Below are 60140 nucleotides of genomic sequence, written 5' to 3' on the forward strand. Positions count from 1 at the left end.
TATCATTGCCATAGAGGGAGTGCAACGAAGGTTCACCAGACTTGTTCCCGGGATGGCGGGACTGTCAAATGAAGAGAGATTGGGGAAACTGGGCCTGTATTCTCTAGAGTTTTGAAGAATGAGAGGTGATCTCATTGAAACTTACAAAATATTTAAAGGGATAGACAGGGTCGATGAAGCTACGATGTTTCCCCCGGTTGAGGAGTCTAGAACCAGGGGACACAATTTCAACGTAAAGGGAAAGCCACTTAGGACAGCGATGAGGAGAAATTTCTTTACTCAGTGGGTTGTGAATCTTTGGAATTCTCTATCTCAGAGGGCTGTGGAAGCTCAGTCATTGAGTATGTTTAAAGCAGAGATTGACAGATTTCTAAATACAAATGACATCGGGGATATGGAGAAAGTGTGGGAAAAAGGCATTGAAGTGGACGATCAGTCATCATCATATTGAATGGCAGGGTGGGTTCGACGTGCTGAATGGCCTACTCCTGCTCCTATGTTCCTATCAGTCTGCAAACTTCATATGCATGCTGTCATTGTCCCTTTTATTCCATGGGCTTCAGTTTTACTGGCAGTCTAGTATGTGACATCATCAAGAAGGTTTTCAATAAGTTAAATAAGGAGAAATTGTTTCCAGTGGCAAAAGGGTCAGTAAACAGAGGATGTATTTATCAGGTGATTGAGAAAAGACCAGAGGCGAAATGAGGAATGATTTTTTATACAGTGATGTGTTGTCATCTGGAATGCACTGCCTAATCAGGACTTGAAAGCAGATTCAGTAGTAACTTTGAAAAGCAATAGGGATAAATACTGGAAGGAAAATGTACAGATTACAGGAAAAAGCTGAACACCAGGACTAATTGGATAGCACAACCAAAGAGACAGCACTGACACAATGGACCAAATGGTCTCCTTCTTTGGGTATCAGTCTATGGTTTTATGAACATAATGTTGATACAATTCGCTGAGTTGGAAGGGAAGTGAACCCAGATTCCAGGTATTCTAAACACCAGACCCAAACCAAATGAACAAGCCCGTTGTTTAATCTCTGTTTTTCACACCAGCTTCTCCTCGCTCTTTCTGTGTTTCCTGCCTGGTCTGTTCCTCTGACCTTCATTCCTTACACTCTATTGAGAATGGCCAACTCACTGCGCCTCTCACTCACACCGTCACTCCACCCCTTCACCCACTTCCAAACCTCTCTGTTCAACAGTACCTCACATCTGCTCCTCTGCTCCATTAATATAACAGGAAAACATTTTCAAACAGACATTTCCAGACAGTGAACGTTCCAGTAAGACAAGGTAAAGAGCAGATTCATTCACTTTAAACACAGAGAGAGCAGCTCTCCCTGTTCAGTCTAAGGAGCAGATGTGGTTTCACTCCCATTAGTCTTAGAGACATGGGCCAGAATTTTAAGGGACCGTTGGAGACGGGAATGGAGGCCGGGGAGGGGGAGGGGGGGGTGTATAAAATAGGGATGGAAGACGTTGGACCGGATTTTTCTGTTGGCGGCTGACATGGAGGGCAGACTTCGCACATCCACACGGCAAGAAGGCATTTAAAGTATTTATGAGTCCAATTGTCAGCAATTTTATTCACTGGATCCAATTGAACTAATAGCACACGGGAACCACGGGGCTTCAGAGCTTCGCCTGGTTAAAGGAGGTGACTGGGAGGTGGGAGCTGAGTGCTGTCTTCACTGGGAAGCTATCGGGTGAGGCAGCAAAACTTGGCAGCAAGGGTGGAGGGGGAAAGGGCATCGGGAAACACTGTCAGGAGTGGGGGCCAATGTGCCAGCTCTGCAGAGGGAACAACACCAGGGAGCCATTGGGGCAGTGCCACTTCATTGAGGGTGACAAGTGAGGTAAATGTGGCTGGGTGTTGTTTACTGTGAAGGCCTTGCACTCAGGGAGGGGCAACCTGTCATGGGCCTCATTCGAGGCTCTCATTGGATTCGAGGCTCCCATTGAGGAGGAGGAGGAGGAGTAGAGAGGAAGGGAGGGAGGCGCAGGCACCAGCAGTGGCACCACAGCAGCTTGGGGGCCCACAGGAAGGCCAGCCTCGAACAGGAGGCTGGAGAAGGAGGCAGAGGAACACGTCAGCCGAGGTTCAACTACCTGCAGATGTCCGAGTGACAGTGTCTCCGCAGACTGCACCTCTCCACGGGGGTCGTCACTGATCTCTCTGCCATGATGCAGCTGTGCCCCATGCGACTTGGTGGGCACCTGATGCCAGTGTCACTGAAGGTCACCGTGCCACTGAACTTCTTCACCACCAGATCATTGTGGGGATCCACTGGAGATATGTGTGGAATCTCACAGTCTGTAGTGAATCAGTGCATCAAGGAGGTCACCAATGTCCTGTTCAGGAGGGCCGGTGACTATGTGCACATTGATCCAAACAGTCAAGCTGAGAGAGCTATAGGATTTGGGGCCATCGCTGGATTCCACCAGGTGTAGGGTGTCATTGACTGCACCCATGTGACCATCAAGGCTCCTGCAGACCAGCCAGCAGCCTTCAACAGGAAGGGCTTCCACTTGCTCAGTGTGCAATTGGTCTGCGACCACTGCAAATGGATCCCATAGGTGTGTGCACAAATCCCGGGAAGCAGCCACAACGCCTGCATACCAAGGCACTCCCAGGTGCCAGAACCTTTCCGCGGCCCCATCCGCTTTCAGAGATGGATCCTTGGAGACAAGGGCTACCCACTGAGGACATGACTACTGACGTCTGTGAGGAACCCACGCACGGATGCAGAGGAGAGGTACAACACCTGCTGCGGGTCAACCCGAGCGACCATCAAGGAGGCCATTGGTCTCCTGAAGATGAGATTCAGGTGCCTAGATCGATCCAGTGGAGCCCTTCAGTATGTCCCGGCGAGGGTCTCGCATATCGTGGTGGTTTGCTGTGCACAGCACAATCTGGCATTACAGAGGGGTGAGGTGTTGACTAGTGAGGATATCGTGGAGTGTGATGTCTCCTCTGATGATGAGGATGTGGAGGAGGATGCTGCCCAAGCAGTGCCAGATGAAGAACCTCACGCACAGCAGGAAAGGGGCCATGAGATACACACAAGGGAGACATGAGACACCCTTATACATTCAAGTTTCCTTTGAGCCTTACCACCTTCTGGAACCACAGCAATAAAGTCTTAGCTTTAAGCAGCCCTGTTGTCGCCTCCTTCCTTCTGCACTGCAGAGTCCAGGTACACATCGCACAGTGACAAGGCCGAAGCTTTGTGAACTCAGGGCTTGGTCCCTCACTTCCAGCCGCTTGGGAGGAAGGGTTTAAATGAAGTCCCAAAGGGCATCAACAATAGGAAGGAGACATAGTGAGAGAACATCATTTCTTTCTTCCGTGTGACACCAAACACAACCCTATCCATCTGGAATGCACATTCACCATGAACCCTAAGTGAATCTAGGTGCTCTTCTGAAATCTTTTCCGGGTGCTCCTACGTGGTGCTCCCCCTGCTCTGTCAGCTGAGATGGAGACAGGCTGCTGACCTTGCTGCCCCATGGCTTGGGATGACATTGGTGGCCGTCCTCTTGCTGCCTGAGGCCTGGAGGGCCCCGGCACACTGAGGGCCTCCTGCACAGGTACAGAGACCCCCCTCTGTCATCGAGGGTGATGGAGGCAGGCACTGGCATCACTGGTGTCACTGGCAGAGGGGCTTTAGAGCTACTGTCCACACCAGGAGCACCCAGAGAGGAGACCCCAGATGTAGCAGCCAGCTGCTCCTCCCCAGTTATAAGACACACTTGTACCTCCCTGCTGACCTGAGAGGGACGTGGACCTGGTGGAGAGTTCAGGTGCCTCGTCCCCCCTTTCGCCTTGTCACCACTGGATGGAGCTCATGGACAAAGTGATGGAGTGCAGGTCTGCGCACATCTCCGGCAGCCACTGATTGGTCGGCTGGATCTGGCTCTCCATCAGAGTCACCAATCTCTCAAGGAAGGAAGCCAGACACACCCCCATCGGAGACTGTACAGCATGCAAGGCCTGGATGGACTCCTCCATCATCCGAGCTTGGGTACACATAACCTCCGGCAACTCTGCCAGATGTTGCCTGACCTCTTGCTGCAGCTGCAGCATTTCCCGTGTTGCTGGTGACACCAGAGGCACGTCATCAGCCTGGGACTCAGCATGGGCCTGGCCTCCCACAGACTCCCAACTGCCAGTGGCCTCGGCTGTCACAGCCTCCGTCAGCTGCCCGGGCCTGTCTGTGACGTGCTCACCAGCTTGTGTGACCAAATCTAACAGCGAGTGGATTCCCACCGAGTGAGGGTTTCTGTGCTGGTGGAGGGTGCAGGGGAATGATGTGACGGTGCACCCTCTGAGGCTCCCACCTCCTCCTCAGAGGTGTCCGGCTGTCCCCCAGTCTCTCCAGCTCTTCATGCTTGTCGTTCATCCTAGCCTGCATGAAAAAACAGTGACATTGAAGGGTTAGGGTCTGCCCATCGCGACATTCCAACCACCCCTACTGTGCAGCTCCATTGATGCAGTGGTGAACAGATGTGCAGTGTGGTTCCTTTGCAGCGGATGCTCCCTTGTGCCCCAGGAGATGTTCAGTCACTCTCTTGGGTAGGTGACCCTGTCTCTCCATCAGCTATGGAGCAGCTGCCTTGCTGCCCGGCCTGTTCCATGGCCTCCTCCTCCATCGGGATGAGAACACGGAGATAAGGCACTCCACCGCCAGTCTTGACACGCTCTTTCCGATTGTGGGCTGTCTTCTCCTGCAGCCACTATGATGAACAAAGTTAGTCTCCCAGCGGGGACAAGCCCAACATCTCTGATGGTGATAGTCCAGCAGTCCATGATGGGGACACACGTATTCCTCCTGCATGTGGCCCCCTCTCGAGGGACTGTGTGAGTTTATACAATGACTGACGTGCACCTCTCACCGAGATGCAGCCAAGCCTCAGGCAGCATGTCCTGCTGCCCTTCCCCAATACACATGACTTAGTGGTCACTCCCTTTCCACCAAACACTCCCTCTCACTCTGCCACATGCAATGTCCAAAGGGTCCAAAGTGTTTGGAGTTCTCACCTGAGCAGCCTGGATCAGGTCATTGACCCACTTCCTGCACTGGATCCATGTCCTGGGGGTGACCCCACAGCTGCTGACTTCACCTACTATCTCCAGCCAGCTTTACTTGGTCAGGTGGGCAGGTCTTCACCTCCCATCCCTGGGAAAGAGGATCTTCCACCTATCTCTTGCCACCTGGAGGCGAACCTGCAGGAAGGCATCGCTAAACTGTGGGACCATGGTCATTGCAGGCTCGCATTCAGCTCCTTACCTATCAGGCAGCAGAGGCAGCAGAACGGGTCCTGGGGCAGCAGATGCAGCAGAACAGGTCCTGGGGCAGCAGAGGCAGCAGAATAGGTCTTGGGGCATCAGAGGCAGCAGAACGGATCCTGGGGCAGCAGAATGGGTCCTGGGGCAGCAGAACGGATCCTGGGGCAGCAGAGACAGCAGAATGGGTCCTGGGGCAGCAGAGGCAGCACAACGGATCCTGGGGCAGCAGAATGGGTCCTGGGGCAGCAGAGGCAGCAGAACGGGTCCTGGGGCAGCAGAACGGGTCCTGGGGCAGCAGAGGCAGCAGAACAGATCCTGGGGTAGCAGAGGCAGCAGAACGTATCCTGGGGCAGCAGAGGCAGCAGAACGGGTCCTGGGGCAGCAGAGGCAGCAGAACGGGTCCTGGGACAGCAGAGGCAGCAGAACGGATCCTGGGGCAGCAGAGGCAGCAGAAGGGGTTCTGGGACAGCAGAGGCAGCAGAACGGGTCCTGGGACAGCAGAGGGCTCTCAGGAAGACACTCCTTTAAACCAGGCAGCAGTGAATGCAGGTCTGGCAGCCCTTTCAATATGGTGCCAGCACCTGCCGTTGTGTCAGATGTCGGTGCCATCGGTGCCTCGTTCCCTGCCTCTGGTCCTTGTTGACATGGGCCCCACGCCTCCCCTTCATTAATTGGTCGGCTGCTCCGTGATCGGGGTCGGTCGGCCACATTTCACTCGTGTGGTGATGACACCCGCTTCCGGTGCCTCTGCCGAGAGCCGCACCGTTAGTTTAAAATTCAGCCCATGGGATCAAGAGTGGAAAATCTCCCCTCTGATTCTCTCTACTTAAACTGATGGAGACACCAAATTAAAACTGATGAAACCAGGGATTGTATCCTGGTTCTTCAATCTAGTGTTCTCCCAACTGAGCTATTCCGGCCTCACTGTGAACTCGTCTTCATTGGAGACAAATATAACTCCAGGCGGAATTTCCCCACCCGTTCATTCCTCACTTCAGGGGAATGGGACCCGACCAGATCGCGGAACTCAGATTATGTTAATGTTCTGCTCTTGATATCTTAATATTATCTTGAGTTTGAGCCACTTTTAATCAGGTTCACGGACAAATTCTTCCATCATCCCTTCTCCCACATTCTCTCTCTCTCATTCATTCTTTATTCCTCACAGTCCAGAAAGGGTTAGGAATCAGAGCTCACCTCCAAACCCTCTGCACACAGACCTCTGTCTGTTACCCTGTTTGATCCAAGAGACCAGTCAATAAATTACACTCTTTATAAACACAGAAAGCTGCCTCACAGTGTTGGACAGAGTTAAATACACTGAAGTCTTTTGAAAAAAGTTCATCTTACGGGTTGTTACTGAACCCACAGAGCAGGACGGGCCCAGGCTCCAGCTCCAGCCCCAGCCTGTGCTGTGTTAGCTGATGCCACCTGGTGTGATACTGAGCCACACGGAGCAGGAAAGGGCCTGGTTATATTCATGGCCTGTGTTGAGTTAACTGATCCCACTCAGTGTGGTAGGAGCCACACAGAACAGAATGGGCCCAGGCTCCTTCCTCAGCCTGAGGGATGATAGTTCTTCTCACACGTTGTTGTACAGAGCCCCACACAGAACAGGGAAATCTCAGGCTCCATCCCTGGCCTGTGGTATTTTACTTCATCGCACCTGGTATGGTACGGAGTCCCCAGAGCAGGAAAGGTCCAGCTTCCATCTCCGGCCTGTGCTGAATTAGCTGATCTTACCTGGTTGGCACTGAACCACAATCAGAGAAGGATGGGCCGAGGCTCCATGGCCTGTGGTGTGTTAGTTATTCTCATTTGGTGAGGTACTGAGCACCATATAGAGCAGGATGGGCCTGTGCTCAGTGAGCTGATCTCACCATGTTTGGTCCTGCGACCCATACACAGAGCAGGACAGGCCTAGGCCTAATCCTCAGCCTGTGTTCAATTAGCTGATCTCATTCAAAAGATTTTGATAAGGTTCCACACAAGAGGCTTCTCTATAAGATTAAAGTCCCTGGTATCAGTGGTAATATATTGATCTGGATTGGGAACTGACTGGCACGACGTAGGCAGAAAGTAGTTACAGATGGATCTGGATCTGTTTGGAGACCAGTCACCAATGGTATCTCACAGGGATCGGTGTTGGGACTGTTGCTCTTTATTATTTTTATTAATGATCTGGATGTAGGTGGAGGGGGCACCATCTGTAAATTGACAGATAGAACATAGAACATAGAAAAATACAGCACAGAACAGGCCCTTCGGCCCACGATGTTGTGCCGATCCTTTGTCCTCTGTCAAGGACAATTTAATCTATACCCCATCATTCTCCTTTATCCATATACCTATCTAAAAGCCGTTTGAAAGTCCCTAAAGTTTCTGACTCAACAACTTCCCCAGGCAAGGCATTCCATGCCCCGACCACTCTCTGGGTAAAGAACCTTCCCCTGACATCCCCCTTATATCTCCCACCCTTCACCTTAAATTTATGACCCCTTGTAACGCTTTGCTCCACCCGGGGAAAAAGTTTCTGACTGTCTACCCTATCTATTCCCCTGATCATCTTATAAACCTCTATCATGTCACCCCTCATCCTTCTCCGTTCTAATGAGAAGAGGCCTAGAATGTTCAGCCTTTCCTCGTAAGACTTATTCTCCATTCCAGGCAACATCCTGGTAAATCTCCTCTGCACCCTCTCCAAGGCTTCCACATCCTTCCTAAAATGAGGCGACCAGAACTGCACACAGTACTCCAAATGAGGCCTTACCAAGGTCCTGTACAGCTGCATCATCACCTCACGGCTCTTAAATTCAATCCCTCTGCTAATGAACGCTAACACCCCATATGCCTTCTTCACAGCCCTATCCACTTGAGTTGCAACTTTCAACGATCTATGCACATAGACCCCAAGGTCTCTCTGCTCCTCCACATGCCCAAGAACCCTACCGTTAACCCAGTATTTTGCATTCGTGTTTGTCCTTCCAAAATGGACGACCTCACACTTTTCAGGGTTAAACTCCATCTGCCACTTTTCAGCCCAGCACTGCAACCTATCCAAGTCCCTTTGCAGACGACAATAGCCCTCCTCGGTATCCACAACTCCACCAACCTTTGTATCATCTGCAAATTTACTGACCCACCCTTCGACTTCCTCATCCAAGTCGTTAATAAAAATCACAAACAGGAGAGGACCCAGAACTGATCCCTGTGGCACGCCACTGGTAACTGGGCTCCAGGCTGAGTATTTACCATCTAAGACCACTCTCTGCCTTCTATCAGTTAGCCAATTCTTAATCCAACTGGCCACATTCCCCACTATCCCATGCCTCCTGACTTTCTCCATAAGTCTACCATGGGGGACCTTATCAAATGCCTTACTAAAATCCATGTACACCACATCCACTGGTTTACCCTCATCCACTTGCTTGGTCACCTGCTCAAAGAATTCAATCAGGCTTGTGAGGCAAGACCTACCCCTCACAAAACCGTGCTGACTGTCCCGAATCAAGCAGTGTCTTTCCAGATGCTCAGAAATCCTATCCCTCAGCACCTTTTCCATCAACTTGCCTACCACCGAAGTAAGACTAACTGGCCTGTAATTCCCAGGGTTGTTCCTATTCCCTTTCTTGAACAGGGGCACAACATTTGCCACCCTCCAATCACCTGGTACCACCCCCGTCAACAGAGAAGATGAAAAGATCATTGCCAGCGGCTCTGCAATTTCATCCCTTGCTTCCCATAACATCCTTGGATATACCCCGTCAGGCCCGGGAGACTTGTCTATCTTCAAGTTATTCAAAAACCCCAACACATCTTCCCTCCTAACGAGCACTTCCTCGAGCTTACCAGTCTGTTTCACACCGTCCTCTTCAGTAATACACCCCTTCTCATTCGTAAATACCGAAGAGAAGTACTCATTCAAAACCTCACTTATCTCTTCCGGCTCAACACACAGTCTCCCGCTATTGTCCTTGACCGGACCTACGGTCCCCCTAGTCATCCTCATATTTCTGACATACGCGTAAAAGGCCTTGGGGTTTTCTTTTATCCTACCCGCCAAGCATTTTTCATGCCCTCTCTTAGCTCTCCTAATCCCTTTCTTCAGATCCTTCCTGGCCATCTTGTATCCCTCCAGAGCTATGCCTGTGCCCTTTTTCCTCAACCTTATATACGCATCCTTCTTCTTCCTAACAAGACTCTCAACCTCTCTTGTCAACCACGGTTCCCTCACATGACCATCCCTTCCCTGTCTGACAGGGACATGCTTATCAATGGCCCCTACTATCTGCTCCTTGAAAAAGTTCCACATTTCGACCGTGCCCTTCCCTGCCAGCATATGCTCCCAACTTATGCTCCTCAGTTCCTGCCTGACAGCATCATATCTACCCTTCCCCCAATTGTAAACCTTGCCCTGTTGCACATACCTATCCCTCTCCATTACCACAGTGAATGCTACAGAATTGTGATCACTATCTCCAAAGTGCTCGCCCACCAACAGCTCTATCACTTGCCCTGGTTCATTACCTAGTACCAAATCCAATATTGCCTCCCCTCTGGTCGGGCAGTCTACATACTGAGTCAGAAAAGCTTCCTGGACATACTGCACAAACACTACCCCATCCAAACTATTCGATCTAAAGAGTTGCCAATCAATATTTGGGAAGTTGACAGATGATTTGAAAATCTGTGCGAGTGTTTAGACTGTAGACGATACTCGACTGTTTCAGGCTGATCTTAATGTGTTGGGAGATTGGGTTCATGACTGGTAAATGATGTTTAATTTGGGTAAGTGCAGTGTTATTCATGTGGACAGGGCGAATGCTCAACATTCATACACCCTTCAGGGAAAAACATTAAAGCAGGTGGAGAAAGAAAATAATTTTGAGCAGAGATCTGGATGTTCTAGTGCACAGATCTCTAAAGTTACAGCAGCAATGCTGTGAAGTGATAGTTGGAGCAAATAGAGGGTTGGGCTGCATTCAGAGGATAATTGAGTATAAGATGAGGCATATTCTTTCATGGGATGTGAGTGACACTGACAAGTCCAGAATTTGTTACCCATCCCTAATTGTCCTTGACAAGGTGGCGGTGAGCTCCCTTCTCGAATTGCTGCACTCCATGTGGTGTAGGTACACCCACAGTGCTGTTAGGAAGGGAGATCCAGGATCTTGACCCAGCATCAGTGAATGAACAGCGATATATTTGCAGATCAGATGGTGTGTGACTTGGAGGGGAGCTTGCACATGGTGGTGTTTCCATGCATCTGCAGCCCTTGTCCTTCAAGGTGGTGGAGGTCTTCGGTTTGGAAGGTGCTGTCTGCGGAGCCTTGGTGAGTTGCAGCAGTGCATCTGGTAGATGGTACACACTACTGCCACTGTGCGTCAGTGGTGAAGGGAGTGAATGTTTAAGGTGGTGAATGGGGTGACAATCAAGGCGGCTGCTTTGTCCTGAACAGTGTCGAGTTTCTAGAGTATTGTTGGTGCTGCACTCATCCTGGTTTGTGCCTTGTAGATGGTTGACAAGTTTTGGAGAGTCAAAAATCACAAAATTATTACAGTGCAGAAGGAGGCCATTCGGCCCATTGTGTCTGCATAGAATCATAGAACATAGAAAGTTTACAGCACAGGCATGCCAAAAAACGAGCCACCCAGCTGAATCCCATTGCCCAGCATTTGGACCGTAGCCCTGCAGGTTCAGGTACTTGAGGTGCACATCCAGACACCTTTTAAATGAGTTGAGGGTTTCTGCCTCAGCTACCCTTACAGGCAGTGAGTTCCAGACTCCCACAGCCCTCTGGGTGAAAAAACCTTTCCTCATCTCCCCTCTAATTGTTCAACACATCACTTTAAATCTATGCCCTCTAGTCACTGACCTCCCTACTAAGGTAAATAGACCCTTCCCATCCATTCTATCCAGACCCCTCACAATTTTGTACATTTCAATCAAATCTCCCCTCAGCCTCTTCTATTCCAAGGAGAACAACCCCAGTCTATCCAATCTTTCCTCATAGCTGCATTTTTCCAGTCCTGGCAACATCCTCGTAAATATCCTCTGTAACCTCTCTAGTGCAATTACATCCTTTCTGGAATGAGGTGACCAGAACTGCAAACAGAACTCAAGTTGTGGCCTAACTAATGTTATATACAGTTCCAGCATAACCTCCCTGCTCTGATATTCTATACATCGGCTAATAAAGGAAAGGATTCCATAAGCCTTCTCAACCAACTTATCAACCTGTCCTGCTACTTTCAGGGATTTGTGGACATTCACTTCAAGGTCCCTCACTTCCTCTACACCTCTCAGCATTCACCCATTAATTGTGTATTCCTTTGCTGTGTTTGACCTCACCAAAGGCATCACCTCACACTTCTCCAAGTTGAATTCCATTTGCCACTTTTCTGCCCACCTGACCAGTCCATTTCTCCAGCTCTCCTAATGAGCATTTCACCACGTGCCTTGAGCTGAGTTACTCATCACAGAATTCCCACTATCTGATTTACTCTTGTAGCCAGAGTATGTATATGAATGGTCCAGTTAAGCTTTTGTCAATGGTAACCCCCAGGATGTTGATGGTGGGGGGATTCAGCGATGGTAATGCTGTTGAACGTCAAAGGGAGATGGTTACATTCTCTCTTGTTGGAGATGGTCATTGCCTGGTACTTATGTGGTGTGAATGTTACTTGCCACTTAGCAGCCCAAGTCTGAATGTTGTCCAGGTCTTGCTGCTTCTGGACACGGACTCCTTCAGTATCTGAGATGTCCCGAATTTGTCCTTTTATGAAACCTTGGTCAGGAGTCACTTGGAATATTGTATCCAGTCTTGGTCTCCTCACATGATGGGTGATATTGAGGCTTTGGAAAGGGTACAGAGGAGAGACATTCGACGAATTCCCAGTATAAGACATCTTGGTTATCAAGTTAGACTAAAAGAGTTGGGACCCTACACCTTAGAGAAACCTAGACTGAGGGGTGATCCGATTGAGGTTCATAAATAATGAAGGGTCCAATTTAGCATGGGAGAGGAGTCATAACTTTATATTGTAAAAGGCCAGATGGCACCCGGATCACATTAAATTTCATTTTCAGTGGTGGGTTAATGTACCAGGATGGCCGAGTGGTTAAGGTGTTGGACTTAAGATTCAATAGACATGTGTCTGTGTGGGTTCAAACCCCACTCCTGGTATCTGTGCTTACAAAATGTTACTTATTCTGTCCCTGACTTTTGCCTTGCACCATCATCTCTTCTGTCATTTAATCACTCTTGCCTTCCAACTGATCACAACTGCCGATTATTTGATCTGCCCCAGCACCGTTCCTTGGCTCTGCGCTTGCTTATAAACTGGTAAATCTTTAACTTAATCTCCTCTGTACCCTGACAATGACCTTCTCATCCTTCCTTGATTGTGGTTCCTCACAGGATCCGCTGCCTCTCCGACTCCCCTCCAGGTCACTGAAGGCCCTGAGCCTTGGTCTCGCTTTATACGCTAGCTGGTAGTTGATTCCTTGCAGGTCTGCCACTGCTCAGGAGAAGCTCAAGACCCAGATCAAGCGAAGTATCAAGAGGAATGTGAACAAAGGCTCCCTGGTGCAGAGCAAGGGACAGGGCGCCTCCGGCTCCTTCAAAATCAGCAAGAAGGAAAACCCAGGGAAAGGTGGGAAAGAAGGTGAAGAAACCAGCAGCCAAGAAATCTTTAGTGAAGAAACCAGCAGACAAGAAATCTTTAGTGAAGAAACCAGCAGACAAGAAAGTGACAACAAAGAAAGTAACAGCCAAGAAAACGAGCAGCAAGGCGGCGGCAACGCCAAATAAGGCGGTGAAGAAAGCAGTGCTTCAGAAAAAGTCTCCTGCGAAGAAGGTCAAAAAAGGCAAGAGTGCGGCGGGCGGAAAGGCGCTGAAGAAAGTGCAGACATGGAAGAGCAAGGTCAAGACGAAAGCAGCGAAGTCTCAGAAAGCAGGGTCTGGAAAGAAGTGAAAGCGCGGGAAACTTGTAAACATCTGAACACAAAGGCTCTTCTCAGAGCCACCCACATCTCTCAGGAAAGAGCTGATCCCCTGATCAAATGATCCCTGTCCCGGCCCCGCCTGCAGATTCCACATGGAAATGATTTGGAGTAAATCCAGGATCCCTGGTGACTCCCCTCCACCCAGCCCTTTCCCCACTCTCTGTAATAAAACAGAGGGATACCCGGCCCTCACTCTAACTGGGGATGTGTTCGGTGCAGTCTCAGTTCACAAATTCAGGGGGAGAGTCTGTAAGACAGTAACACTGGCGGAGAAACCCCACCTCACAACTCAAACCCCAACACATGAGTTTCTCCAATTCAGCTGGAGTCGGGTGACAACAGGAGCTGGGATAGGCTGTGATCGGGACTGTTAGGAATGGATTTGTTCAGGGAGGAATGTCCCTGGAATCTCCGAATATAATAGTTCCTTATTTCCCCAGATGACACATTCTGCAGTGAGAGTGAAAAGTCTCTTCACTGCTTCACATTTACTAATTGTTTGGTTCTAGATGAATAATGAGTCAGAGAGTAATGACAGGATCTGAAGCTTCTCTCACACCAGCCCTTGAATGACTCAGTGTGAAGTGTCCAATGTGTGAAGCTACTGCCAGGGTTTGTCAATCTGAACAGTTTCAGCTCAGTTCCTGGGGGCCTGAAATTCCAACAGTTTGACTCTGTCTCTGATTGGTCACCCGCTTCTCAATCCAATTCTTAACCAATCGGAGTGTCACATAAATTAAATAGAAGTTCTCATTGGCTGAAATTTTCCAATTGGAAAAAGCCCGGCAATTCCAGAGCAGGAAGGAATTGAAGTGATGGAAAATTTCAATTTTCAGGCAACAATTTTAAAACCTCTCATTTTATGTTCTGTTTTACTGTATTTACCGTCACAAAATCCTGACGCGATTTTAGGAATCGTTTTCATTTGTCAATCTGTTAACTGTAAGCGGCGGGAGGAAGGTCCGGTTCAGCAATTTAAAACGGGACAAATATCAGCTTCCTCTCTGTAAAAGGAACAAATTAGCGACTAACCGCTTCTCACCGCTTCTCGGGGACTGACAGAAACGAGCGGTTTCTGATCTTTTCTCCTGAAAGAGGTGGATAATGCTGCAGGGAGCAATGAACTGCCCTTCACTTTCTGGCTGCTAATACACCCCTGACTTTAAACAGTTCAAACAGCGACTGATGCTTCTGCCGGAAAATGAGCAGATTCACCAGAATGATCCCGGTCCATCATGGCCAAAGACATCCAGCTGGCCCGCCGCATCCGCGGGGAACGCACCTAAAACCCAGCTTCAGTAACAAGTGTAACAAGGGCTCTTTTCAGAGCCACCAAATCAGCAAAGGAAAGAGCTGCCATCTCTGTTCATCATCAAACCCATTAGATTGGAGGGGCGGTCACATGGTTTCTGTTTTGTCACATCACTTTCCCGAAAGGCCTGTCGGACTGAGAGCTAATCTGGAATTTAGAAAGCAGCATTACCGGAGACTCATTGCTGCTCAGCACAATCTCAACCCCGCTCCTGGGATCCGTTAGCTGGCATTTGGGGAAAAGAAATGGATCCCAGTTTTATTTGGAAGGCATTAATGGAGCCGGGTCCATTCACATGAGGGTTATTTACAAACATTACCCAATGAGTTCACTAATATTTGAATCCATTGGAGATCAGTACACAGGATATGTAAGGCAGCTCGGTCACTCTGACTGAAACCGCCAGTTCCCCGGGGCTGCAGACCCTGACACTGCGGGGAGAGAATCCCCGACTCTCTCCCGCCGCCGGGGGAAACAGACAGCTCTGTGTCCGGAGAATAGGGAGGGCCGGGGGGAAGGCACATATTAAAGCGCTGCAATGGACTCAGCTCCTGTGTGTGCACAACTCTCACTGATTCCGTCCTCTGGGAACAGTGCGGTCGAAACAGATCAGGTTAGGAGAGAAACACACAGCCCGAGAATGGCCTCTTCCTTCCTGCATTTACTCTGTTCCGGGAGCAGATTCTCATTGAGAAGCGGCGCTCAGATCACCAGAGAGAAAAAAAAAACACAATTCAAACTGTCCAAATGAAAAACAGAGAATTAACCCGGCCACTTCCATTATTAAATTAATTCATCAGCTCCGAACCAGTTCCCGTTAATGTACCGGGATAATCTTGGGATTTATAAAATCGAAGGCAGCGGGATTTATTAAATTGTTGATTCTGACACCCTGTAGTTCACTTCTTCACTTAACTGGAGGGGGAGATGTGTGAGCAGAGAAACAGAGCGAAATCCAGAGAGGGAACTGAAAACTTTTTTTTTATTTCCAAAATATACTTTATTCATAAAAATCTGTAAAAATTACATTGCCAAACAGTTTCCAAACAGCACCAAAAAATACAAACATTGCAAGGGAGATCAGTTTCCTTCAATACTGTCATGAGTTTCTTCCCAGCCCTTCCGTTTCACAATTGTCATGTCAATTACAGTTTTACATTTACAGCAATTGAGAATATTAACGATACAGTTCGAGGGATTTCCCATGGATCCAGCCCCTCAGTCCAGCTTGGTGGGGGAACCTTACACTGTGGTCTTTCCCCATTGAGCCTTTGCTGCGGCTGCCCCAAGCTTTAGTGCGTCCCTCAGCACGTAGTCCTGGACCTTGGAATGTGCCAGTCTGCAACATTCGGTGGTGGACAACTCTTTGCGCTGGAAGACCAGCAAGTTTCGGGCAGACCAAAGGGCGTCTTTCACCGAATTGATAGTCCTCCAGCAGCAGTTGATGTTTGTCTCGGTGTGCGTCCCTGGGAACAGCCCGTAGAGCACAGACTCCTGGGTTACAGAGCTGCTTGGGATGAACCTTGACAAAACCCACTGCATCTCTTTTTACACCTGCTTTGCAAAGGCACATTCCAGGAGGAGGTGGGCGGCCGTCTCTTCCCCACTGAAAACACACCTGGACAGATGTGAAACAGGTCAATCCACTGTTCCAATAACTCCATCTCTGACTCCCTCCTGACAGTAACCAGCCCTTTCACAGAGACTGTGGGTGGCTCTGAAAAGAGCCTTTGGGTTATTAGATGACATTTTGGCCGCTTTACTTTTTCTGGGAGCTCTGAACGCTGGTTTTCTTGGGCAGCAGCACGGCCTGGATATTAGGCAGCACCCCGCCCTGTGCGATGATCACTCCTCCCAGCAACTTGTTGAGCTCCTCGTCGTTGCGGACGGCCAGCTGCAGGTGTCTGGGGATGATGCGGCTCTTCTTGTTGTCCCGGGCCGCGTTACCGGCTAGCTCGAGGATTTCAGCGGTCAGATACTCGAGCACAGCAGCCAGACAGACCGGGGCTCCGGCACCCACACGCTCAGCATAGTTGCCCTTTCTCAGGTGCCTGTGAACATGGCCCACCGGGAACTGCAGTCCAGCCCGGGAGGAGCGAGACTTGGCCTTGGCCCGAGCTTTCCCGCTGGTCTTTCCTCTTCCAGACATTTCCACAATCTCACAAATACTTTCCACAAAGAATGAATAATTTCCTTTGCATTAATAACATCTTGTAGGTGGTCAGGATGGCCGAGCGGTCTAAGGCGCTGCATTCAGGTTGCAGTCTCCATTGGAGGCGTGGGTTCGAATCCCACTTCTGACACTTTGTGTTTTGACTGAACTGGAGGCATTTGGGAGCAGCGGCAAAAAGCAAAGAAAAAGCAGGAAAGAACATGAACCAACAAAATAACAATGGACCCAAAGATGTTGCAACAAAACATGAGAGAAAGAGGCAACTAAGCAAACAGCAGGGCACATACAAGATCAAAAATGTAACCTTTGTATCGGGGTGGAAGATGTTGCCAATATCCTTAATAAATACATTACTGTCTTCTCAAATGAGAGGGTGATGCAGATATTGTTATGAAGGAGGAGGAGTGTGAAGTATTGGACGTGATAACTTAAGGAGAGAGGAAGTCTTAATGGGATGAGCATCCTTGAATGTGGATAAATCACCAGGACCAGATGAAATGTACCCCAGGCTGTTGAATGAAGCCAGGGAAGAAATAGTGGAAGGTCTGACCATCATTTTCCAATCCCTCACTGGATACAGGTGTGGTGCCAGAGGATTGGAGGTGTTGTAACGTTGCAATAAAAGCAAAATACGAGGCAGATCAAGCATGGCTGATCCTTTCGAGTAGAGAAACAGGGCTGAATTCCCTGAACCAGTGCTACAGCTTTCAGAATAGAAGGAGCCCATACACACCTGATGGGTTCCACTTAAACAAAAGAGCTGGAGGTGTTGACGGTCAGAACAGATAAAATGTGGAGGAGTGTTTGAAGCAGATTCTGTGTGGTTACTGTAGTTGTACTATGGAGTTATTTCAAGGAGGTGATTCTGAATGTAATGGATCAACGTGGACCCGTCCAAGGCAAAGGTTCTAAGCTTCCCTGTGGTCCAGCCTGGTTGAATGGAACTGAAGCAAACAAATCATCCAGAAGAGGAAAAGATATGTAAGGCCATGAAAGCACAGAATTCAGATGGATGCAATACCAGATGGTATGGCAAGAGTGTAAAACAGCAACAGACTGGTGAATAAAACTTTCCCATTGAATGAGACAAGAGAAAAGAAGGGTAATAATAGTGTCAGGTGAGTTGTGACACTATTCACATTCCACCTTGATCTGAATAGGACTGTTGAAGGGAGTGATTGAGAAGAATAGAGGAGAAATGAAAAGAAAGGAGAAATAAACAAAAGGTCTTTTGATTTTAGAATGCTTGTTTTTGGAAATGACAGACTGTAAAGTGTGTGTGTCAGAAGATATAGAGCGAAGTTGGGTATGACAAGATCACAGGAAAGTTGTGCCCTGAGACAAGGTGTGTGTTGACAGGAAAGCTGCTTTCTTTTGCACAATATGTATTTTATTCATATAATTTGTGCAATTACATTGCAAAGCAGTTCAAATTTAATATTACATAAGGTACAATACAGATCAGTTTCCTTCAATAATGTACATGATGTATCTCACTATCCCTGCCTGCACAGGTTATATTTACAGTATTTACATTACACATCAAACATTCTCTGGTGCAAACAGCCCGAGGGGTTTTACACAGGTTCCAGCCCCTCACTGTACTATGGCCTACTAGGGCCTCAGACTGCAGCCTTTCCCCATTGAGTCTCCATGGTGGCTTCCCCAAGCTTTAATGCCGTCCCACAGCACATAGTCTTGGACGTTGCAATGTGCCAGTCTGCAACACTCGGTCATGGACAGCTCTTTGCACTGGAATACCTGTCCCACGGCCGGGCTCGTTCTCAATAGAGATCATTTCAAATGAACATTTCCTAAATCCGTGCTTTCTCTCTCGCAATAAAGAGAACAGGATGTCTAGCAGATTCAGTGTGAGACGATAACACTGCCGGGTAAAGGCCGCTTTCCAACTCCAATCTTAACACAGGAGATTCCCCAAACAGCTGCAGTAAGGTGTTTGTAAACTGCAGGAAGCGGATGTGTGAGGAAATGGTGATGTTACTGAGGAGGTTTCTTAGTATAGAATGGACTGTGTTTAGGTGGGAATATTACTGAGTGTTAATTGCATCGGGACCATATTTAAAAGCTCCGGCTTTCTGGAAAGCCTTGACTATGAAGGCCGAGTCTGGAAGGGTTTGTGTGGAGAGCTGGGTTTTGGTTCTACTGTTAATAAAGGGTTTGAAATTGGCAGCCCGGAGGAAACTGGAGGTGGAGCTGAAAGATGAGGGGCCGTTCTCTCTCTGTCTGTCACTCTGGGTGTCTCCTCCATCTAGCTCTCTGTTTAATCTTCACTCTTGTCTCCTCCCCTCCCTGCTCTCACTCTGCCTTTCTCAGCCAGGTCCAGGTGGCCTGTATAAAAAGGAGCCTGACAGAATCAGTCTCTTTTATTGTGCACTGATTTGAGGAAAGAATCAACATGTCTGCCAGTAAACAAGAGTATGCTCCAGGCTGGCAGCATGTTAGAATCCATGAACAAAGGCATCATCACCCTCATCGACAAGCAGAAGGGGGAGAGGACAGAAATCAGAAATTGGTGGCCCAATTTCTGCTTAATGCTGACTACAAGATTCTGTCAAAAGACATAGCCAGTCGATTCAAGTCTGCTCTGGAGTTGGTGATTCACCCTGATCAGACCTATACTATACCAGGCAGGACAATCTCTGATAGCTTAGCGCTACTCAGGGATATGATCACCTGTGTACGGGACAGGAGGGTGGACACCTGCCTCATCAGCCTGGACCAGGAGAAGGCTTTTGACAGGATATCGCACACTTACATGATGGATGTGCATTCCAAAATGGGGTTTGGGGAGGGAATCTGCAATTGGATCAAACTACTCTACACAAACATCAGTAGTGCAGTCTCAATCAATGGGTGGGAATCAGAAAGTTTCCCGATCCAATCTGGAGTCAGACAGGGCTGTCCTCTCTTCCCTGTCTTGTTTGTTTGCAGTATTGAACCCTTTGCTGAGTCTATTAGGAAGAATGCGAGCATCAGAGGGGTGACAATCCCAGGCAGCGGAGGCACTCAGGTTAAAACCTCCCTGTACATGGATGACGTCGCCTTTTTATGCTCGGATCCACTGTCTGTGCGCAGAGTGATGAGCATCTGCGACCAGCTCGAACTGGCTTTGGGAGCCAATGTTAAACACGGCAAGAGCGAGGCCATGTTCTTTGGGAACTCGGCTGACCGATCCTTTGTCCCCTTCACCGTTAGGTCAGATTACCTGAAGGTGCTGGGGATATGGTTTGGAAGGGCTGAGACGTGCACCAAAACCTGGAAGCAGCGAGTAGCCAAGGTACAACATAAGCTGAGCATGTGGGAGCAGCGATCTCTCTCCATTATGGGTAAGAACCTGGTCATCAGGTGCGAGGCGCTCACATTGCTGTACGTGGTGCTGGTCTGGCCCATACCGCATTCCTGCGCTGTGGCGATCACCTGAGCCATTTTCCGCTTCATCTGGGGATCCAAAATGATCCGAGTCCGGAGTGACACGATGTTCAAACCTCTGGATAAGGGCGGGAAAAATGTACCCAACGTCGCCTTCATCCTTATGGCTACCTTTGTGTGCGGCTGCATCAAGCTGTGTGTAGATCCCCAGTTTGCAAACTTCAAGTGTCACTACGTGCTGTGGTTCTATCTGTCCCCAGTGTTGCAAAGGATGGGCTGGTCATATTGCCGCGGAATGCTCCATCAAGTTGGACTGTGCCGTACTGCCTATCCTTCATGGAAAAGTTTCTGTGGAAAAACACCTTTGACCACCAATCCATCAGGCAGTGGTCTGCACGGAATATCCTCAAGGCCCGACGGGAAAAGGAGATGGTGGATCCTGTCGGATGGTCCCCTGAGCAGAAGTCCAAAGTCATTTGGCAGAATGCCTCATCACCAGAACTTTCAAACAAGCACCAAGATGTAGCCTGGCTGATGGTGAGAAGAGCCCTCCCTGTCAGATCCTTCCTGCACACCCGAAGTCTCACCCCATCCACACGCGGCCCTCGAGGTGGCTGTGGTGGAAAAGAGACGTTGCCCACCTCTTTCTGGAATGTGTCTTTGCAAAGCAGGTGTGGAAGAGATGCAGTGGTTTTTGTCGAGGTTCATCCCAAGCAGCTCTGTAGCACAGGAGTCTGTGCTCTATGGGCTGTTCCCAGGGACGCACACCGAGATAAACATCAACTGCTGCTGGAGGACTATCAATTCGTTGAAAGACGCTCTTTGGTCTGCCCGAAACTTGCTGGTCTTCCAGCGCAAAGAGTTGTCCATGACCGAATGTTGCAGACTGGCACATTCCAAGGTCCAGGACTACGTGCTGAGGGACGCACTAAAACTTGGGGCAGCCGCAGCAAAGGCTCAATGTGGAAAGACCACAGTGTAAGGTCCCCTCACCAAGCTGAACTGAGGGGCTGGATCCATGGGAAACCACTCGAACTGTAGCCAGAAAATATTTGTTTGCTGTAAAATGTACATGGCATGACAATGAAATGGAAGGGTTGTGAGGCAACTCACTCCTGTATTGAAGGAAACTGATCTCCTTTGCACTCTTTGTATTGTTTGACTTGGTGCTTTTTGGAACTGTTTTGTAATGTATTTTTTTTTTACAGATTTTTATGAATAAAGTATATTTTGGAAATTAATAAAAGAAAGTCTGGCAGAGGTAAAGGAGGGAAAGGACTGGGCAAAGGCGGAGCAAAGCGGCACCGCAAAGTGCTTCCTGATAATATCCAGGGCATCACCAAACCAGCAATCCGCCGCCTGGCTCGCCGTGGCGGGATCAAGCGGATCTCGGGTTTGATCTATGAGGAGACTCGCGGGGTGTTGAAGGTTTTCCTGGAGAATGTGATCAGGGATGCTGTCACCTACACTGAACACGCCAAGTGCAAGACGGTCACTGCCATGGATGTGGTGTACGCTCTGAAACGGCAGGGCCGCACTCTCTGCGGATTCAGCGGCTGAACAACTCGACCCTTTCCAGCAAACACAACAAAGGCTCTTCTAAGAGGCACCCACCGCCTCACAGAGAGAGCAGTGACCTGGAAACGGGAGCTGGGATAGGCTGTTTAGAACTGTCTGGAATAAATCTGTGCTGTGTTCGAGATACAAAACTAGAATCCCCAAATTTGACATTTCATTTGTAGCAAGGATGTGCAGTGGATTTGATTTTCTAAACGGGCTGTGTAAACAGTGCCCGAGGCTCTACAGTTAGTTATTTCCCCAGTCCACACATACCCTCAGTGAAAAGCCACATCACTCCTCCAGAATCACTCATTGTTTTCATAGAATTTCAAAATGATTTCGCTGCAATGAGGGAATCCGGGAGTTTTGCAGCAGCCGTTAAATCGGTCACTGGAACCAGACCCACTTGTGATGTTATTTCCCCCGAGACGGTGTTTCCAGCACTGAAACTGACAGGGTTTGTGAAACTGATCAGTTTCAGCTCATTCATTCAGGGACCTGGAATTCCCGCAGTTTGAGCCCGCGCTATCCAGAGCCCACTTCTGATTGGTCACCCTCTTCCCATTCGCATGTCTTAACCAATTGCCGAGCCTCGAATTAGAAAATACAGCAAATCATTGGCTTAAATTGTCGTCCTGGCAGAAAGGTTGAATTTAAAAAAGCCGCCAATTTCAGTGTTGGGCAGAATCGAATTACTCAACGAATCTCAATAACGAATTGGCAGCACATTTTATACTTACCCCGATTTTCCTTTCCATCGATTGGGGTGCTAATTCACTCGGGTGTGTTTGCTAATACTAACTGTAATCCTCAGATCCATTTAACATTTCAGTAATCCTATTAAATACAAAAGGAATTTTATGATTGAATTTCCATTGGAAGATAGTGAATTAGTACCCCGATCGATGGAAAGGAAAATCGGGCAGAGGATAAAATGTGCTGCCAATTCGTTATTGTGATTTGTTTATATAACTGACCAGGATTGACTTCACCCGAACGCAGCTACTAGCTCCCACCTCACTGACCGCTCTCCCCCCTCTGCAACTCGCTTTCTCCCCCTCCTCCCTACTGGTGAAATTCCGCACTCTGGCTGTTCGCTCTCCGCACCCCCACCCCCCACCCTGTCCCAGCCCAGCCCACAGCTGCTAGCTCTGGCCGTGACACTCGCTCCCACATTTCTTCACCAGGCGCCACCTGTAGAAGCAGGAGGGCCGCAAGGAGTGACAGGGCGACGTAGGAGTGAGTGGCTGAGAGGAGGGAAGCGGCACGGCCTGGAGCGAGTGGCCAGAGAGTGGGGTGGTGCGAAGCGAGGAACAACTGGCCAGGGGAGTGGGGGGGGGTGGGGGAGCAGCGAGGTCTGGAGCGAGCGGCTGAGGGGGGGAATCGTCGAGGCCTGGAGTGAGTTGCCGAGGGGGGAGAGCTACAGCTTCAAAATCTCCCATTCAGCCACTTCCTCCAGCCAAGTGGTGGGGGGATGGGGTGGCTAGATACCCAATGATGCTTTATCACGCATGCACGAAGATGGATTTGTTGCGGAAATGTGATGATGTTGGCGCTGCAAAATGCTCGAGTATCTGACCGCTGAAATCCTCGAGCTGGCCGGTAACGTGGCCCGGGACAACATGAAGACCGCATCATCCCCAGACACCTGCAGCTGGCCGTCCGCAACAACGAGGAGCTCATCAAGCTGCTGGGAGACGTGACCATCGCTCAGGGCGGGGTGCTGCCTAATATCCAGGCCTTGCTGCTGCCCAAGAAAACCAGCGCTCAGAGCTCCCAGAAAAAGTAAAGCGGCCAAAATGTCATCTAATAAACCAAAGGCTCTTTTCAGAGCCACCCACAGTCTCTGTGAAAGGGCTGGTTACTGTCAGGAGGGAGTCAGTGATGGAGTTATTGTAACAGTGGTTGACCTGTTGCACATCTGTCCAGCTGTGTTTTTTAATTTGCTCTGTTTTTCTGCTCACACATCTCCCCCTCGAGTTAAGTGAAGAACTGAACTACAGGGTGTAGAATCAACAATTCCCAGGATCGGGGGTGAGATTGTGCTGAGCTGCAATGAGCCTCCAGTAATGCTGCTTTCTAAATTCCAGATCAGCTCTCAGTCCAACAGGCCTTTCGTATTTTAAATATCACAACAGAGCTGAGCGGGGGTGAGCGCAGCCTCAGCTGCACCGAGTCTCAGGGGCTCTCACGACCCCAATCAGAGCCGCCAGGCCTGGCGGGCGTGCAGCAAGGACCCCGGGGGAGGGAGGGTGCACCATTAAAGTGATGGTGCTGCACCTCCCCCATCCTCGCCGCCACTTCCCGGTTTCTTCTCCCGTTTATCTCAACATTAAGAAGACGCTTTTGCTCTGGACTACACTGGTTATAAAGTAAGACCCAACTTTGTCCCTGAAAGTGATGAATAGCAGCAACAACAGCAGAATCCAACCCCTGCAGTTACATGTGAACTTGCTGATGTTGCAGCAGATTGAATGACTGAGTGAATCCCTTCCCACACACATGGCAGGGGAACGGCCTCTCCCCAGAGTGAATGTGTTGGTGTTTCAGCAGATCATTACTGCTTTTCAAGCTCTTCTCACAGTCAGGACATTGAAAAGGTCTCTGATCAGTGTGAACAAGTTGATGTTCAGTGAGGTTGGATGACTGAGTGAACCCCTTCCCACACACGGAGCAGGTAAATGATCTCTCCCCAGTGTGAACTCACTGGTGTTTCAGCAGGTTGACTCTGGCTGGGTTCAGTTCTACACTCACTGGTTCCTCTCTCTCTCCTCCCCTGAAGGTGCTGATTCTGACTGTATGTACGTGCTCTCTCCCCCTCCGACCCTCCCTGTCCAATGTAGTATCTCCCAGTTTTGGTGATGTGCTCTCCCTGACCTGTCTCCATTTCTCCTTCTTATACAGACTTGCCCTGACTGTCACTATTTCATAGAATCATACAGCACAGAAGGAGGCCAATCGGTCTTTTGTGCCTGTGCTGAATCTGTGAAAAAAATGATGCAATTAGTCCAACCCCCTGCCTATTTCCCCATAGTCCTGGAGAAATTCACTTTGAAATATTTGTCCAATTCCTTTATGAAAGTTATAATTGAATCTGTTTCCACCACCCTGTCAGACAATTCATTCCAAATCCGAATCAGTTACTGGGTAAAAAGATCTCTCCTCACCTCCCCTTGACATTTTTGGCCAACAATCCCAGCTTCACCACCCTGTCCAGAGAACTGAAACCCCTCATCTCTGGTATCATTCTCGTAAATCTCCTCTGAACTGTCTCAAAAGCTTTGATGTCCTTTCTGAAACCTGGTGCCCAGAACTGGACACATTACTGTAGCTGAGATCGAGCCAGCGACGCCCACATCCCACGAACGGATAAAAAAACGCTCCCTGCCAAATCCCCAATTCTTATCCATTTACAGACGCTCCTTGCCCAGTCCCCAAATCTTATTCATTTAGAGACGCTCCCTGCCCAATCCCCAATTCCTATCCATTTACAGACGCTCTCTGACCAGTTGACCTTGCTGGCGGGCAGTTTCGGGAAGCCTCACAGGGAAAAGCTTCACCGCCACCCGCAGGGACACAAACGGGATTGTTCCATCCTATTGTGGCCTTGACGCCCTGCTCCAGCTGTGTGCACCCGCTACGGGCGCGGTCTCCCTGCACTTGGTGAATATTCCGCTCCAGCTGCAGATGGAGCTCAGCCACTACTGCGCCTGCTCCTTATCAGAGACAAGGCAAATTCTGGAGCGCAGAGCATTCTGCGTACCACAACTGTCATTAATGCCAATCTCTGACATGATAATCAGGTTTTATTTCCTACATTTCATTTCCTGGTATGTTAGTGCGTGTTTTCTTTTGTACCTGTCAGTGCCTGGGAGGAGAGAGTCAGCTTCACTTTGTAGCCGTGAATTTCTGGTGTGAGAATGTGGGTTTTTACTCTGTATGTTTCAGTTTTTGGTTTGTGACTGTTTCTGCTATTGCTATGTGAGTTAACTTTGTGGAAAGAGATGCAATGGTTTTTGTCGATCTTCATCCCAAGCAGCTCGGTAACACAGGAGTCTGTGCTCTTCGGGCTATTCCCAGGGACGCACACCGAGACAAACATCAACTGCTGCTGGAGGACTATCAATTCGGTGAAAGACGCCCTTTGGTCTGCTTGAAACTTGCTGGTCTTCCAGCGAAAAGAGTTGTCAACCACCGAATGTTGCAGACTGGCACATTCCAAGGTCCAGGACTACGTGCTGAGGGACGCACTAAAGCTTGGGGCAGCCGCAGCAAAGGCTCAATGTGGAAAGACCACAGTGTAAGGTCCCCCCACCAAGCTGAACTGAGGGGCTGGATCCATGGGAAATCCCTCGAACTGTATCGGAGAAATTTTGTGCGCTGTAAATGTAAAAATGTATATGGCATGACAATGAAATGGAAGGGTTGTGAGGCAACTCATGATTGTACAGAAGGTAACTGATCACCTTTGCACTGTTTGTATTTTTTGACTTGATGCTGTTTTAAACTGTTTGGGAATGTAATTTTTACAGATTTTTATGAATAAAGTATATTTTGGAGATAAAAAAAAAATGTGAGTTTCACCACATATCTTTCAACAACTTGTATGTGAACATCAGCTTTTGTCCAGATCTATCAGTTTCTGATATAGAGTCATAGAGTTATACAGCACAGAAACAGGCCCTTCAGCCCATTGAGTCTGTGCTGGCCATCAAGCACCTAACTATTCTAATCCCATTTTCCAGTATTTGGCCTGTAGCCTTGTACGTTATAGCATTTCAAGTGCTCATGTAAATACTTCTTAAATGTTGTGAGGGTTCCGGCCTCTACCACCTCTTCAGGGAGTGCGTTCCAGATTCCAACCACCCTCTGGGTAAAATTTTTTTCCTCAAATCCCATCTCAACCTCCTGCCCCTTACCTTAAATCTATGCCACCTGGTTATTGACCCCTCCGCTAAGGTAAAATGTTTCTTCCTATCTAACCCATCAATGCCCCTCATAATTTTGTAAACCTCAATCTTATCTCCCCTCAGCCTTCTTTGCTCTAAGGAAAACAACGCTAGCCTTTTCAGTCTCTCTTCATAGCTGAAATGCTCCAGCCCAGGCAACATCCTGGTGACTCTCTTCTGTACCCTCTCCAGTGCAATCACATCCTTCCTATAGTGTGGTGCCCAGAACAGTACACAGTACTCCAGCTGTGGCCTAACTAGCATTTTATACAGCTCCGTCATAACCTCCCTGCTCTTATATTCTCTGCCTCGGACGATCTATATTGGCCTGTAATCTAAGGCTTTCCTCCTCACTATTTACGACACCACCAATTTTCATGTCATGTGTGAGAAAGGGTTTGATTCTATCCCTATCAGTATCCGTTACATGCATATGTTTTTAATCTGCACCCCCTCTATTTTATTCTCTGTACTTGTCAGCCTCTTGTAGGTGAGTCTGTGTTTTGCTCTTTATCTCTCAGTCTTCGAAGTATGAGCCTGGGTTTGTACCTAATTTTCTTTGTACCTTGCAGGATGGATATTGAAGAGAGGTTTTTACACATTAACTGCCAAATCCTGATAAGTGATTTTTGGGTTTCACACAGTATCTGTCAGTTTCTTGTCTAGGACTGTTGGTTTTACTCTGTCCCTGGCATTTGCTGGTTTGTTAGTGTGGGGTTTACACTGTACCTGTCAGTTTCTCATATGTGAGCGTTGGTTTCACTTTGTATAGAATCATAGATCACAGAATACTTACAGCACAAAAGGAGGGATTCAGCTCATCGTGCTTGTGCTGCCTCTCTGCACAAGCAACTCAGCTCATGCCACATCCTCATGTATTCCATGAAAACCTGAATTTTTTTTCCCTTCAGATAATTATCATATATCCTTTTGAAAGCTATGGTTGAATCTTCCTCCGTCACACTCTCAGGCAGTAAATATCAGATCTTAACCATTTGCTGCATAAAAAAGGTTTTTCCTCATGTTGCCTTTGGTTCTTTTCCCATTCACCTTAAATCGGTGTCCTCTGCTTACTCAGCCATGCGTAATATTTCCCATTGCTTTCTCAGCACTGATGAATTGTGAGGTGGGAGACAGCCAGAAGTCCCACTGAGCTGCACTGACCCCCAGCTGAAAAAGAAATGAGATAAAGTTCAATCTTTCACAGCGAGATGCTGCAGAGAGTTAAGAGTCCCGAATGAAAGAGAGCGTTTCTCATACTGTTGTTGAATTTCATTTCAAACACTCCTTGTACTCTCTGCTAATGAAGCCTAAAAAATGGAAAAACTAAATGGCGCTCAAACTCACAACCCTGAGATTAAAAGTCCCATGATCGACAGACTGAACTGAATATGTCACTTCTACTGTACCTCTGTTTGGATGGATGCAACTGTATGCTCCAATGCAAGGGCAGCTTTCAAATCCTCCCATGGGTCCACACGTCAGACTAAGTTCCATGTTGTAAACTCAAGCAAAGGAAATCTGCTCACTTCCAAAACTATCAGCAAATTGAAGCTGATTACGATCAACATCATCAGAGGTCAGAACTACCTGGTGAAAGAAGACTCCCTGAAGAAGGATCCACAATTATTCAAAGGCATCGACAAAGTGAAAAACAAGAAAATCGATGAGTCAATCCAAGCTAAACAGAAACACTGAAGAATTCCATTCCAGACCAGAACACAATTAGAGGCATTTTTTGTATTCAAAGCTGGGCATTAGTATTTAATAGTTGATATATAATTTTGAATATATTTGAATTTCTTTATTCATTTGGCACTGCTGAACATGAAGCAGTCTTAAATCATTTAATTTTTTTTTGTAAAATCTGACTTACCAGATTAAAATATTAGATCAAGGGAGAAATTTCAAAGATTACTGGACCAGTAATCCAGAGGCCTGGACTCAAGATCCAGTGACAGCCAGGACGTCAAGGCGGGAAACACTCCGCACTAGTCTGCAGTGAGCGATTCCATCGAAGGTAGAGCACAATCTCTTTAATATAAGAATGTATATTTTATAATAATTAATCACTCAAGACCTTCCTGGTCTCTGCATCTCACCTGTTCTCTGGATAAACTTGCAGAAAGTATTTCAACCTGTAAAGCAGGAGTCTAGGGAATGTATAATGATATTTTCTCGCCTTCGGGCAATATTTTAATCAATACAGTGTGGGACAACCTGTCTGGGCACAGCTCCATGAGTTTCTCTTTAACTAGTGACCTCACAATCACTAACTTCTATGATAACAATCTTCAGCTCATCACCTCCGGTACGTAGCTCTAATCTTAATGCACATTTAAACAACCTTTCAAGTCCAGTTACAGTTTTTGTTGCCTTACCTGCACAAGCTTAAAAAGTGAAAAACGGAAGCAAGTTTAACTGAACATTCTGGTGGTCAGTTCGGGCACGGGAAAAAAATGAAAGGACTCGGACCAGGTCGGATGTGGTGCTGTCAGGCTTGGGTCGGGTTTCATTTGCTGACCCGAGCAGGCCTTTAGTTACTGTTGCAACCTTATATTCCCACTTGACAATCTGTATATTTTGTTCATTTCAATTTTGTCGACAAGCTCTTTGAATCCAGTTCCCCGGTCCTCAAGCAGGCTCAGTTTGGAAATCGATTCCGCTTTCTGGAAGGCTGAAACCAATCGATGACCTTAAACTAAAAATGGCAACAGAGAAGGGCTCGTCTGGGATTTGAACCCAGGACCTCTCACATATTAATCACTTATATACCCAAAGCGAGAATCATACCCCTAGACCAATAAGCCACCGTTGGCATAATTTTTATTCGCTCCTGTGGAATTTCACTGGCACCCACAGCCGATCATGCATTTTTTTCAGATCAAAACAATATCCTACAAAGCTGAAATAAAAACAGAAAGTGCTGGAAATACTCAGCACCTCTGACAGCATCTGTGGAGAGAGAAACAGAGTTAACATTTCAGGGTTTTCACCTTTTGTTTGAGCCATCTTTTCAGACTGCTTCTGTCCATCCAATCTCACTTTTTACTCTATCCACATTCTAAGGGTGGTGCAGTGGTGAGCACTGTAGCTTCACAACTTCAATGACCCCGATTCAGTTCTGTATACTGCCTGTGTGGAGTTTGCAAGTTGTTTATGTGGGCTTCCACAAGGTACTCTGGTTTCCTCCCACAACGAAAGACTTGTGGGTTGATAGATAAATTGACTGTTGTAAATTGGCCCCAGGGTAGGTGATAGGAGAAATGTGGGGATGTGGTAGGGAATTCTGGGTCAACATAGGATTAGTATAAATGGGTGGTTGATGGTCAGTGCAGACTCAGTGGGCCAAAGGGCCTATATCAGTGCTGTATATCTCTATAACCATTCTCTAAGCAAATGCATTTTTCATGAATTCCTCATTTCTTTTATTAATGACAATTTTATATTTCCGGCCCTTGCTTCATACGATACCACAAGTGGAATCATGTTTCCATCAACCCGATCAAACCCCTTCACTATTTCCTCATATTGCAATGTTTCTTTAACCCTGACAGACTGTGGAGTTTCTGCTGCTTGATTGCAGTTCTTGCTTCCCGCCAGTAGATGTCACCTCACTCCAATATAGTGAAGTTTACAAATGTGAGAGAGACACAACAGGAAATAATTGTTCACATTATAGTGAATGTGTGGGATTTAGAAATACTAGGAGTGGAGACGAGTTATTATTGAATTTGTCAAACCAAACATATGTTATAATGTTGTGTTAAATCTGTCACTCTGTTGTCTTGATTCTGAGAGTGACATAGACTCATCGAGTCATTGGGTCATTTGTGGTATAGAAGGAGGCCATTCGCCCCATCGAGTACAGGCCAGCTCTCCATGGAGCGATCCAGTCAGTCCCACTCGTCTGCTCGATCCCCCTAGCCCTGTAAATTTATTTCCTTCAAATGCCCATCGAAATTCCTTTTGTAACCAACGATTGTCTCCACTTCCTCCGCCCTCGGGGGCAGCGAGTTACAGATCAATACCAATCACTGTGTAAAAAAGCTCTTCCGCACATTCCCCCTGCGTCTCTTGTCCAAAACCTTCAATCTGAATCCCCTAGTCCTTGTACCAATAGTTAATGGGAACAATTTTTCCTTGCCAACTTATCTAAAACTGTCATAGCCTTCGACACCTCTATCCATTCTCCCCTCAATCTCCTTTGATACAGGCAGAAAAAACCCTGTTTTTCTAACCTAACCTTGAAACTAAAACCCTCCATCCCTGGAACTATTCTGGTAAATCTCCTCTGCATCCTCTCAAGAATCCGCACATCCTTTCTAAAGATTGGTGAGCAGATCTGGATGCAACACTCCAATTGGGGCCTAACCAGAGTTCAGCATAACAACCCTGCTTTTGTACTCAATGTCTCTATTTATAAAGCCCAAGATCCCACATGCTTTGCTAACCACTGTCGCAATATGTCTTGCCAACTTCAAAGAATGATGGTCATGTACTCCAGGTCCCTCTATTCCAGCACACTCTTCAGAACTGTAGTATTGAGTATATATTGCCTCTCCCTATTTCTTCTGCTAAAATGCATCACCTCACACTTGTCACTATTAAATTCCATCTGCCACCTGTCTGCCCATCCTACTTGCCGATAACTATCCTGTTTCAGGCAGTTCATATCATCCTCACTGTTTGCCACTCCTCCAAGTTTGGTGTCATCGGCATATTTTGAGATTCTACTCGATATTCCAAGATCCAAGTCATTCATCTGTAGCAAAAAAAAGCAATGGTTCTAGCACTGACCCTTGGGGAACACCACTGTCGACTATCCTCCGGTCTGACCAAGAACCATTTCATATGACTCGCTGTTTTCTGTCCTTAAACCAATTTCCTATCCAAATGGACACTGACCCTCCTAATCCATGAACCTCAATTTTGTTAACCACCCTTTTATGTGGTACTTTATAAAATGCTTTTGTAAAATCCATATAAACAACATCCACTGCATTCCCTTCATCAACTTTCTCAGATAGTTTATCAAAAAATGCAGTTAGATTCATCAAGCATGAACTTCCATTTATAAATCCATGCCCACTCTCCTTAATTAACTCAAACCTCTCCAAATGACTTGATTTTTTCCCTGACCTGTTGGTCTTGTGCTTATAGCAAGCTCACCACAGAGCATGTATTTGGCAATGTGACTGTCATTCATTTGGCCCAGTCAACAGAGCCACCTCTGACTCAAGAGGGCAAACATGCTGCGGATCCCTGCACGCTGGTGTACTTCCTCATTCGGCACTCTGTCCTGCCAGGAGATGCCCAATATCCATCTGAGGCAGTGGAGGTGGAAGCTGTTCAGCTGCTTTTCTTGGCTTGTATAAGTTGTTGATGCTTCTCTACTATAAAGGAGGGTGCTGAGAACACAGGCCTGGTACACATGGAGTTTTGTATTTTCGGTCAGTTTGCTGTCGGTTCACACCCGTCTTCTCAACTTTGACATGACAGCTGCAGCATTGGCAATCCTGGTGCTGATTTCAGCATCAAGGGACAGATTGCTGGTGATTGTTGATCCAAGGTATGTGAACTGTTGACAACCTCCAAAGTGAGGTTGTCAATGTTAATGGAAAGTGTAGTCTCTACGTCCAAGTCTCTACGTCCAAGTGGAGTCTTGCCAAGATGAACAGCTTGTCGTCAGCTCTGATATACAGGTGAACACCCCCATCTGAGTCACTGAAAGTGTACAATAGCAGCATGGAGAAGAATACACCAATTAAAAAGGATGTGATAACTAGACAGTTAGAAAATAATGATATGATTGGGCAGAGTCAACATAGATTTATGAAAAGGAAAACAGGCTTGAAAAAACCCGTTGAGTTTTTTGAGGATGTTACCTGTAGAACAGATAAAGGAGAACCAGTGGATGCTTTGGTAATGTCCCACACAGGAGGTGAGTAAACAAAATTAGAGCACATAGGATTGGGGATAATATACTGGTGTGGATTGAGAATTGGTTAACAGACCGAAAACAGAGAGCAGGAATAACGGGTCCTCCTCAGGATGGCAGGCTGTTACTATTGGGGTACTGCAAGGATCAGTGTTGGAGCCACAGCTGTTAACAACCAAAATAAATGATTTGGATGTGGGGATTAAATGTAATATTTCCAAGTTTGCAGATGACACAAAGCTAGGTGAAGTGTGAGCTGTGAGAAGGATGCAGAGAGGCTTCCAGGGAACCTGGAGAGGCTAAGTGAATGGGAAAGAACATGGCAGATGGAATATAATGTGAATAAGTGTGAAGTTCTCCACTTTGGTGGAATAAACAGAAAGACAGAGTATTTCTTCAATGGTGAGAGGTTGGGAAGTGTTGATGTCCAAAGGGACCTGGGTGTCCTTGTTCATGAGACACTAAAAGCTCTTGTGCAGGTGCAGCAATCAATTAGGAAGGCAAATGGTATGTTGGCCTTCACACGAGGGGTCTGGAGTACGGGAGTAAAGATGTCTTGTTGCAATTGTATAGAGCCTTGGTGAAACCGCGCTGGAGTATTGTGTATAGTTTGGTCTCCTCATCTAAGGAAGGATATACTTGCCATAGAGGGAGTGAAACAGAGGGTCACCAGACTAATCCCTGGGATGGTGGGACTGAAACTGGGCCTGTATTCCTTAAAGTTTCGAAGAATGAGAGGTGATCTCATTGAAACTGATAAAATTCTTACAGGGTGTGACAGTGTGGATGTAGATAGGATGTTTGCCCTGGTTGGTGAGTCTAAAATCAGGGGACCAAGTCTCAGAATAAGGAGTAGGCCATTTAAAACTGAGATAGGGTTGAATTTCTACACTCAGACGGTGGTGAATCATTGGAATTCTCTACCCCAGAGAGCTGTGGCAGTTCAATCATTGAGCATGTTCAAGACAGAAATTGTTAGAAATCTTGATACTCATGACATCAAGGGATATGGGGAGAGCACGGGAAAGGGGCAGATAGAGGTCGATGATCAGCCATGATCGAATTGAATGGCAGAACAGGCTCGACAGGCTGAATGCCCTACGCCTATGTTCCTCTGTTCCGAAGAGAGTTGGCGCCAGCGCGCAGCCCTGCTTTACCCCACTGCTGATCTTGAAAGTGTCTGATGTTGCTCCATTGTAACTGATGGAACTGTGCATGTTCTCGTGGAAAGAAGAGATGATGCCCAAGAGGTCAGGAGGGCAGCCGAGTTTCCATCGCAGTTTGAAGAGTCCGTCTCTGCTGACAAGATCAAAGGCCTTGGTGATGTCATTTAAAATATGTGTGGCTCTGTGGCGCAATGGATAGTGTGTTGGACTTCTAAATAGTGATAAAGAAGGCATTCAAAGGTTGTGGGTTCAAATCCCACCAGAGTCAGATTTTGGACCAGCGACAGAAGAGCACAACGGAACAGAGAGTTCGCAAGTGTGTCAAAAGCACCGACTCAGAGACAGAACGAGAGAGAGAGGAGCACGGCAGGAGCGGAGCAGGGGTAAAAAAATCAAGGAGTGACATCACAATGGAGAGTGAGAGCAGGGAAACAGAGAGCCGCTGGGGTGAGTTTACAGGATTTGGTTCTTGCTTCGGTGCAGTGGAAGGAGCTGTTTGGTGAGGATCTGGTAAGCTGTGACATCACAGGCAAGCAGGGAGTTGATTGGTTTGGAAAAAGCTGCATGTTTGATGAGTATCTGGTCAGTGATGAAGGTCCATTTTAGTCCTAATGTTTAAAATAGTAAACAAACTAGCAGTAAGCTTAATAAAATAAACAATTGAATAAAATAATTGAAACATGTTAAGGATGACAGGACAGGTGATGTGTCACAGCTGCAGCATGTGGGAGCTCCTGGATGCCAGTGTGATCCAGAGCAAACACATCTGCAGCAAGTGTAGTATCTGTTCTTGTCAGTGCTGATTTGATTGAGAAGAGACCATGATCATTGCCTTTTGATCCTGGGGGAACTTTGAGTAAAATGGCTATAACCAATTTTCGAGTTTCGGGCCAGGGAGTGCGCAACACCGTTCGGGTGGTCGTGAAGGACAAGGAAGGAGATGCACCGGTCGATCGCACCTTCTTCATCAAGAAAATTCTCTTCAATTGCTGCGGATTTCAAGCGACGGACGTCTTCTGCCTGCAGGATTTCCCCAGCAGTGGATACTTCGACGTGACGTTCCGGAACGTCGCGGGATGCATCAAGTTTCTGAAGGCGTTCAAGGAGAAAGGGGACCGGGCGCCACTGTTGATCCTCACAGCGGAGCCGCTCTTCACATTTCCGTCACAACGGGACCGGGTGGTGACGATTCACCTCTACAACCCCCATGTTCCGGTGGTGGATGTACTCACCTTTCTCGCCAGGTACGTCGAGGTGGCCGGCAGCAGCACTGATGTCAAGGACCCCTTTGGGATCTGGACCAGCAAGCGGCAGGTCAAGGTGACCTTGAAGGTAGATCCCAGTGGAGCCATCATCCACCCTCCCTCCAGCTTCGCTATCGGGGGAAGTCGAGGCTTCTTGGTCTACGCTGGGCAGCCCAGAGTTTGCCGCACCTGTGGCAAATCTGGTCACATGGCAGCCAACTGCAGCACGGTTATTTGCAAGAACTGCAAGGAGGAAGGCCATCAGACCAAGGACTGTAAGCAGACTAAGTGTTGCAACTTGTGCGGCGCGGCAGGCCATCTCTACAAGACCTGCCCCAAACGTTGCCTCAGCTATGCTCAGGCGGCAAGGTCCAAGGAAAGGCCGGGAGAAGGTTCGACGAAGGAGTCCGCTGTTCGAAAGGAGACCAGCAACTTTCTCCGCAGTGAGGAACTTCAACCTGAGAAGGAAGGGGAGGCAGCTGAAACCAACGACCCAGCACCAACCCAGCGCCCGGAAACCCCTCCTCCACAGACAGAATCAATGGAGGAGGAGGCAGCAGATGGACAAACAGGTCAGTGGCAAGTGGTCCAGAGGAAAACCACAAAGAAAAAACATCCCAAAGCCACCACCCAAACCAGTGGCAAGAGGAGGCTCTCTTCTGAATCAGACTGCAACAACTCCTCTTCACTGGACGGGGAAATGCTGGAACGACAGCCCCTACAAAAGAGGCGGCAGAACTCCGAGATGGATGATAAAGCATCCCAGCCCCCGGGCACTGGAAGCTGTGATGGGCCCGGCGTGGCCCAACCCCAATGCCCCACACGTAACGACGTGGCCAACGCATCTCAGCTCCGGGACACCGGGAGCAAAGACACGTCTGGCGCACCTGAGCTCCGGGAGACCGGGAGCTGTGATGTTTTCGAGGAGGAACAGATGGAAGCAGCTGAGGACAACCAAATGCTCTCTGCCTACAAGACCCCCCCGATGTCACCCGTGCGGCACAAACCCTGCATGAAAAATCAGGAGGGGTTTCTGAGCCCAACCAACGTGAAACTGCTTGCGCACACGATGGGTATGCAGGAACATCCCGAAGGGGAAGGACTGGGACTAGCGAGGACGAATGGTATGGTAAGCAACAACTAATTTTTAGTTAAAAAATGGGTGTAAGAATTGCTTCCATTAATGTGCGTAGCATTAAATCTACTACGCGATGTGTTTCAACCTTGGATTACCTTGCCAAGGTCAAAGCTGACCTACTGTTTCTGCAGGAGTGTGGAATACCACACCTCAGCACCTACAGGCAGTGGTCGCGATGGTGGTCCCACGGGCCATCGATCTGGTCGGGGGGGGAATGACTGCCGTTCCTCCGGCCTGGGTATTCTGCTGCGGGGAGGTAACTTCACCATCTCCGAAGTTAAGGAGGTGGTGGGCGGCCGCCTCCTCGTAGCAGACGTGATGTACAACAACGCTCCGCTCCGGTTGATCAACGTGTACGCCCCGGTACAACGCAGCGAGCGGCTGACCGTCTTCCAGCAGCTCCCACTGCTGCTGGCGACGTCCAGGCCGGTCATCCTAGGCGGTGACTTCAACTGCATCATCGATGCGGCTGGACGATCCGGCAGTGACGACAGCAAACTGGACGCTACGTCAAGATTCCTAGTAGAAACAGTTAAGGATGCCAAACTGCACGACGTCTTCAGCAAACCTGCAGACGGAGCGCAGCGCAGATACACATGGTCAAGATCGGACGGGTCTGCCCGTTCCAGGATTGACTTCCTGTTTGTGTCCCGTGCTGTCACGGTCGGATCCACCGACGTCAAGCCGGTGTTCTTCTCCGACCACTGCCTCTTACTGGCCGACTGTCACTTACAGGACGACCAGCGGGTTGGCAGAGGGACGTGGAAGCTCAATGCGACACTGCTGACCCCAGAGTACGTTGAGGAACTCAAAAGGGATTACAAAGGTTGGAGGACCGTGAAACCCCTCTTTGAGTCTCCAGTTCACTGGTGGGAAGCGATAAAGGAGAACATCAAGAGGTTCTTCATCCACAAAGGTGTTCAGAAGGCGAGAGAGAGACAGAGGGAACTGTCCCGACTCCAGAAAATTATGCAAAATCTACTCCGGTTGCAGTCAATGGGGGTCGAGGTCAAGGAGGACCTCCAAGAGGTGAAGAGCCAGCAGGCCTCGCTCTTTGCCAAGGAGGCCTCCAAGATCATCTTCCGGTCCAGAGTCCGCTCCATCGAGCAGGATGAGACGTGCTCGCGTTACTTCTTCCAAAAGGTACACAGAGAGAGCTCTGTTATCAGCAGCCTGAAGGAAGAAGATGGCTCGGTAACGTCTTCGCAGTCCGACATACTAAGGATCAGCAAATCCTTTTATGCTGGGCTGTATGACGCGAAGCCCACAGACAGCAGAGCCTCCCAGTCCTTCCTGTCATCTATCACAGAGGTCCTAGATGACAGCAGGAGGGAGAGACTGGACAAGCCGCTAATTCTGGACGAGCTGACAAAGGCCGTCGAGTCTTTCGAGACGAGTAAAACCCCCGGGAGCGAAGGCTTACCGGTCGGTTTGTACTCGGCCCTGTGGGACTGGGTCGGCCCAGACCTGCTGGAAGTATACAAGAGTATGCTCCTGGCCGGCAGCATGTCAAAGACCATGAGAAAAGGCATCATCACCCTCATTTACAAGCAGAAGGGGGAGAGGGCAGAAATCAGAAATTGGCGGCCCATCTCACTGCTTAATGTTGATTACAAGATTCTGTCCAAAGTCATAGCCAGTCGAGTCAAGTCTGCTCTGGAGTTGGTGATTCACCCCGATCAGACCTGTACTGTACCCGGCAGGAAGATCTCTGATAGTCTCGCGCTACTCAGGGATACGATCGCCTACGTACGGGACAGGAGGGTGGACACCTGCCTCATCAGCCTGGACCAGGAGAAGGCTTTTGACAGGATATCGCACACCTACATGATGGACGTGCTTTCCAAAATGGGGTTTGGGGAGGGAATCTGCAATTGGATCCAACTGCTCTACACAAACATCAGTAGCGCAGTGTCAATCAACGGGTGGGAATCTGAAAGTTTCCCGATCAAATCTGGAGTCAGACAGGGCTGTCCTCTGTCCCCGGTCTTGTTTGTTTGCTGTATTGAACCCTTTGCTGAGTCTATTCGGAAGGATGCGAGCATAAGAGGGGTGACAATCCCAGGCAGCGGAGGCACTCAGGTCAAAACCTCCCTGTACATGGATGACGTCGCCGTCTTCTGCTCGGATCCGCTGTCCGTGCGCAGACTGATGAGCATCTGCGACCAGTTCGAACTGGCCTCGGGAGCCAAAGTTAACCACGGCAAGAGCGAGGCCATGTTCTTTGGGAACTGGGCTGATCGATCCTTTGTCCCCTTCACCGTCAGGTCAGATTACCTGAAGGTGCTGGGGATATGGTTCGGAAGGGCCGGGGCGTGCACCAAAACATGAGAGGAGCGAGTAGCCAAGGTACGACAAAAGTTGGGCATGTGGGGGCAGCGATCTCTCTCCATTGTGGGTAAGAACCTGGTCATCAGGTGCGAGGCGCTCATGTTGTTGCTCTACGTGGCGCAGGTCTGGCCCATACCCCACTCCTGCGCCGTGGCAGTCACCCGAGCCATTTTCCGCTTCGTCTGGGGATCTAAAATGGACCGGGTCCGGAGGGACACGATGTTCAAATCTCTGGACATGGGCGGGGAAAATGTACCCAACGTGGCCCTCATCCTGATGACCACCTTCGTGTGCGGCTGCATCAAGCTATGTGTAGATCCCCAGTACGCAAACTCCAAGTGTCACTACGTGCTGAGGTTCTATCTGTCCCCGGTGTTGCGAAGGATGGGCCTGGTCACATTGCCGCGGAACGCTCCGTGCAGTTGGGCGGCGCTGTACCACCTATCCTTCGTGGAGCAGTTTCTGCGGAAAAACACCTTTGACCACCGGTCCATCAGGCAGTGGTCTGCACGGAATGTCCTCAAGGCCCTACGGGAAAAGGAAACGGTGGATCCTGTCGGATGGTTCCCCGAGCAGACCGTCAAAGTCATTTGGCGGAATGCCTCATCACCAGACCTTTCAAACAAGCACCAAGACGTAGCTTGGCTGGTGGTGAGAAGGGCCCTCCCCGTCAGATCCTTCATGCACACCCGAAGTCTCGCCCCCTCCGCACAGTGCCCCCGCGTTGGCTGTGGTGGGGAAGAGACGGTCGCCCACCTCCTCCTGGAATGTGCCTTTGCAAAGTAGGTGTGGAAAGAGATGCAGTGGTTTTTGTCAAGGTTCATCCCAAGCAGCTCTGTAACACAGGAGTCTGTGCTCTACGGGCTGTTCCCAGGGACGCACACCGAGACAAACATCAACTGCTGCTGGAGGACTATCAAATCGGTGAAAGAAGCCCTTTTTTCTGCCCGAAACTTGCTGGTCTTCCAGCGCAAAGAGTTGTCCACCACCGAATGTTGCAGACTGGCACATTCCAAGGTCCAGGACTACGTGCTGAGGGACGCACTAAAGCTTGGGGCAGCCGCAGCAAAGGCTCAATGGGGAAAGACCACAGTGTAAGGTTCCCCCACCATGCTGGACTGAGGGGCTGGAACCATGGGAAGCCCCTCGAACTGTATCGTTAATATTCTCAATTGCTGTAAATGTAAAACTGTAATTGACATGACAATTGTGAAACGGAAGGGTTGGGAAGAAACTCATGACATTATTGAAAGAAACTGATCTCTTTTGCAATGTTTGTATTTTTTCGTGCTGTTTGGAAACTGTTTGGCAATGTAATTTTTACAGATTTTTATGAATAAAGTATATTTTGGGAAAAAAAAAAATCTTGTATATCGCTTCTCCCTGGCCTGCAAGGAATTTGGACTGACGATCAGCATCAGGAAGATCAAAGTTATGGGCCAGGACGTAGAGACTCCACCTTCCATCAACATCGACAACCTCACTTTGGAGGTTGTCAACAGCTTCACATACCTTGGATCAACAATCACCAGCAATCTGTCCCTTGATACTGAAATCAGCACCAGGATTTCCAATGCTGCAGCTGTCATGTCAAAGTTGAGAAGACAAGTGTGAACCGACAGCAAACTGATCAAAAATATAAAGCTCTGCGTGTACCAGGCTTGTGTTCTCAGCACCCTCCTTTATAGTAGAGAAGCATCAACAACTTATGCAATTCAAGAAAAGCAGCTGAACAGCTTCCACCTCCACTGCCTCAGATGGATATTGGGCATCTCCTGGCAGGACAGAGAGCCGAATGTGGAAGTACACCAGCGTGCAGGGATCTGCAGCATGTTTGCCCTCTTGAGTCAGCGGTGACTCTGTTGACTGAGTGATGTGTGCTGAATGGATGACGGTCGCTTTGCCAAAGACACGCTCTTTGGTGAGCTTGCTATCAGCACGAGACCAACAGGTCACCCACGTCTGTGATACAAGGACATCTGCAAAGCGAGATCTCAAGCTGACTGGGATTGGAGTCGATGCATGGGAAGTCCTTCCTGCTGACTGGAATTCCTGGAGAAAGGCATTCAGGAAGACCATGGGAAAAGCAGAGGACAAAAGAAATGACCATTTGGGGGGAAAGAGAGCCCAGAGGAAGGAAAAATTATCAGTCGACCTTGGGCCAATGATATTCATCTGTACCAGCTGCGGAAGGGATCATCACTCGCGAGTCGTCCTCTACAGCCACAACAAACGATGTTTAATACAGAAGTGACGTACACCCCGGGTGTAGCCCATCGTCTTCCGAGACGGACGATTGCCTATTACTATTACAGCTACAGCTACAACTACATGAGCGAGTCAGAGGCTGGGAACTCTGCGGCGACTAACTCACCTCTTGACTCGCCAAAGCCTGCCCACCATCTACAAGGCACAAGTCAGGAATGTGATGGAATACTCATGCCTGGATGAGTGCAGCTCCAACAACACTCAAGAGATTGACACCATCGGGTCAAAGCAGCCCACTTGATTGGCACCCCATCCACCACCTTAAACATTCATTCCCTCTAGCACCAGTGCAGAGTGGCAGCAGTGTGTAACATTTACAAGATGTACTGCAGCAACTTGCCAAGCCTCTTTCAACAGCACCTTCCAACCCACAAACTCAGCCACCGAGAAGGATAAAGGTAGCAGACGCATGGGAACATCACCACCTTCAAGTTCCCCTCCAAGTCACACACCATCCTGACTCGGCATTAGACTGCCATTCCTTCACTGTTGCAGGGTCAAAAACCAGGAACACCCTCCCAAAAAGCACTGTGGAGGTGCCAGAGGACTGAACAGTGGCAAATGTGACTTCCTATTTCAACAAAGGGTGTAAGGACAATCCAGGTAACTACAGGCCAGTTAGATTAACAGCAGTGGTGAGTAAGGTTTTAGGAACAATAATTAGGGAAAAAATCAACAGTCACTTGGAGAGATTTGAATTAATTGAGGAGAGTGAGCATGGATTAATAAATGGGAGTGCATGCTTGACTAACTGCATTTTTTGATGAACAAACAGGAAGATGATGGATTTTAAGACAGGATGGATGGTTGGATTAAGAATGGATGATAAGGTACCACATAAAAGGGTGGTTAACAAAATTGAGGTTCATGGAATAGGAGACTCCCCGTCCAATTGGATAGAAAATTGCCTTCAGGACAGAAAATAGCGAGTCGTAGTAAATGGTTCTTTGTCAGACTAGAGGATAGTCGACAGTGGGTGTTCTCCAATGGTCACTGCTCGAACCACTGCTTTTTCTGCTATATATAAATGACTAGGATCTTGGAATATAGTGTAGTATCTCAAAATATGCCGATAACACCAAACCTAGAAGAGTGGTAAACAGTAACTGCCTGCAACAGGACAGTGATAGGCTAGCAGAATGGGCAGACAGGTGGCAGATGGAATTTAATAGTGACTAGTGTGAGGTGATGCACTTTAGCAGAAGGAACAGGGAGAGGCAATATATACTTAATGGCACAGTTCTAAAGAGAGCTAAAAATAATGTTTGTTGTAAGTGGCTTGTTGGTCTGGGGGTATGTTTTTCACTTTGTGTGTGTGATTGGATAGCATGTGAAAGGTCCTGTTTTCAAATCCTGCATGACTCCTACTTCATTTGTATTTTTAGTTGAAGGTCATCGATTGGTTGCAGCCTTACAAAAAGCGGAGTTGACTTTCACACGGAGCCTGTTTGAGGACCAGAGAACTGGATTCAAAGAGCCTGTTGACAAAATTGAAATGAACTAAATGTACAGATTGCCAAGTGTGTGTATGAAGGTGAAGCAGTAACTGAGAGCTGGATCCAAAAACAACACGACTGGGTTCTGGTATGGAATGGAATTCTTCAGTGTTTCTGTTGTTTGTCTTGGATTAACTCATCGATTTTTTGTTTTTCACTTTGCCGATGCATTTGAATAATTGTGGATCCTTCTTCAGGGTATTTTCTTTCACCAGGTAGTTCTGCTCTCTGATGATGTTGATCGTAATCAGCTTCAACTCGCTGATTGTTTTGGAAGTGAGCAGATTTCCTTTGCTTGAGTCTACGACATGTAACTCAATCTGACATGTGGATCCATGGGAGGATTTGAAAGCCACCCCAGCGTCGGAGCATACAGTTGCATCCATCCAATAAGAGACCGAGTAGAAGTGATAGTTCAGTCAGTCGAACATGAGACGTTTAATCTCAGGGTTGTGAGATTGAGTGCCATTCTGTTTCTCCATTTTTTTAGGCTTCATCAGCAGAGAGTACAAGGAGTGTTTGAAATGAAATTCAACAACAGTATGAGAAAGTCTCACTTTGATTCGGGAATCTTATCTCTCTGCAGCATCTCGCTGTGAAAAATTGAACTTTATCTCATTTCATTCTCAGCTCAGGGTCAGTGCGTCTCAGTGGGACTTCTGGCTGACTCCCGCTTCACAATCCATCAGTGCTGAGAAAGCAATGGGGAATATTACTCACATGTTGTGTTCTGTAACCTTTCAGAAACAATTGAATTATGTATTTTCTTCCAAAACATTCATTCTCAGTCCTGGGAAAAATAGAGTATATGATTGACTGTATCAGTAAGTGGGAAAAGTTAAAATATGTTGTGACCAGTGGAGAAATGGGATGAGAATAAATAGCAAAATACTGCGGATGCTGGAAATCTGAAATAAAAACAAGAAATGCTGGAACCACTCAGCAGGTCTGGCAGCATCTGTGGAAAGAGAAGCAGAGTTAACGTTTCAGGTCAATGACCCTTCTTTGGAAGTTCCGAAGAAGGGTCACTGACCCGAAACGTTAACTCTGCTTCTTTTTCCACAGATGCTGCCAGACCTGCTGAGTGGTTCCAGCATTTCTTGTTTTTATTTGAGAATAAATAGTGCCCTTCTCCAATTTCAACTGCGCAAACGCTTTCAATCTGGCTCTGTAGCTTAGTTGGTTACAGCACCTGTCTAGTAAACAGGAGATCCTGGGTTCAACTCCCAGCAGAGCCTTATTACAGTGTGCTTTGGAAGTTTCCTAATCAATAATTTTATCGATGTCTTGTGAACTTTGACTTAGAATTCAAATTAGATAATGAATTTCAGTCACAGGAGAAAACAGCCATTGTGAAGGATGTGAGTTTGGAATGGCTGTTCCTCCTTGCACAGAAATTCAGTGCTGATATTTCAAAGGCAACTTCTTTCATAGAAGTTTGTTCACAGATGCATTCAACCTGGAAAACAGCACGACATTAATCTCACTGAAGGAAAGTGTGACCACGTTGTCTGTTTCAGAGTGTTTCTGTCGTTATGTGTTGCTTTCAACCGTGACTGGGACATGACGCAAGCGAGAGGGTTGAGCCGAGGTTTGGAATATTTGTCAGTCAGGAACAAGAAAAATCAAAGGAAGCAAATAAGAAAACCTGTGTCTCATGTGGTTACCGAGAGACGGTGAGAAGATATTAAACTTTGTTCTATTCAATACAGCTGTGATTAACTTTGACCTTTTCTGCCTTTTGCAAACAGTATTTGAAGTGTTTCGGTAACAGTGTTCAGTGGGGTCTGGGTGAGCAGCTGCGGAGTGTAACAGGGTCAGGACTGGATGCAGGAAGTTCTCTGACAGTCTCTCTCTCTCTCTCTCTCTGATGGGTTTGAGTTGATTTTCAACTGGCAGCTGTTGGTGTTTCAATAAATGAAAGAAGTTCCCTCCACCCATTTTTTGGACAGACAGTGTATTACAAGGATGTAAAGGGTTAATGCTGAAGACAGTGGGATCAACCCCTCCCACTGTCAGAGTGATGATGTAACAGTCACATGAGATGAGGTTTGGGAGAAGAGAGAGCAGCACCAAGGATGCTAGCTTAGGAGGCTTGATGAGTGTGTATATAGTATTGTGTAAATTAGAAAAGAGTTCTTAGTTCTTTCAGCAGGAAATGTGTCCAGAAAATATCGAGAAACTCACAATTTTATTATTCAGGAGTCGAAACACAGATATTAATTCCAAGTTACAGTTCTGGGTTCATTTAACAAAAAAAAGGTAGAGAATAATATGACTCACTGATTGAAATCCCCCAGTGAGGAGACAATTAAACAGGTGATCTGTTGGGGCATCCTTCAATCCAAGGTTTCGGCAGCATTTAATCTCTCTTTTTGGTGAAATTCTTTGTTATTTGCATCTTCTTTTTAATCCAGCTTTGATGGGTGGGTGAAAAAACTCAAAAAAACTGAACAGTTCCATCCTTTCTTTTCTTCCTTCTTCCCTTCTTTCCATCAGTTTCGTTTTTCTGTCCCAGATCAATATAATGATGAGAATCCCAATTTAATCTGCTGTTTTATCCATTCCAATCAAAATTCAACATTCCAATCAAATCTATTTGTTATTCCACAGTGTCTCTCCATGTGTTTTACTCTGTTGTATTCTCTCACAGTCTGTTTGATGATCAATGTTACATCTCACTCTCTGTTCTGGTGAAGATCAGAAGCAGTGATATCTGTTTTCACCACCCACCAAGTCGGTCTGAAGCTGTGCCTCGCCGATCATGTGGAGTTAGGAACATAGGAGCAGGAGTCGGTCATTCAGCCCATTGAGCCTGCCCCACCATTCAATATGATCATGGCTGATCATCCACTTCAATACCCTTTTCCCCACACTTTCCTCATATTCCCTTTTGTCATTTGTATTTAGAAATCTGTCAATCTCTGCTTTAAACATATTCAATGACTGAGCTTCCACAGCCCTCTGGGGTAAAGAATTCCAAAGATTCACAACCCTCTGAGTGACAACATTTCTCCTCATCTCTGTCCTAAGTGTCCTTGGGGGTGCTTTTGCTAACGCTGTTGGGGAGGGTTTAAAATAATGTGGCAGGGGGATGGGAACCAAATGAGGAGGTCAGTGGACAGTAAGGAGGTAGTAACTAAAGCCTGTAAGGAACTAGATAATGAAGTCAGCGTGACTAAGGGGAAGAGTAGGCAGGAAGCAGATGATGAACGCAAAGGGACTGGTGGTCTGAGGTGCATTTGTTTTAATGCAAGAAGTATAGTAGGTAAGGCAGATGAACTTAGGGCTTGGATTAGTACCTGGGAGTATGATGTTATTGCTATTACAGAGACTTGGTTGAGGAAAGGGCACGTTTGGCAACTAAATATCCCAGGATATCGATGCTTCTGGCGGGATAGAGAGGGAGGTAAAAGGGGTGGAGGAGTTGCATTACTGGTCAAAGAGGATATCACAGCTGTGCTGAAGGAGGGCACTATGGACGACTCGAGCAGTGAGGCAATATGGGCAGAACTCAGAAATAGGAAGGGTGCGGTAACAGTGTTGGGGCTGTACGACAGGCCTCCCAACAGCAAGCATGAGATAGAGGTACAAATATGTAAACAGATTATGGAAAGATGTAGGAGCAACAGGGTGGTGGTGATAGGAGATTTTAATTTTCCCAACATTGACTGGGATTCACTTAGTGTTAGAGGTCCAGATGGAGCAGAATTTGTAAGGAGCATCCAGGAGGGTTTTCTAGAGCAGTATGTAAATAGTCCAACTCGGGAAGGGGCCATACTGGACCTGGTGTTGGGGAATGAGCCCGGCCAGGTGGTTGAAGTTTTAGTAGGGGACTACTTTGGGAATAGTGATCACAATTCCGTAAGTTTTAGAATACTCATGGACAAAGATGAGAGTGGTCCTAAAGGAAGAGTGCTAAATTGGAGGAAGGCCAACTATACCAAAATTCGGCAGGAGCTGGGGAATGTAGATTGGGAGCAGATGTTTGAAGATAAATCCACATTTGATATGTGGGAGGCTTTTAAAGAGAGGTTGATTAGCGTGCAGGAGAGACATGTTCCTGTGAAAATGAGGGATAGAAATGGCAAGATTAGGGAACCATGGATGACAGGTGAAATTGTGAAACTAGTTAAGAGGAAAAAGGAAGCATACATAAGGTCTCGGCGGCTGAAGAAAGACAAAGCTTTGGAAGAATATCGGGAATGTAGGACCAATCTGAAACGAGGAATTAAGAGGGCTAAAAGGGGTCATGAAATATCTTTAGCAAACAGGGTTAAGGAAAATCCCAAAGCCTTTTATTCATATATAAGGAGCAAGAGGGTAACTAGAGAAAGGATTGGCCCACTCAAGGACAAAGGAGGAAAATTATGCGTGGAGTCAGAGAAAATGGGTGAGATTCTAAACGAGTACTTTGCATCGGTATTCACCGAGGAGAGGGACATTACGGATGTTGAGGTCAGGGATAGATGTTTGATTACTCTAGGTCAAGTCGGCATAAGGAGGGAGGAAGTGTTGGATATTCCAAAAGGCATTAAGGTGGACAAGTCCCCAGGTCCGGATGGGATCTATCCCAGGTTACTGAGGGAAGCGAGAGAGGAAATAGCTGGGGCCTTAACAGATATCTTTGCAGCGTCCTTAAACACGGATGAGGTCCCGGAGGACTGGAGAATTGCTAATGTTGTCCCCTTGTTTAAGAAGGGTAGCAGGGATAATCCAGGTAATTATAGACCGGTGAGCCTGACGTCAGTGGTAGGGAAGCTGCTGGAGAAGATACTTAGGGATAGGATCTATTCCCATTTGGAAGAAAATGGGCTTATCAGTGATAGGCAACACGGTTTTGTGCAGGGAAGGTCATGTCTTACCAACTTAATAGAATTCTTTGAGGAAGTGACAAAGTTGATTGATGAGGGAAGGGCTGTAGATGTCATATACATGGACTTCAGTAAGGCGTTTGATAAGGTTCCCCATGGTAGGTTGATGGAGAAATTGAAGTCGCATGGGGTCCAGGGTGTACTAGCTAGATGGATAAAGAACTGGCTGGGCAACAGGAGACAGAGAGTAGCAGTGGAAGGGAGTTTCTCAAAATGGAGACATGTGACCAGTGGTGTTCCACAGGGATCCGTGCTGGGACCACTGTTGTTTGTGATATACATAAATGATTTGGAGGAAAGTATAGGTGGTCTGATTAGCAAGTTTGCAGACGACATTAAGATTGGTGGAGTAGCAGATAGTGAAGGGGACTGTCAGAGAATACAGCAGAATATAGATAGATTGGAGAGTTGGGCAGAGAAATGTCAGATGGAGTTCAATCCAGGCAAATGCGAGGTGATGCATTTTGGAAGATCCAATTCAAGAGTGAACTATACAGTAAATGGAAAAGTCCTGGGGAAAATTGATGTACAAAGAGATTTGGGTGTTCAGGTCCATTGTTCCCTGAAGGTGGCAACGCAGGTCAATAGAGTGGTCAAGAAGGCATACGGCATGCTTTCCTTCATCGGACGGGGTATTGAGTACAAGAGTTGGCAGGTCATGTTACAGTTGTATAAGACTTTGGTTCGGCCACATTTGGAATACTGCGTGCAGTTCTGGTCGCCATATTACCAAAAGGATGTAGATGCTTTGGAGAGGGTGCAGAGGAGGTTCACCAGGATGTTGCCTGGTATGGAGGGCGCTAGCTATGAAGAGAGGTTGAGTAGATTAGGATTATTTTCATTAGAAAGACGGAGGTTGAGGGGGGACCTGATTGAGGTGTACAAAATCATGAGAGGTGTAGACAGGGTGGATAGCAAGAAGCTTTTTCCCAGAGTGGGGGATTCAAATACTAGGGGTCACGAGTTCAAAGTGAGAGGAGAAAAGTTTAGGGGGGATATGCGTGGAAAGTTCTTTACGCAGAGGGTGGTGGGTGCCTGGAACGCGTTGCCAGCGGAGGTGGTAGACGCGGGCACGATAGCGTCTTTTAAGATGTATCTAGACAGATACATGAATGGGCAGGAAGCAAAGAGATACAGACCCTTAGAAAATAGGCGACAGGTTTAGATAGAGGATCTGGATCGGCGCAGGCTTGGAGGGCCGAAGGGCCTGTTCCTGTGCTGTAATTTTCTTTGTTCTTTGTTCTAAGTGGTTTCCCCCTTATTTTGAAATTGCATCACCTGGTTCTCGACTCCCCAACCAGGAGAAACATCTTAGCTGCATCTACCCTGACTGTCCTTTAAGTATTTTGTGGGTTTCAATGGGATCACCTCTCATTCTTTGAAACTCTAGAGAATACAGCCCGTTTCCCCAATCTCTCTTCATAGGACAGTCCCACCATCCCAGGAACAAGTCTGATGAACCTTTGTTGCACTCCCTCTGTGGCAATAATATCCTTCCTAAGGTAAGGGGACCAAAACTGCACACAGTACTCCAAGTGCGGTCTAACCAAGGTTCTTTACAATTGAAGCAAGAATTCACTATTCCTGTACTCAAATCCTCTTGTGATTAAGGCTAACATACCAATAGCCTTCTTAATTGCTTGCTGCACCTGCATGTTAGCTTTCAGTGACTTATTGACATGGACACCCATGTCACCCTTATATTCTGTACCTCAGCTAATAAAGGAAAGGATTCCATATATCTGCTGAACCAGCTTATTGACCTGTCCTGCTACTTCAGGGATCTGTGGACATTCACTCCAACGTCCCTCACTTCCTCTACACCGTTCAGTGTTTTCCCGTTAATTGTGTATTCCTTTGACTTTTTTTACGTCTGCTCTCGCTGTTCCCTGCTCTCCGAGTGAACTCTTGCTCCCTCTCTCTCCTGGGCTCTTTATGCTCCACTTCGCTTTCACTGTTTCCCGCTCTCTTAATGTATCAATATTTGTTTGCCTTGCGTTTAAGTTAAAATATGGATTAACTGTATTTTACAGTTGTAGGTTTTAGTTGGCAGTCCTGTGCAAGTTGTGGATTGGTATTCAATATTTAGCTCTGTGAAAACGATTGTGAATGAAAACATAACTTTCAATCTTATACATGGGCTGGTCTGCAAGCTCCAAGTCCTTCATTTTGTAGTAATGGAATTGATACTGTATCTTTCAGTCTTAATCTCTGTGGGATTTTTGAATGTCATGCATAGCTCGGTCTCACGTCTGATGTACATTATTGGGATTCAGAGGATCATAGGAAATAGGGGCATTAGGCCATTCAGCCCATCGAGCCTGCTCCGCCATTCAAACAGATCGTGGATGATCATCTACCTCTACGCCATTTTTCCCTGCTATCTCCATATCCCTTGATCTTGTTAGTATTTAGAAATCTATCGATTTATGTCTTGAATATGTTCAATGATTGAGGCTCCACAGCCCTCTGGGATAAAGAATTCCACAGAGTTCCCACCCTCTGAGTAAAGAAATTCCTGCTCATCTCAGTCTCAAATGGCCTGTCCTTATTCTGAGACTGTATCTCCTTGTTCTAGAATGACCAGACAGAGGAAACATCCTCTCCATATCTACCCTGTCACGCCCTGTAAGAATTTTGTAAGTTTCAATGAGATCACCTTTCATTCTTCGAAACTCCAGAGAATTTCGGCCCAGTTTCTGCAGTCTCTCATCATAAGACAATCCCACCATCCCAGGGGATTAGTCTGGTGAATCTCCGTTGCACTCTCTCCATGACAAGTCTATCCTTCCTTAGATAAGGAAACCAAAATTGTACAGAATATTCCAGGTGCGGTCTCATCTAGACTTTATACATTGAAGCAATACATGATTAACCATGTACTCAAATCCCCTTTCAATGAAGACAACATACCATTTGCATTCTTAATTGCTTTCTGCACCTGCACACTAGCTTTTAGTGTCTCATGAACAAGGACACCCAGGTCCCTTTGGACATCAACACTTCCCAACCTCTCACCATTTAAGAAATACTCTGCCTTTCTGTTTATTCTACCAAAGTGGAGAACTTCACACTTATTTACATTATATTCCATCTGCCATGTTCTTGCCCATTCACTTACCCCGTCCAAATCCCCTTGAAGCCTCCTTGCATTCATTCTGTACCTTTCAATCAGGCAAATTTTGTCTGTTCAATTTCAAGTTTTATATTTAAAATGTAACCATGGTGACAGAGTTTATTTAGATCTGATAGTGAGTTTGTTTTTGGACTGTGATTGATGTATCAACCTATCAGCTGTATTGAATTGGAGTGAAATAGAAACAACTTCTGTCTCTCCCGCTGTTGTTTGACTGTTGGATTGAAAATGTGTCTCTTGACTTTGGGATCAGTGTCTGTCTGACTACTTCTTTTGTTTGTTCCAGTGGAACTGATGAGCTGGCAGTATCTCTGTGCTTTGGGAGTGATCCTGTACCGACTGTGTGTTGGAACAAGATCACTGCACTTTTCCTTGTGTCCAAGAATCACCACATCCAGTCAGGTTCCTTCATGTATTTTCCTGCAGGAATGAAAGAACTGGTGAGGTAGAAGATACAAAAGCGATCAATGTAATCGTCCCAATAATAATCATTATGAACAATCACAAAATGAAAACCAGGAACACAAACAGTGTCAGTGTCTGACTCCACTGTAGTACTGCAGTATTCAGCTTCTGTTTACCAGGTGTTTGCAGTGGTTTTACAACAAGTTTGTGACATTCAGAAACAACACAAGCCCTGCACTGCTCAATGACTGGGACTGTCCGATAGAGCAGTGACCTTTACACAGTCACATTTCTATTTCAACGGAAAACAAGCAGCCACTATTTAAAATGTGCCTTTCACACTTCTCACCTGGTGTCTGCAATAAATGCTCTTTGTCTAACTGTCCACATCGTTATTTTGCGGCTATTTTTCCGCCACTGTTCACGATCCAACAAACAGTGAGAGACTGGAACTAAAGCAGGAAAATTCCCTCTCCTTTGGGTGGTGAAATTGTCAGTGATTTTCAATAGTGATTTCTTCCCATTGTGTCTCCCTGAGCCTGTACAGACACTGTCCGAGAATGAACTCTCCCTTCCCCGTGTCCCCGGCTCACTCCATGTTCCGGGAGCAGCTCCTGCTCCACAGTGTCTGTTCCAAACACTCCCCGACTCCCCCTCAACTTCCCACCACTCAATGCTAATCTCTGAGCACATCTGCGGACACGCTCCCAAAGCAGTGGCTGCTGGAAGCAGATGCTGTTTGTTCCCTTCCCCCGGGCCCGGGAAGTCTCCATTAGCAGCTGATTTGAAGCATCTTCCCCTGATTGAGTGAATGGCCTCACAGACTGGGTTGGGGAAAGACTGCGTATGCGCTCCACTCCTCATTGTGACGTCCCACCGGAGGCGGGGCAACACCGCGCGTGCGCAGATCTCTGCAGCAATTCAGCACTCAAACATCAATGGGAACTTTCCCCATTTCACCCTCATCAAAGTCCCAAAGAAAGTGAAGAGGGGCTTGGACTGGAGGGAGGGAGGGAGGGGCGGGGTAGGGGGAACCTAGAACCCAGAAAGCTGCCCACTTGCCCCATTTAGATGCTCAATTTGCGGTCATTTCCTGCAGGGGGTTTGTTATTATTGAGCCCCTCCTGGTAAAACAATCCGATAGAAAGAGGGGAGAAAGGAGGGAGCCGGTGTGTTTGCTGGGACCTTGCAGAATTCATTTCAGCAGCAAAAGTCCCGGGTTATATTAACCCGAGTGAAACACGCTGTCAGTGAAAGGAAAACCGAACGGCCCTTTTCATCTTTTCATTGGAAACAAAGTAGAGCCGGAAGTGCGGCGAGCAGAGCAGACACACAAGCTCAATGACAGGAGAGCTCGGCCGTTCCTGAGTTTCAGCTCCCAGCTCTTCCATTTCCTCATCCACACTGTCTTTACTGTGGATGTTCAGGGGTTCATTGTCGGATCTGAGGACTGTATCCATTAAACATTCTGAGTCAGGAGATTCACACACTCTCTGTTACCAAGATTTATGGGCAGGAATGTTTCAAAACTTTGTCTATTAAATCATTGTATTATTCACAGAACTAATGAGGCAATCGGTTCATTATTCAGGCCTTGAACTTGGTTTGGGTAGACCGAAAACTGAGAGGTTCAGCACCTATCCATTTATTCACTATTGGCCGTGTGGCCTAATGGATAAGGCGTCTGACTTCGGTGTATTTAACGAGGTTATCAGAAAATTGGAGGTTCGAATCCTGCCACGGTCATTTCGGGCGATCACTGTTTCGCACCGCAGCCTCACAGCTCTAGCGACCCGTGTTCGGTTCTGGGTAATGTCTGTGCGCAGTTTGAGTTCTCCCTGTAACTGCGTGTGTTTCCTCGCACAGCCAAAGACTTGCAGATTGATTGGTAAATTGACCATTGTGAATTGCCCCCAGTGGAGGTAGGTGGTGGGGGATGTGGTCGAGAATATGGCATTCATGTCGGATTAGTATAAATGGGTGGTTGTTGGTCGGCACAGACTTGATGGGCCGAAGGGCCTGTTATAGTGCTGCATCTATTAATAAATAACTTATTTTTTTGATGAAATAACAGAAAAGGTTGATGAAGGGAAAGCAATGGATGTTGTCTATATGGATTTTCAGAAAGCGTTTGACAAACTACCGCATAAAATGCTGGGTAACAAAACTGAGGCTCTTGGAATAGGAGGGTCAGTATCTGCTTAGATTAAAAAATGTGGGAAACATCAAAAAAAGTGAGTTGTGATATTTGGTTGTTTTTCAGAATGGAAGATGCTGAACAGTGATGTCCACAAGGGTCAGTGTCAGGACCACCATATATAGAAATGACTTGAATATTGGAATCACAGAATCACAGAATTGTTACTGCACAGAAGGAGGCCATTTGGCCCATCATGTCTGCACTGACTCTCCAAATGAGCAATTCACCTCATGTCACTTCCCCGTCTTCTCCCCATAATCCTGCACATTCTTCCTTTTCAGATAACAGTCTAATTCCCCTTTGAATTCTTCAATTGAACCTGCCTCCATCACATTCTCAGGCAGTTCATACTTTAACCACTCGCTGTGTGAAAAAGTTTTTCCTCATGTCGCTTTTGCTTCTTTTACCAATTACTTTAAATCTGTGCCCTCTCATTCTCGATCCTTTCACAAGTGGGAACAGTTTCTCCCTATCCACTCTGTCCACACCCCTCATCATTTTGAATACCACTATGAAATCTCCTCTTAGCCTTCTTTTCTCCAAGGAAAACAATCCTAACTTCTCCAATCAATCTTCATAACTGAAGTTCCTCATCCCTGGAACCATTCTCATGAATCTTTTCCGTAATCTCTCCAATGCCTTCACATCTTTCCTAAAGTGTGGCACCCAGAACTGGACGCAGTACTTCAGCTGAGTCTAGTGTCTTGTACAAGTTCAACATGACCTCCTTGTTCTTGTACTCTATGCCTCTATTACTGAAGCCGAGGATACTGTATGCTTTATTAACCGTTCTCTCAATCAATGACTTATACCCCCAGGTCCCTCTGCTCCTGGACCCCCTTTAGAATTGTACCCTTTATTCTATATTGTCTCTCCATGTTCTTCCTACCAAAATGAATCAATTCACATTTCTCTGCATTGAACTTCACCTGTCATCTGTCCTCCCATTCCGCCAACTTGTCTATGTCCTTTTGAAGTTCTACACTATCATCCTTACAGTTCACAATGCTTCCAATTTTCGTATCATCCATAAACTTTGAAATTCTGCCCTGTACACCAAGGTCTAGGTCATTAATATATATCAGGAAAGGCAAGGGTCCCAACACTAACTCCTGAGGAACTCCACTACAAACCTTCCTCTAGCTTGAAGAACATCCATTGATCATTACTCTTTGTTTCCTGTCACTCAGCCAATTCCATGTCCATGTTACTACTGTCCCTTTTATTCCATGAGTTATAATTTTGTTCACAAGTCTGTTGTGTTGCACTGTATCAAACTCCTTTTGAAAGTCAATAAACGCAAAATACTGCAGATGCTAGAAAGCTGAAATATAAACAAAAAGTGCTGGAAAAACTCAGCAGGTCTGGCAGCATCTGTACAGAGAGAAGCAGAGTTAACGTTTCAGGTCAGTGACCTTTCAGATGCTGCCAGACCTTTTGAAAGTCCATGTACACCACATCAACAGCATTGCCCTCATCAACCCTCTCTGTTACCTCATCAAAAAACTCCAGCAGGACAGTTAAACATGATTTTCCCTTAAGATATCCATGCTGGCTTTCTTGAATTAACCCACATTTGTCCATGGGACTATTAATTTTGTCCCGAATTATTCTTTCGAGAAGTTTTCCCACCTCCAAAATTGAACTGACGAGGGAGTGAAATGAGGTGAGTTGCTCTAACAGAGAGCCAGCACGGGTTCGACAGGCCGAATGGCCTCCTTCTGTGCTGTAGCCATTCTATGATTGTATGATTCTAACAACAACTGTTGGTGGAGAGGCAGTGATGCAGTAATGGGTTAACAGAAAGGGGAAAGTCTGGGCTGGTGTGTGTTCGGGTTTGTGAATAAAGGTGATTTGGAAGCTGTGTTCCAAATTGAAGTGTTTACTGGAAGGAAGAAGTTGATGTAAATAAAGAGTAAAACGTGTTAAGATGAAGCGTGGTGTGATTGAGGATAGCAGTAAATATTGTGTTGGTGAATTATTTGTGTTAATAAACTTCCACTGTGCCCTCTGCTGCAGGCTGCTGTTTATATCCAGCTGTGTATTAGTGCTGTGTGTTAGCGAGATAAATGTTTGTTTCAACGCTGTTTATAAAGCAATAGCATTGCACTCAAACAGTCCCAGACATAGCAACACACGTACAAAAGCAAAATACTGCGGATGCTGGAAATCTGAAACATAAACAGAAAATGCTTGAAATAGTCAGCAGGTCTGGCAGCATCTGTGGAGAGAGAAACAAAGTTAATGTGAGCTAAGGAAACAGACCTGAACTGTTAACTGTTTCTCTCTGCACAGATGCTGCCAGACCTACTGAGCATTTCCAGCATTTTCTGTTTTTATTACAGCAACACAGGTGTTGGGAGGCTCAACCTGGCTACACAATGTTACAAGGACGCTGAGTAACACCATCGACAACGGGACAGAGAGAAAAACACACAGAAAACCAAGAATAGACTGTGAGGAAGCAAATGTGAGGGACAGAGAGAGAGACAAGACTGACATGGTGAAACAAGGCATTTGTATGATTGTAATAAAAGCAAAATACTGCGGATGCTGGAAATCTGAAACAAAAACAAGAAATGCTGGAATCACTCAGCAGGTCTGGCAGCATCTGTGGAAAGAGAAGCAGAGTTAATGTTTCAGGTCAGTGACCCTTCTTCGGAACTGACAAATATTAGAAAAGTCACAGATTATAAACAAGTGAGGTGGGGGTGGGGCAAGAGATAACAAAGGAGAAGGTGCAGATTGGACCGGGCCACATCGCTGACCAAAAGGTCACGGAGAAAAGGCAAACAATATGTTAATGATGTGTTGAAAGACAAAGCATTAGTACAGATTAGGTGTGAATACACTGAATATTGAACAGCAGCAAGTGCAAACCTGAAGAAAAACAACCTGAAAAAAACAGTGGGTAAGCAAACTGAACAAACTAAGATGAAATGAAATAACTGCAATAAAAGATTGTAAAAAATGTAAAAAGGAATGTAAAAAAAAGGAAGAAAAAATAACTAAAAATGAAAGTAAAATGGGGGGCTGTCATGCTCTGAAATTGTTGAACTCAATGTTCAGTCCGGCAGGCTGTAGTGTGCCTAATCGGTAGATGAGATGCTGTTCCTCGAGCTTGCGTTGATGTTCACTGGAACACTGCAGCAATCCCAGGACAGAGATGTGAGCATGAAAGCAGGGGGTAGTGTTGAAATGGCAAGCAACCGGAAGCTCAGGGTCCTGCTTGCGGACTGAGCGGAGATGTTCCGCAAAGCGGTCACCCAGTCTGCGCTTGGTCTCCCCAATGTATTTGTATGATTGTGTTCTCCCTGTTATCTGAAGGTATTTCCTGTTGTGTAAATATGTTTTCTGTTGTGTAAAGATGTCCCCTGTTGTTGTGTAAAGGTTTTCCCTGTTATTGTTTTATTTTCTGTTCCTGACCGTCTCCTCACTGTGACCATTTGTCCTGGTTGTATTGTGGCCAACATCACCATCTGGTGGTGGAGACGAGGCTCTGCAGGAAGGGGTTGACAAAGTGGGAGAGACTCGGCTGGTCCGTGTTTGCAGTTTGTGCAGCTTGTGTTCGTGTGAGCAAAAGTGAGTTGTTACTGATTGATGTGTTCACTGGAAGAAAAAAGCTGATTGCAATGGAGTGCCTCAGGAAGCATCTTGTTCTGATGTTTTAAAAGTGAACTGTTTGTGTTACTACTGAACATAAATAGCAGAGAATGGTTTCGATCCATTGACCTCTGGGTTATGGGCCTAGCACGCTTCCGCTGCACCACTCTGCTAACTAATGTTTTAAATTTTAGCTGCCTGTTAGTGAAATATGTTCATTTCCCCAATGTTTTTATAAAAATAGGATTGTCTTCTGAATGCTCAAGAATCCCAGACTCAGCAACACACGTGCTGACGGACTCACCCTCATTGCACAATGACACAAGGACACTGAGTAACAGCACCGACAATGAGGGAGGCAGAGAAAGACACACAGAAAACCAGGAAGATATTATCAGGACCCAGAAAGGAACAGACAGAGAAAGACACACAGAAAACCAGGCAGAGACAGCAAGAGACCAATGATTTATGTAATCGTGTTCTCTATTGTGTAAAGATGTCCCCTGTGTTTTTAAAATATTTTTCCTGCTGTGTAATATGTTCTCTGTTGTGTAACTATGTTCGCTGTTGTGTAAAGATGTTCTCTGTTATTGTGTAAAATGGTTCCCTGTTGGGTAAAGATCTACTCAGTTGTGTAAATATGATCCATCTTGTGTAAAAGTGTTCCGGGTTGTTTAAATATGTTCCCTGCTCTGTAATGTAGCGCTGAGTCTGCGTTAATGGAATTGCTACAGTATCTTCCAGTCTGATACTGTATGAGGGCTGGAATGTGATCCAAAGCACAGTCTATACAAATTAAATTGCTATTGTATCTTTTAGTTTCACAATCCGGGGGAGTTTTAAACTGAAATCTCAGGTTGTATCTCAGGTTATGCTATCTTTCAGATTCTCTCAATCTGATGACGCACTTGAGATTTAGACTTAAGAAAGGATGTACTGGCATTGGAGGAGTTCAAAAACGATTCACTCAGCTGATTCCTGAGATGAAGGGGTTGACTTATCAAGAATGGCTAAACAGGTTATTCATTCGAGTTCAGAAGAATGAGGGGTGATCTTTTTGAAACGAACAAGATTCTGAGGGTGCTTAACAGGGTGAAGAAGGGTCTCTGACCTGAAACATTAACTCTGCTTCTCTCTTCACAGATGCTGCCAGACCTGCTGAGTATTTCCAGCATTTCTTGTTTTTATGAACAGGGTCGATGTTGAGAAGATGTTTCCACTAGTGGGGGAATCTCAAACTAGGCGACATAGTTACAGAATAAGGGGAGACTCATTTAAAACTGAGATGCAAAGGAATTTCTTCTCTCAGAGGGTAGTGAATGTCTGGAATTATCTACCCCAGACAGTTGTGGAGACGAGATCACTGAAAGTATTTAAAGAGGAAGTAGATAGATTTTTGAAATATTGGAGAGTTGAGGGCTATGAAGAGCTGGCATGAAAGAGGAATTGAGGTCTGGGGCAGATCAGCCCTGATCTTACTGAATGGCAGGGCAGGCTTGAGGGGCCGAATGGCCTACTCCTGCTCCTATTTCTTATGTTATGTTATATCTAATGTATATGTCAGGATGCACTATGGGAATTAATACTGAAACTTATAAACTCATAACGTGTGTCAATATTGGGCTGATATTTAACTTGAATCTCAGAGTACATTATTGTGGTTAATTCTGTAACTTTGAAAAGGGAACTATGTGCTTTAATGAAAACAAGAAATGCTGGAAATACTCAGCAGGTCTGGCAGCATCTGTACAGAGAGAAGCAGAGTTAACGTTTCAGGTCAGTGACCTTTCATCAGATGAGAAACTGATCAATCCACTGTTACAATAACTCCATCTCTGATTCCCTCCTGACAGTAACTAATCCTTTCACAGAGACTGTGGGTGGTTCTGAAAAGAGCCTTTGGGTTATGAAATGACATTTTTCCACTTTACTTTTTCTGGGAGTTTTGAGCGCTGAGAATGATTCTCACTGACATGTACAGGGCAACAGACCGACTGATTTGGTATAACGGTGTAACTAATGTTTGGGCTAACTCATGGCATCAGGTCAAACATGGGCAAGGAAACCTCCTGCTGATTATCACCTACCACCCTCTCCCAACCAACCCCTCTCCCCGCCCCTCAGCTGATGAGTCAGTACTCCTCTATGTTGATCACCACTTGGAGGGAGCACTGAGGTGGAACAGGGCGCAGAATGTAGTCTGGCTGGGGGATGTCAATGTCCATCACCATGAGTGGCTCGGTAGCACCACTACTGACCATGCTGGCCGAGACCTAAAGGACATAGCTGCTCGATTGGGTCTGCAGTAGGTGGTGAGGGAACTAACACGAGGGAAAAACATACTTGACCTCATCCTCACCAATCTGCCTGCCGCAGATGCATCTGTCCATGACAGTATTGGTAGGAGTGACCACTGCACAATCCTTGTGGAGATGAAGTCCCGTCTTCACATTGAGGATACCCTCTATCGTGTTGTGTGCCACTACCACTGTGCTAAATGGGATAGATTTTGAACAGATCTAGCAATGTATAACTGGGCATCCATGAAGTGCTGTGGACCATTAGCAGCGGCAGAATTGTACTCAACCCCAATCTGTCACCTCATGGCCCGGCATATTCCCACACTCTAACATTACCAACAAGCTGGGGATCAACCCTAATTCAATGAAGAGTGCAGGAGGGCATGCCAGGAGCAGCACCAGGCATACCTTGAAATGAGGCGTCAGCCTGATGAAGCTACAGCCCAGGACTACTTTCATGCCAAACAGCAGAAGCAGCATGTAATAGACAGGGCTAAGTGATCCCACAACCAATGGATCAGATCTACACCCTGCCACATCCAATGATGAATGGTGGTGGACAATTAAACAACCAACAGGAGGAGGTGGCTCCACAAATACCCCCAACCTCAATGATGGGGGAGCCCAGCACATCAGTGCAAAAGACAAGGATGAAGAATTTGCAACAATCTTCAACCAGAAGTGCCGAGTGGATTATCCATCTCGGCAACCTTCTGAAGTCCCCAGCATCACAGATGCCAGTCTTCAGCCAATTCAGTTCACTCCAGGTGATATCAAGAAACGAATGAAGGCATTGGATACAGCAAAGGCTCCAGGCCCTGGCAATATTCCAGCAATGGTACTGAAGACCTGTGCTCCAGAACTTGCCGCGCCCCTAGCCAAGCTGTTCCAGTACAGCTACAACACTGGCATCTACTCGGCAATGTGGAAAATTGCCCAGGTATGTCCTGTACACAAATAGCAGGACAAATCCAACCCAGCCATTTGCTGCCTCATCAGTCTACTCTCAATCATCAGTATAGTGATGGAAGATGTCATTGACAGTGCTATCAAGTGGCACTTGCTTCACAATAACCTGTTCAGTGACACTCAGTTGGGTTCCGCCAGGGCCATTCAGCTCCTGATGTCATTACAGCCTTGGTTCAAACAAGGACAAAAGAGCTGAACTCAAGAGGTGAGGTGAGAGTGTCTGCCCTTGACATCAAGGTAGCATTTGACTGAGTATGGCATCAAGGAGCCAGAGCAAAACTGGAGTCAATGGGAATCAAGAGGAAAACTCTCCACTGGTTGGAATCGTACCTAGCACAAAGGAAAATGGTTGTGATTGTTGGAGGTCAATCATCTCA

General features: G+C 46.9%; 1 long non-coding RNA gene and 4 other non-coding genes across 6 annotated transcripts; all 5 read left to right on the plus strand.

Moving 5' to 3' along the window:
• Positions 1-12404: 12404 nt before the first annotated feature.
• Positions 12405-12487, plus strand: trnal-uaa (transfer RNA leucine (anticodon UAA)). Its single transcript has one exon. It is a non-coding gene; the product is annotated as a tRNA-Leu (tRNA).
• Positions 12488-16840: 4353 nt separating this feature from the next.
• Positions 16841-16923, plus strand: trnal-cag (transfer RNA leucine (anticodon CAG)). The gene has a single exon. It is a non-coding gene; the product is annotated as a tRNA-Leu (tRNA).
• A 17053-nt stretch (positions 16924-33976) lies between these two features.
• On the plus strand, positions 33977-34067 carry trnar-ucu (transfer RNA arginine (anticodon UCU)). Its single transcript is given in 2 exon segments — positions 33977-34013; positions 34032-34067. It is a non-coding gene; the product is annotated as a tRNA-Arg (tRNA).
• Positions 34068-43440: 9373 nt separating this feature from the next.
• On the plus strand, positions 43441-43514 carry trnat-agu (transfer RNA threonine (anticodon AGU)). The gene has a single exon. It is a non-coding gene; the product is annotated as a tRNA-Thr (tRNA).
• Positions 43515-43750: 236 nt separating this feature from the next.
• LOC137350425 (uncharacterized) lies at positions 43751-57133 on the plus strand. 2 transcript variants are annotated; one of them, XR_010969414.1, is made up of 2 exons: positions 43751-43952; positions 56739-57133. It is a non-coding gene; the product is annotated as an uncharacterized lncRNA (long non-coding RNA). The 2 variants fall into 2 exon arrangements; XR_010969413.1 differs by lacking the exon at positions 43751-43952 and adding an exon at positions 56414-56473.
• The last annotated feature ends 3007 nt before the right edge of the window (positions 57134-60140 follow it).

The sequence above is a fragment of the Heterodontus francisci genome, chromosome 35 (assembly GCF_036365525.1).
Source record: "Heterodontus francisci isolate sHetFra1 chromosome 35, sHetFra1.hap1, whole genome shotgun sequence".
Taxonomy (NCBI): domain Eukaryota; kingdom Metazoa; phylum Chordata; class Chondrichthyes; order Heterodontiformes; family Heterodontidae; genus Heterodontus; species Heterodontus francisci.